General features: G+C 51.8%; 1 protein-coding gene across 1 annotated transcript; it reads left to right on the plus strand.

Moving 5' to 3' along the window:
• The first annotated feature begins 2,303 nt into the window (after window positions 1-2,303).
• Window positions 2,304-53,591, plus strand: LOC140369196 (fatty acid CoA ligase Acsl3-like). Its single transcript, XM_072456470.1, has 14 exons — window positions 2,304-2,697; window positions 4,978-5,155; window positions 7,650-7,759; window positions 7,993-8,131; window positions 8,427-8,577; window positions 9,713-9,836; window positions 9,955-10,026; window positions 15,600-15,739; window positions 18,732-18,904; window positions 40,722-40,796; window positions 41,171-41,362; window positions 51,686-51,800; window positions 52,941-53,098; window positions 53,237-53,591. Exons 1-14 carry the CDS (start codon window positions 2,314-2,316, stop codon window positions 53,392-53,394), a joined length of 2,169 nt encoding a protein of 722 aa, XP_072312571.1. The 5' UTR covers window positions 2,304-2,313; the 3' UTR covers window positions 53,395-53,591.
• Window positions 53,592-68,801: the final 15,210 nt, after the last annotated feature.

Genomic DNA, 68,801 nt, shown 5'->3' on the forward strand with positions numbered 1-68,801 from the left:
ACATGTGTGTGTAACCATGGAAACATGTGTATGTAACCATGGAAACGTGTGTGTAACCATGGAAAAATGTGTGTAACCATGGAAACATGTGTGTGTAACCATGGAAACATGTATGTAACCATGGAAACATGTGTGTGTAACCATGGAAACATGTGTGTGTAACCATGGAAACATGTGTGTGTAACCATAGAAACATGTAGAAAAAGCTTCAGTTGTTTCATCTGGACTCAGTTTGAAAAAATAGACGTTTCGACTTCATCCAAGAGTCATTGTCAATAACAGAATTTAGATCGAGAACTCCGATATTAATACTGTTCTGTGGTAAGACCCGCCCATTGGGAGGAGCCTTCCTGAAGTAGAAAGAGTTGTTTGTTTCAACAGAAACTCCCCCTTGTATCTACCGAGCCTATTCAGAATTTTAATGGGCTATTAGAAACCTCTATTAGGGTTACTGAACCCCTGGAAAGGTAGAGGACATTCAGATGCTAATCAGGTCCTCAGGGTGGTTGAGCCAGGGTCTCACAAAGACAAAGAGGATTCTAATAGACCATTAAGATTCTGAATAGGCTCGGTAGATACAAGGGGGAGTTTCTGTTGAAACAAACAACTCTTTCTACTTCAGGAAGGCTCCGCCCAATGGGCGGGTCTTACCACAGAACAGTATTAATATGGGAGTTCTCGACCTAAATTCTGTTATTGACAATGACTCTTGGATGAAGTCGAAACGTCTATTTTTTCAAACTGAGTCCAGATGAAACAACTGAAGCTTTTTCTACTATGGAACACGCCTGGACCAATGAGGGATTACACCCACATAGAAACATGTGTGTGTAACCATGGAAACGTGTGTGTAACCATGGAAACATGTGTGTAACCATGGAAACATGTATGTAACCATGGAAAACATGTGTATGTAACCATGGAAACATGTTTGTAACCTTGGAAACATGTGTGTAACCATGGAAACACTAGAGGGTCATGTGTGACGAAAAGTATCTCCAAGGAAGAAATTATATATATCATATATATTATATATATAAACGCTATTATATATAACTTAATATAAATATAATATACATATTATATATTTATATATAAACACATATTTCATCCAGAATGTGCAGAAGTTCATATTTTGAGACTTGTTGTTGTTGTTGTTTATGAGTCAGATTCTGTTTGTTTGTTTGTAACGCTCTGAACATGTTTCATGAGAATTCTTTATTTCACACAGTATTATTCACATTGTGGATTATTATAACATAATGAACAAACTCTGAACCATTAAATATGAAGAAAATACACACAATATTATGCAACACTGCAATACTGTACTGCAATACTGCAATACTGTACTGCAATACTGCAACACTGCAATACTGTACTGCAATACTGCAACACTGCAATACTGTACTGCAATACTGCAACACTGCAATACTGTACTGCAATACTGCAACACTGCAACACAAATCTTCTGGTGATTGATCATTGGAGCATGAGATGTTGAAAACTCTCTATGTTTCAAGTGTTCATTATGTCATCTTCTCTGCAGGAGGAACCCCAGAACCTTCACTCAGAGGATCCCCAGAACCTTCTCTGCAGGAGAAACCCCAGAACCTTCACTCAGAGGATCCCCAGAACCTTCTCTGCAGGAGGAACCCCAGAACCTTCACTCAGAGGATCCCCAGAACCTTCTCTGCAGGAGGAACCCCAGAACCTTCACTCAGAGGATCCCCAGAACCTTCTCTGCAGGAGGAACCCCAGAACCTTCACTCAGAGGATCCCCAGAACCTTCTCTGCAGGAGGAACCCCAGAACCTTCACTCAGAGGATCCCCAGAACCTTCTCTGCAGGAGGAACCCCAGAACCTTCACTCAGAGGATCCCCAGAACCTTCTCTGCAGGAGAAACCCCAGAACCTTCACTCAGAGGATCCCCAGAACCTTCTCTGCAGGAGGAACCCCAGAACCTTCACTCAGAGGATCCCCAGAACCTTCTCTGCAGGAGGAACCCCAGAACCTTCACTCAGAGGATCCCCAGAACCTTCTCTGCAGGAGGAACCCCAGAACCTTCACTCAGAGGATCCCCAGAACCTTCTCTGCAGGAGGAACCCCAGAACCTTCACTCAGAGGATCCCCAGAACCTTCTCTGCAGGAGAAACCCCAGAACCTTCACTCAGAGGATCCCCAGAACCTTCTCTGCAGGAGGAACCCCAGAACCTTCACTCAGAGGATCCCCAGAACCTTCTCTGCAGGAGGAACCCCAGAACTTTCACTCAGAGGACCCCCTGGTGACTCTGGACGTCCTGCAGGAGAACCATGAAGTTCCAGGATGACCTGAACCCTTTAGTGGTCCTCCTGTTCCGCCTCGTCCTGGCTTTGTTCTCGGTGCTCACGTTTGTCCCGTCCTGCGTCCTCGGCGTCCTCAGCGTCTTCTACTCTTCGGGACAAGTCCACTATGGCTCCGAGCTGGACCGAGCCAGAAGAACCAAGGCCAGGTCAGTGTCCGGCCGCCCCGAGGGGCCCTACAGAGCCCTGAGCGCCACCAAGAGGCTCCTGAGCGCGGTGCACCCCGGAGTGGACACGCTGGACAAGATGCTGGAGTACGAGGCCCTCAGGTTCCCACACAGAGACTTTCTGGGGACGAGGGACGTGATCCGCGAAGAGGACGAAAGACAGAGCAACGGGAAGGTCTTCAAGAAGGTAAAGACGGGGTCGTCATGGAGATGTCTTTGTCCTGGAATGTTCCACACTTCCTCTCGTGCTCTGACGGTTCCTCTCGTTTCTGACGGTTCCTCACGTTTGTGACGGTTCCTCTCGTTTGTGACGGTTCCTCTCGTTTCTGACGGTTCCTCTCGTTTGTGACGGTTCCTCTCGTTTGTGACGGTTCCTCTCGTTTGTGGCATCAAAGAACTCGACTTGATGAAAGTGACAAAAATGTTCTTCACATTTTTGTGTTTGGACCAAAAATCCAAACATTTATTTTGCCCCGATTCTTTTTTTCTTCTTACGATGATTTCAATCCCCAATATCTACGAACACCTCCAGAGATCCGACTGGGCCAAACGCACTATAAACGCACTATAAACACACTACAAACACACTATAAACACACTATAAACACACTATAAACACACTATAAACACACTACAAACACACTATAAACACACTACAAACACACTATAAACACACTATAAACACACTATAAACACACTACAAACACACTATAAACACACTATAAACACACTATAAACACACTACAAACACACTATAAACACACTATAAACACACTACAAACACACTACAAACACACTACAAACACACTACAAACACACTACAAACACACTATAAACACTATAAACACACTACAAACACACTACAAACACACTATAAACACTATAAACACACTATAAACACACTACAAACACACTACAAACACACTATAGTATAAACACACTATAGTACAAACACACTATAAACACACTACAAACACACTATAAACACACTATAAACACACTACTCTCACTATAAACACACTATAGTATAAACACACTATAAACACACTACAAACACACTACAAACACACTATAAACACACTATAAACACACTATAAACACACTATAAACACACTACAAACACACTATAAACACACTATAAACACACTATAAACACACTACAAACACACTATAGTATAAACACACTACAAACACACTAAACACACTAAACACGCTAAACACGCTAAACACACTAAACACACTAAACACGCTAAACACGCTAAACACACTAAACACATTAAACACACACTAAACACACACTACAAACACTACAAACACACGATAAACACACGATAAACACTCGATAAACACTCGATAAACACTCTATAAACACAATGTCAACACACTATAAACACAGAAAAGAGGAAGTGGTTTATTTACCGTATTTTCCGGACTATAAGTCACACATTTTTCATAGTTTTGGCCGGGGTGTGACTTATACTTATATTTATAATTATATACTTATACTCGCGACTTATATGTGATATTATTTGTTATTTTCACACTTGCATTTCATACTCCAGAGCGACTTATATATGTTTTTTCCTTCTCTGTTATGCATTTTTTGGCTGGTGCGACTTATAGTCCTCCTGCTCTCGTCCCGTCTAAGTCTTCATCATCTAAACGACATCATTGGTCGACTAATGAAGCGGCTCCCCTCTCCACAGATCTGACCTGGTGGTGTCATGTGTGGAACATTCCAGACAAAGTGACGTTTGTGTTTGGTTTATGGTTCATTCTGTGCGAATCTCAGTTCTTTTGTGCAGAAAGTGTTTCAAGCCTGATTCGATCTGCTCCTCGTGCGTTTGCAACACTTTGGATTGTGAAATGTCCTTTTTCAGTTTTTGTTCCGGATTTGAGTGACATTTCCACATTTCAGCTCAGGTTTAGTCCAATAATCCTCTAAAGGATCAGAAGAGCCGTAAAGCCGTGTGTTTGGTGCAGAGGCTCCTGACGACCAGCAGAGGGAGCTGTAAACACAGCTTTAGTCCCTATGTCATGATTCTTAACTCTAAAGTCTCTCAAGTCTTTAGAGTTAAGAGTCTATCTGTCAAACAGCAGAAAGTAAAAGGACTTTAATCTGCCTTAAATGTAAAAGCAGTATTTTATACTTCGTATAATACGATATCTTCACATCTTTAATAATAATATACTTTTATACTTTTGTATTCAAACTAATTGTAATTGTGTCGTGTAAAGGTTCCGTCCACATAAACTAAAATCAATACAACAGAAATGTTCATCATGTGCATTGTCCCAGTTTAAATAACTGCTTTTGCCACGCCCACTTTTTTAGTTTTTTTATCAACAAATCGAGACAACAACATTTAAAACTGCCCCTGAACAAACAAAAGATGAACCTTATAATTAACGAACAAACGCAGCATTTCTTCAGTCACAGATGTTGCCCATGTGTCGCCCCCTGCAGGTGGTCCTGGGGCAGTACCGCTGGCTCTCTTACGGAGCGGCCCACGCGGCCGCGGCCCAGTTTGGCAGTGGACTCTTAGCTCTGGGACAACGGCCCAAAACCAACATCGCCATCTTCTGTGAGACGCGAGCGGAATGGATGATCGCCGCCCAGGCCTGCTTCATGTACAACTTCCCCTGTGAGCGACGCACAACTGACGCACAACTGACACACAACTGACACACACACAGGTGTTTCACAGCTGAGTTTTGAAGTGGTTTTTCCTTGTTCTTTGGATGTTTGTTGTTTCTATATTTGAGTGTTTGGTTCAGTGTCGCCATAGAAACAGAACGAGGTCAATGTTACAAGTGTTTCAGTCGACTTCGTCTGTTTAAAGCTCGAGCTTATGTATGTGTGTATATATAAGATATTCCTTTATTGTCCCACATGGGGAAATTTCATTGGTGCAACGCAGGTAGATCCAGAGGTAGATACAGAAGAACAGATCACTTATAGGAAGTCTGAAAAACACTTTCAGTAGAAGATCTCCTATAAATAAATAAAAACTCCCATAGACAAATAAATAAATAAATACATAAATACATAAATACCATTGCATGTGATCACGACAGTAATTGTACATGAATATGTGTCACGACAGCACATAGATTGCACATGAATTTCACAGTAATTGCACATATGACAGAATTGCACATCAGTATTAGGTTAGGTCAGTATTGCGAGTGTTCAGGACTAACAGTTTTTGTTATAAAGTCTGACAGCAGCAGAAGGAAAGACCTACGGAACCTTTCCTTCACACATCGAGGGTGGATCAGTCTCTCACTGAAGCTGCTCTCCAGAGCGGACAGAGTGTCCTGCAGGGGACAGAGTGTCCTGCAGGGGGCGACACTCATGGTCCAGCATAGATGTGAATCTAGCCAGGACCCTCCTGTCCCCCACCTCCTGCACCGAGTCCAGAGCACAGCCCAGGACGGAGCTGGACTTCTTGATGACTCTGTCCAGCCTCTTCCTCTCCCTCTCTGTGATGCTGCTGCTCCAGCAGGCCACACCGTACAGGAGGGCTGATGCACCACATAGTCGTAGAAGGTCTTTAGGAGTCTTTAAGCCCTGTCACTCCAAAAGACCTGAGTCTCCTCAGGAGGTAGAGCCGACTCTGGCTCTTCCTGTACAGTGCGTCTGTGTTATGAGTCCAGTCCAGTTTGTGGTTCAGATGAACACCCAGGTACTTGTATGAGTCACTCTCTCAATGTCCCGTCCCTGGATGTTCACTGGTGAGGGGGGCGTGGCGTCTGCGGAAATCCACCACCATCTCCTTGGTCTTCCCCGCGTTGATGAGGAGGTGGTTCCTCTGACACCAGTCCACAAAGTCCTGCTCCAGTCCTTTGTACTCCTCGTCATCGTCGTCCGTGATGAGTCCGATGATGGCAGAGTCGTCAGAGAACTTCTGCAGGACACAGCTGTCCGTGTCATGTCTGAAGTCTGCAGTGTAAAGGGTGAAGAGAAAGGGCGCAAGGACAGTGCCCTGGGGCGCCCCCACACTGCAGGTCCCACACACTGCAGGTCCCCCACACTGCAGGGCCCTCACACTGCAGGTCCGAGTGTCAGACACACAGTTCCGGGCTCTCACAAACTGGGGTCGGTCCGTGAGGTAGTCCAGGATCCACTCTTCCAGGTCATACTCCACACCAGCCGTCTCCAGCTTGTCCCTCAGGAGCTGATGGTGTTGAAGGCGCTGGAAAGATCGAAGAACAGGATCCTCACAGCGCTGCCAGGCTTTTCCAGGTGAGAGAGAGAGCGGTGCAGCAGGGAGATGACGGCGTCCTCCACTCCGATGCCAGACCGATATGCAAACTGCAGCGGGTCCATGGCTGAGCTCACGGTGGAGCGGAGGTGGTCCAGGACCAGCCGCTCCAGTGTCTTCATCAGGTGGGACGTGAGAGCCACTGGCCTGAAGCTGTTGAGGTCTTTGGGGCGCGGTGTCTTAGGCACAGGTACCAGACAGGAGGTCTTCCAGACCTGTGGTACCACCCTCAGCTTCAGGCTCATGTTGAAGACATGCTCCATAACTCCACACAGTTCATCTGCAGGACTTAAGGAGCCTGGGGCTGATGCCATCAGGTCCTGCTGCCTTCCTCACTTTAATCCTCTTCAGCTCACTCCTCACCTGTGCTGCTGTGACAGTAAGTGGTTGGCAGGGGGACCGTGTGCTGGGGGGATGGGTGAGTCCAGGCGAAGTGGGGAGCTGATGGTCCGGGGCAGATAAGCGAAGAGGAACAGATGCAGGGCATTGTCTAGCTGTGGAAGAGGGAGCATGCACATATACACACTATATATATATATATATATATATATATATATATATATATATATATATATATATATATATATATATATATATATATATATATATATATATATATATATATATATATATATATATATATATATATATATATATATATATATATATATATATATATATATATATATATATATATATGTACACATATATACACATATATATATATATACACATATATACACATATATATATATATATATATATATATATATATATATATATATATATGTACACATATATACACCACTAAATGTATATATATCATACCTCCTGCTGGTGTGGTTGTGATGCATGTTCTCCCTGTGCTCAGTGGTCACTCTGTATTCCACTCTGGGAGGTCCGGCCGTCGCTCACGGACTGAAAGAGGCTGAGGTCACTCACATCATTACGAGCCGAGAGCTGCTGGAGACACGCCTCCAGGTAATGACATCATCTCTGACATCATGTCTCTCCTCTGCACATGCTCAGTTAGAACTTCTCTTCTGCACGTGCTCAGTTTTTGCTCTGGTTCTGTTTTTTTAAACTCTGAATTAAAACAAATGATTATGATGTTTTTTAATTCTTACGACGCTTCAACGATGACAATTCTCCAAAAACTGAACAATCCTGAATTTAGACTTTAGAGTTCAGACTTGTGGTCTCCTCCCCCTCAGGCCATCGTCGTGCAGGTGCCCCGCCTCCAGCACATCGTTGTCGTGGACGACTCACCGACCTCGTGCTCCGGTCTCCCACAATGCATCAGTGTCCACAACATGGCCGCCGTTCAGAAGCTCGGAGCGAAGCCTGACAACGGTTTGTGATGTTTGTGTTTCTCCTTCACACGGTCAGGGCTTCAGTCCAGACGTTTCAGTCCAGAGGCTGAGCCGTGGACACATCTGGATCAGATCAGAGTGGACGCCCGTTTGAGGCTCCTCCATGTTTTTACAGTGACCTTTGACCCCAGAGCAGCAGCTAAACTCAGAGCTCAGGGGTCAGGAGGAAGTGTGTGTGTCAAAGTAAAGTGTGTGTGTCAAAGTAAAGTGTGTGTGTCAAAGTAAAGTGTGTGTGATCGTGAACATTAGAGCTGATCATGAGTGTTTTCCTTCAGCCGCCCGTGAGCGAGCGCAGCCGCGGCCCTCGGACATCGCCGTCATCATGTACACCAGTGGCTCTACAGGGGCCCCCAAAGGAGTCATGATCTCCCATAGCAACATCCTGGCCGGCATCACGGGCGTGGCCGAGCGCATCCCCAACCTGTGGTGAGCGGCACCGAAACACGGCGGGTTTAGAGCTCTTCAGATTCATGTTTGACCCTGTGAACGTCTCGTTCCACGAGACGAGCAGCAGAAAGAACGATATTGAAATAAGTCTGTTCCTGAAGTGTAATGCCTCGTGTGTCCAGCAGAGGCCACTGCACCATCTGGACCTGACGTCTGCTTAACGCTACTGCTTATAAAGGCTTTTGGACCGCCACAGTAAAGCTAACAAATGTTAGCATGCTAACAGTGCACTTCCTGGTTCTCACCTTCTCGGACAATAAACGGCTTTATAATCAGGCTCAGGCAGCGCACAGCGAGCTGATTTTGACCCTGAACATTTGAACTGGGACAAAACAGATTCCACTTTATTACAAATGTCAGGGAGGTGTGCTGTTAGCATGCTAGTCCTTGTTAGCATGCTAGTCCTTGTTGGCATGCTAGTCTTTGTTAGCATGCTAGTCTTTGTTAGCATGCTAGTCTTTGCTAGCAAGCTAGTCCTTGTTAGCATGCTAGTCTTTGTTAGCATGCTAGTCCTTGTTAGCATGCTAGTCTTTGTTAGCATGCTAGTCCTTGTTAGCATGCTAGTCCTTGTTAGCACGCTAGTCCTTGTTAGCATCTAGTCCTGGTTAGCATCTAGTCCTTGTTAGCATGCTAGTCTTTGTTAGCATGCTAGTCCTTGTTAGCATGCTAGTCCTTGTTAGCATGCTAGTCTTTGTTAGCATGCTGGTCTTTGTTAGCACGCTAGTCCTTGTTAGCACGCTAGTCCTTGTTAGCATGCTAGTCCTTGTTAGCATGCTAGTCTTTGTTAGCATGCTAGTCTTTGTTAGCATGCTAGTCTTTGTTAGCATGCTAGTCCTTGTTAGCATGCTAGTCCTTGTTAGCATGCTAGTCTTTGTTAGCATGCTAGTCTTTGTTAGCATGCTAGTCCTTGTTAGCATGCTAGTCTTTGTTAGCATGCTAGTCTTTGTTAGCATGCTAGTCCTTGTTAGCATGCTAGTGCTTGTTAGCATGCTAGTCTTTGTTAGCATGCTAGTCCTTGTTAGCATGCTAGTCCTTGTTAGCATGCTAGTCCTTGTTAGCATGACCGTGACTCGGCTCTTGTCCGTTAAAGTGATGGTGAGTTTGTGCTCTGCAGTGAGGACGACACCTACATCGGGTACTTGCCCCTCGCCCACGTGCTGGAGCTGACCGCTGAGCTGGTGTGTGCGTCCCACGGGTGTCGCATCGGGTACTCCTCGCCCCAAACCCTCGTGGACCAGGTACGCCCCTGTCGTCTGCTCCTGACCCCGACACGACCCTGTCTTCTGCTCCTGACCCCGACACGACCCTGTCGTCTGCTCCTGACCCCGACACGCCCTGAACTCTCTCTCTCTGCAGTCGACCAAGATCAAGACAGGAAGCCAAGGCGACAGCAGCGTCCTGCAGCCGACCCTAATGGCGGCCGTCCCTGTGAGTCGCAGACGTGACGCCACTCGCCACACGCAACACGCCTCACGTCCTGACACGCTCAGTCACTGACACGCTCAGTCCTGACACGCTCAGTCCTGACACGCTCAGTCACTGACACGCTCAGTCACTGACACGCTCAGTCACTGACACGCTCAGTCCTGACACGCTCAGTCACTGACACGCTCAGTCCTGACACGCCCAGTCACTGACACGCTCAGTCCTGACACGCTCAGTCCTGACACGCTCAGTCACTGACATGCTCAGTCCTGACACGCTCAGTCCTGACACGCTCAGTCACTGACACGCTCAGTCCTGACACGCTCAGTCCTGACACGCTCAGTCCCTGACACGCTCAGTCCTGACACGCTCAGTCCCTGACACGCTCAGTCCCTGACACACTCAGTCCCTGACACGCTCAGTCCTGACACGCTCAGTCCCTGACACGCTCAGTCACTGACACGCTCAGTCACTGACACGCTAAGTCCTGACACGCTCAGTCACTGACACGCTCAGTCCTGACACGCTCAATCACTGACACGCTCAGTCCTGACAGGCTCAGTCCTGACACGCTCAGTCACTGACACGCTCAGTCCTGACACGCTCAGTCCTGACACGCTCAGTCCTGACACGCTCAGTCACTGACACGCTCAGTCCTGACACGCTCAGTCCTGACACGCTCAGTCACTGACACGCTCAGTCACTGACACGCTCAGTCACTGACACGCTTAGTCCTGACACGCTCAGTCCTGACACGCTCAGTCACTGACATGCTCAGTCATTGACACGCTCAGTCCTGACACGCTCAGTCCTGACACGCTCAGTCCTGACACGCTCAGTCCTGACACGCTCAGTCACTGACACGCTCAGTCCCTGACACGCTCAGTCCCTGACACGCTCAGTCCCTGACACGCTCAGTCCTGACACGCTCAGTCCTGACACGCTCAGTCACTGACAAGCTCAGTCCTGACACGCTCAGTCCTGACACGCTCAGTCACTGACACGCTCAGTCACTCACACGCTCAGTCCTGACACGCTCAGTCCTGACACGCTCAGTCCTGACACGCTCAGTCCCTGACACGCTCAGTCCCTGACACGCTCAGTCCTGACACGCTCAGTCCCTGACACGCTCAGTCACTGACACGCTCAGTCACTGACACGCTAAGTCCTGACACGCTCAGTCACTGACACGCTCAGTCACGACACGCTCAGTCCTGACACGCTCAGTCACTGACACGCTCAGTCCTGACACGCTCAGTCCTGACACGCTCAGTCCTGACACGCTCAGTCACTGACACGCTCAGTCACTGACACGCTCAGTCACTGACACGCTCAGTCCTGACACGCTCAGTCACTGACACGCTCAGTCACTGACACGCTCAGTCACTGACACGCTCAGTCCCTGACACGCTCAGTCACTGACACGCTCAGTCACTGACACGCTCAGTCCTGACACGCTCAGTCCTGACACGCTCAGTCACTGACACGCTCAGTCCTGACACGCTCAGTCCTGACACGCTCAGTCACTGACACGCTCAGTCCTGACACGCTCAGTCCTGACACGCTCAGTCCCTGACAAACTCTCAGTCCCTGACACGCTCAGTCCCTGACACGCTCAGTCCTGACACGCTCAGTCCCTGACACGCTCAGTCACTGACACGCTAAGTCCTGACACGCTCAGTCACTGACATGCTCAGTCCTGACACGCTCAGTCCTGACACGCTCAGTCACTGACACGCTCAGTCCTGACACGCTCAGTCCTGACACGCTCAGTCCCTGACACGCTCAGTCCTGACACGCTCAGTCCCTGACACGCTCAGTCCCTGACACGCTCAGTCCCTGACACGCTCAGTCCTGACACGCTCAGTCCCTGACACGCTCAGTCACTGACACGCTCAGTCACTGACACGCTAAGTCCTGACACGCTCAGTCACTGACACGCTCAGTCCTGACACGCTCAGTCCTGACACGCTCAGTCACTGACACGCTCAGTCCTGACACGCTCAGTCCTGACACGCTCAGTCACTGACACGCTCAGTCCTGACACGCTCAGTCCTGACACGCCCAGTCACTGACACGCTCAGTCCTGACACGCTCAGTCCTGACACGCTCAGTCACTGACATGCTCAGTCCTGACACGCTCAGTCCTGACACGCTCAGTCACTGACACGCTCAGTCCTGACACGCTCAGTCCTGACACGCTCAGTCCCTGACACGCTCAGTCCTGACACGCTCAGTCCCTGACACGCTCAGTCCCTGACACGCTCAGTCCCTGACACGCTCAGTCCTGACACGCTCAGTCCCTGACACGCTCAGTCACTGACACGCTCAGTCACTGACACGCTAAGTCCTGACACGCTCAGTCACTGACACGCTCAGTCCTGACACGCTCAGTCCTGACACGCTCAATCACTGACACGCTCAGTCCTGACACGCTCAGTCCTGACACGCTCAGTCACTGACACGCTCAGTCCTGACACGCTCAGTCCTGACACGCTCAGTCCTGACACGCTCAGTCACTGACACGCTCAGTCCTGACACGCTCAGTCCTGACACGCTCAGTCACTGACACGCTCAGTCACTGACACGCTCAGTCACTGACACGCTTAGTCCTGACACGCTCAGTCCTGACACGCTCAGTCACTGACATGCTCAGTCATTGACACGCTCAGTCCTGACACGCTCAGTCCTGACACGCTCAGTCCTGACACGCTCAGTCCTGACACGCTCAGTCACTGACACGCTCAGTCCCTGACACGCTCAGTCCCTGACACGCTCAGTCCCTGACACGCTCAGTCCTGACACGCTCAGTCCTGACACGCTCAGTCACTGACAAGCTCAGTCCTGACACGCTCAGTCCTGACACGCTCAGTCACTGACACGCTCAGTCACTCACACGCTCAGTCCTGACACGCTCAGTCCTGACACGCTCAGTCCTGACACGCTCAGTCCCTGACACGCTCAGTCCCTGACACGCTCAGTCCTGACACGCTCAGTCCCTGACACGCTCAGTCACTGACACGCTCAGTCACTGACACGCTAAGTCCTGACACGCTCAGTCACTGACACGCTCAGTCACGACACGCTCAGTCCTGACACGCTCAGTCACTGACACGCTCAGTCCTGACACGCTCAGTCCTGACACGCTCAGTCCTGACACGCTCAGTCACTGACACGCTCAGTCACTGACACGCTCAGTCACTGACACGCTCAGTCCTGACACGCTCAGTCACTGACACGCTCAGTCACTGACACGCTCAGTCACTGACACGCTCAGTCCCTGACACGCTCAGTCACTGACACGCTCAGTCACTGACACGCTCAGTCCTGACACGCTCAGTCCTGACACGCTCAGTCACTGACACGCTCAGTCCTGACACGCTCAGTCCTGACACGCTCAGTACTGACACGCTCAGTCCTGACACGCTCAGTCCTGACACGCTCAGTCCTGACACGCTCAGTCACTGACACGCTCAGTCCTGACACGCTCAGTCCTGACACGCTCAGTCACTGACACGCTCAGTCCTGACACGCTCAGTCCTGACACGCTCAGTCACTGACACGCTCAGTCACTGACACGCTCAGTCACTGACACGCTTAGTCACGACACGCTCAGTCCTGACACGCTCAGTCGCTGACACGCTCAGTCCTGACACGCTCAGTCCTGACACGCTCAGTCACTGACACGCTCAGTCCTGACACGCTCAGTCCTGACACGCTCAGTACTGACACGCTCAGTCCTGACACGCTCAGTCCTGACACGCTCAGTCACTGACACGCTCAGTCCTGACACGCTCAGTCCTGACACGCTCAGTCACTGACACGCTCAGTCCTGACACGCTCAGTCACTGACACGCTCAGTCCTGACACGCTCAGTCCTGACACGCTCAGTCACTGACACGCTCAGTCATGACACGCTCAGTCACTGACACGCTCAGTCCTGACACGCTCAGTCCTGACACGCTCAGTCACTGACACGCTCAGTCCTGACACGCTCAGTCACTTACACGCTCAGTCCTGACACGCTCAGTCACTGACACGCTCAGTCACTGACACGCTCAGTCACTGACACGCTCAGTCCTGACATGCTCAGTCCTGACACGCTCAGTCACTGACACGCTCAGTCCTGACACGCTCAGTCACTGACACGCTCAGTCCTGACATGCTCAGTCCTGACACGCTTAGTCACTGACACGCTCAGTCATGACACGCTCAGTCACTGACACGCTCAGTCCTGACACGCTCAGTCACTGACACGCTCAGTCCTGACACGCTCAGTCACTGACACGCTCAGTCCTGACACGCTCAGTCCTGACACGCTCAGTCACTGACACGCTCAGTCCTGACCTCCTCGTCGTTTGTCACACGCTCGGACTGAAACGTTGCTGGTTCGTTCCAGTCGCTGAAAACCCTGGGAACATCCTCCGCCTCCTGCTCCGAGCTCCCGGGGTCAGAGGTCAGAGGTCAGGGGCCCGGACTCTGAAACTGTAAACACAACGTGAGAACGAGTCGTCAAACATTCAAACTGAGGCTGCACCAGAACCACAAGTCCTAAACCAAGACTAAACCAGGACTAAACCAGGACTAAACCAGGACTAAACCAGGACTAAACCATGACTAAACCAGGACTAAACCAGGACTAAACCAGGTCTAAACCAGGACTAAACCAGGACTAAACCAAGACTAAACCAAGACTAAACCAAGACTAAACCAAGACTAAACCAGGACTAAACCAGGACTAAACCAAGACTAAACCAGGACTAAACCAGGACTAAACCAGGACTAAACCAAGACTAAACCAAGACTAAACCAAGACTAAACCAAGACTAAACCAGGACTAAACCAAGACTAAACCAAGACTAAACCAAGACTAAACCAAGACTAAACCAAGACTAAACCAGGACTAAACCATGACTAAACCATGACTAAACCAGGACTAAACCAGGTCTAAACCAGGACTAAACCATGACTAAACCATGACTAAACCATGACTAAACCAGGTCTAAACCAGGACTAAACCAGGACTAAACCAGGACTAAACCAGGACTAAACCAAGACTAAACCAAGACTAAACCAGGACTAAACCAGGACTAAACCAAGACTAAACCAAGACTAAACCAAGACTAAACCAGGACTAAACCAGGACTAAACCAAGACTAAACCAAGACTAAACCAAGACTAAACCAAGACTAAACCAGGTCTAAACAGCCTCTGGATTAGGCACAATATTAGAAAAGATGATGATATAAATATATGACGTTCATTTAAATGTTACTTTACTTTGGATTAAATCAAGACTAATTCAGGACTTTAGAAAAATGATGAATAAAATATGCCTTTTTCTTTTAAAAACACATTTATTTGTTTGAATATTTATGACTGCGTTTCCTCCTGTGAAATACTTTCAGTAGCGTTAGACTCAAATACACATCCAGAATACACAGGAGTCGTGTATTCCAGTACATGCTTTCCTTCTTGTGTATTTAAGGTTTAAGAATGAAAGTCTCTTCTCATTTCATTTGATATTATGTAAATGCAGAACGTAGAGTATTGTAGTGTTAACTTCTGCTCTTCAGGAGATCATGGACCGGATCTACAAGAACGTGACGGGGAAAGTGGAGGACATGAGCTGCTTCCAGAGGACCATCTTCTCTTTGGCTTTCACCTACAAACTGGACCAGCTCAGCAAAGGACACAGCACCGCCCTGTGCGACAGGTAGAACCGGACCAGGACCGGGACCAGGACCCGGACCAGGACCCGGACCCGGACCAGGACCCGGACCAGGACCCGGACCAGGACCCGGACCCGGACCAGGACCTGGACCCGGACCAGGACCCGGACCCGGACCAGGACCAGGACCCGGACCTGGACCAGGACCAGGACCAGGACCCGGACCAGGACCCGGACCCGGACCAGGACCCGGACCAGGACCCGGACCAGGACCAGGACCAGGACCAGGACCCGGACCCGGACCCGGACCCGGACCCGGACCCGGACCAGGACCAGGACCCGGACCAGGACCCGGACCAGGACCCGGACCCGGACCAGGACCAGGACCCGGACCAGGACCAGGACCCGGACCCGGACCAGGACCCGGACCCGGACCCGGACCAGGACCAGGACCCGGACCAGGACCCGGACCAGGACCAGGACCCGGACCCGGACCCGGACCCGGACCGGGACCCGGACCAGGACCAGGACCAGGACCAGGACCCGGACTAGGACCGGGACCCGGACCGGGACCCGGACCGGGATCCGGACCCGGACCCGGACCCGGACCAGGACCCGGACCAGGACCCGGACCCGGACCAGGACCTGGACCCGGACCAGGACCCGGACCCGGACCAGGACCAGGACCCGGACCTGGACCAGGACCAGGACCAGGACCCGGACCAGGACCCGGACCCGGACCAGGACCCGGACCAGGACCCGGACCAGGACCAGGACCAGGACCCGGACCCGGACCCGGACCCGGACCCGGACCCGGACCAGGACCAGGACCCGGACCAGGACCCGGACCAGGACCCGGACCCGGACCAGGACCAGGACCCGGACCAGGACCAGGACCCGGACCCGGACCAGGACCCGGACCCGGACCCGGACCAGGACCAGGACCCGGACCAGGACCCGGACCAGGACCAGGACCCGGACCCGGACCGGGACCCGGACCAGGACCAGGACCAGGACCAGGACCCGGACTGGGACCGGGACCCGGACCGGGACCCGGACCGGGATCCGGACCCGGACCCGGACCGGGACCCGGACCCGGACCGGGACCGGGACCCGGACCGGGACCCGGACCAGGACCGGGACCCGGACCAGGACCGGGACCAGGACCCGGACCAGGACCAGGACCCGGACCAGGACCCGGACCAGGACCCGGACCAGGACCGGGACCCGGACCCGGACCGGGACCGGGACCGGGACCGGGACCCGGACCGGGACCCGGACCCGGACCCGGACCGGGACCCGGACCGGGACCCGGACCGGGATCCGGACCCGGACCCGGACCGGGACCCGGACCCGGACCGGGACCGGGACCCGGACCGGGACCCGGACCAGGACCGGGACCCGGACCGGGACCGGGACCGGGACCAGGACCCGGACCAGGACCAGGACCCGGACCAGGACCCGGACCAGGACCCGGACCAGGACCGGGACCCGGACCCGGACCGGGACCGGGACCGGGACCGGGACCCGGACCGGGACCCGGACCCGGACCCGGACCGGGACCCGGACCGGGACCCGGACCCGGACCCGGACCAGGACCCGGACCGGGACCCGGACCAGGACCCGGACCAGGACCCGGACCCGGACCAGGACCCGGACCAGGACCCGGACCAGGACCCGGACCCGGACCAGGACCCGGACCAGGACCCGGACCCGGACCCGGACCAGGACCAGGACCCGGACCTGGACCAGGACCCGGACCAGGACCCGGACCAGGACCCGGACCCGGACCAGGACCCGGACCAGGACCCGGACCAGGACCAGGACCAGGACCCGGACCCGGACCCGGACCCGGACCCGGACCCGGACCAGGACCAGGACCCGGACCAGGACCCGGACCAGGACCAGGACCCGGACCCGGACCCGGACCCGGACCGGGACCCGGACCAGGACCAGGACCAGGACCAGGACCCGGACTGGGACCGGGACCCGGACCGGGACCCGGACCGGGATCCGGACCCGGACCCGGACCGGGACCCGGACCCGGACCGGGACCGGGACCCGGACCGGGACCCGGACCGGGACCGGGACCCGGACCAGGACCGGGACCAGGACCCGGACCAGGACCAGGACCCGGACCAGGACCCGGACCAGGACCCGGACCAGGACCGGGACCCGGACCCGGACCGGGACCGGGACCGGGACCGGGACCCGGACCGGGACCCGGACCCGGACCCGGACCGGGACCCGGACCGGGACCCGGACCGGGATCCGGACCCGGACCGGGACCCGGACCCGGACCGGGACCGGGACCCGGACCGGGACCCGGACCAGGACCGGGACCAGGACCCGGACCAGGACCAGGACCCGGACCAGGACCCGGACCAGGACCCGGACCAGGACCGGGACCCGGACCCGGACCAGGACCGGGACCGGGACCGGGACCCGGACCGGGACCCGGACCCGGACCCGGACCGGGACCCGGACCGGGACCCGGACCCGGACCCGGACCAGGACCCGGACCGGGACCCGGACCCGGACCCGGACCCGGACCCGGACCGGGACCCGGACCCGGACCGGGACCCGGTCCGGGTCCCGGACCAGGACCTGGACCCGGACCAGGACCCGGACCAGGACCCGGACCAGGACCAGGACCAGGACCCGGACCTGGACCAGGACCAGGACCCGGACCCGGACCCGGACCCGGACCCGGACCAGGACCCGGACCAGGACCCGGACCAGGACCCGGACCAGGACCCGGACCCGGACCAGGACCCGGACCAGGACCCGGACTAGGACCCGGACCCGGACCAGGACCCGGACCAGGACCAGGACCAGGACCCGGACCCGGACCCGGACCCGGACCAGGACCCGGACCAGGACCAGGACCAGGACCCGGACTAGGACCCGGACCCGGACCAGGACCCGGACCAGGACCCGGACCCGGACCAGGACCCGGACCAGGACCCGGACCAGGACCTGGACCAGGACCAGGTGGTCTCTCATCTCTGTGTTTACAGTACTTTGTGTATTTCAGGCTGGTTTTCCAGAAGGTGCGTTCTCTTTTGGGGGGGCGTGTCCGGGTTCTTCTGTCGGGCGGGGCTCCTCTGTCCGCCGCGACCCAGCGCTTCATGAACGTGTGCTTCTGCTGTCCAGTGGGTCAGGGTTACGGACTGACCGAGACCTGTGGCGCCGGCACCGTCAGTGAACGTACGCCACTCGCCATTTCATCTCTTTATGAAGCTGCTTTTCATGGGTCAAAGTTGTGTCTGTTGCTATGGTTTCATGTGTTTGAGCCGTCTGAAGGCTGACGTCAGGGCATCTGGCTTAAATCAATACAAATAGCTGTGGAAATCAGGGAGAACTTTTCCCAGTTTCAAGAGTTCTGACGCTCTGACTGTCACGACACGTCACCGACGCGCTCTGACTGATTTGACTCGTTTAGTCGTAAAAAATTTACTTAATGTGAACACGGGCCGGTTTAGTTGAAATGGTGGGCCGGTTTAGTTGAAATGGTGGGCCGGTTTAGATGAAATGGTGGGCCGGTTTAGATGAAATGGTGGGCCGGTTTAGATGAAATGGTGGGCCGGTTTAGTTGAAATGGTGGGCCGGTTTAGATGAAATGGTGGGCCGGTTTAGATGAAATGGTGGGCCGGTTTAGATGAAATGGTGGGCCGGTTTAGATGAAATGGTGGCCGGTTTAGATGAAATGGTGGGCCGGTTTAGTTGAAATGGTGGGCCGGTTTCAGATGAAATGGTGGGCCGGTTTAGTTGAAATGGTGGGCCGGTTTAGTTGAAATGGTGGGCCGGTTTAGATGAAATGGTGGGCCGGTTTAGATGAAATGGTGGGCCGGTTTCAGATGAAATTGTGGGCCGGTGTAGATGAAATGGTGGGCCGGTTTAGTTGAAATGGTGGGCCGGTTTAGATGAAATGGTGGGCCGGTTTCAGATGAAATGGTGGGCCGGTTTCAGATGAAATGGTGGGCCACGTTCAGCTCAGGGTTTTGTTTTTTTTGAGCCTGTTTTCCTCCGGGATGCGGTTTCCATGGCGCGGGAGCGTGTGAGGTCGCGTTGCCGTGGTGACCGGGGCCAGTTTTGTTGTATTGATTTGTTTTCATGGGTCGTGTTCACGTTCTGAGCGGTGACGTCAGATGCAGGGCACAGCTTTATCTGAAGCTGAACTGGTGCAGTGTCTGAAGCTGAACTGGTCCCAGTGTCTGAAGCTGAACTTGTCCCAGTGTCTGAAGCTGAACTTGTCCCAGTGTCTGAAGCTGAACTTGTCCCAGTGTCTGAAGCTGAACTGGTCCCAGTGTCTGAAGCTGAACTTGTCCCAGTGTCTGAAGCTGAACTGGTCCCAGTGTCTGAAGCTGAACTGGTCGCAGTGTCTGAAGCTGAACTGGTCCCAGTGTCTGAAGCTGAACTGGTCCCAGTGTCTGAAGCTGAACTGGTGCAGTGTCTGAAGCTGAACTGGTCCCAGTGTCTGAAGCTGAACTGGTGCAGGGTCTGAAGCTGAACTGGTCCCAGTGTCTGAAGCTGAACTGGTCCCAGTGTCTGAAGCTGAACTGGTGCAGTGTCTGAAGCTGAACTGGTGCAGTGTCTGAAGCTGAACTGGTCCCAGTGTCTGAAGCTGAACTGGTCCCAGTGTCTGAAGCTGAACTGGTGCAGTGTCTGAAGCTGAACTGGTCCCAGTGTCTGAAGCTGAACTGGTCCCAGTGTCTGAAGCTGAACTGGTCCCAGTGTCTGAAGCTGAACTGGGCCCAGTGTCTGAAGCTGAACTGGTCCCAGTGTCTGAAGCTGAACTGGTCCCAGTGTCTGAAGCTGAACTGGTCCCAGTGTCTGAAGCTGAACTGGGCCCAGTGTCTGAAGCTGAACTGGTCCCAGTGTCTGAAGCTGAACTGGTCACAGTGTCTGAAGCTGAACTGGTCACAGTGTCTGAAGCTGAACTGGTCACAGTGTCTGAAGCTGAACTGGTCGCAGTGTCTGAAGCTGAACTGGTCCCAGTGTCTGAAGCTGAACTGGTCCCAGTGTCTGAAGCTGAACTGGTGCAGTGTCTGAAGCTGAACTGGTCCCAGTGTCTGAAGCTGAACTGGTGCAGTGTCTGAAGCTGAACTGGTCCCAGTGTCTGAAGCTGAACTGGTCCCAGTGTCTGAAGCTGAACTGGGCCCAGTGTCTGAAGCTGAACTGGTCCCAGTGTCTGAAGCTGAACTGGTCCCAGTTTCTGAAGCTGAACTGGTCCCAGTTTCTGAAGCTGAACTGGTCCCAGTGTCTAAGCTGAACTGGTCCCAGTGTCTGAAGCTGAACTGGTCCCAGTGTCTGAAGCTGAACTGGTCCCAGTGTCTGAAGCTGAACTGGTTCCAGTGTATAAGCTGAACTGGTCACAGTGTCTGAAGCTGAACTGGTCACAGTGTCTGAAGCTGAACTGGTCACAGTGTCTGAAGCTGAACTGGTCCCAGTGTCTGAAGCTGAACTGGTGCAGTGTCTGAAGCTGAACTGGTTCCAGTGTCTGAAGCTGAACTGGTCCCAGTGTCTGAAGCTGAACTGGTCCCAGTGTCTGAAGCTGAACTGGTCCCAGTGTCTGAAGCTGAACTGGTCCCAGTGTCTGAAGCTGAACTGGTCCCAGTGTCTGAAGCTGAACTGGTCCCAGGGTCTGAAGCTGAACTGGTCGCAGTGTCTGAAGCTGAACTGGTCCCAGTGTCTGAAGCTGAACTTCGTCCCAGTGTCTGAAGCTGAACTGGTCCCAGTGTCTGGAGCTGAACTGGTCCCAGTGTCTGAAGCTGAACTGGTGCAGTGTCTGAAGCTGAACTGGTGCAGTGTCTGAAGCTGAACTGGTGCAGTGTCTGAAGCTGAACTGGTCCCAGTGTCTGAAGCTGAACTGGTCCCAGTGTCTGAAGCTGAACTGGTCCCAGTGTCTGAAGCTGAACTGGTTCCAGTGTCTGAAGCTGAACTGGTCCCAGTGTCTGAAGCTGAACTGGTGCAGTGTCTGAAGCTGAACTGGTGCAGTGTCTGAAGCTGAACTGGTCCCAGTGTCTGAAGCTGAACTGGTCCCAGTGTCTGAAGCTGAACTGGTCCCAGTGTCTGAAGCTGAACTGGTCCCAGTGTCTGAAGCTGAACTGGTGCAGTGTCTGAAGCTGACCTGGTGCAGTGTCTGAAGCTGAACTGGTGCAGTGTCTGAAGCTGAACTGGTGCAGTGTCTGAAGCTGAACTGGTCCCAGTGTCTGAAGCTGAACTGGTCCCAGTGTCTGAAGCTGAACTGGTCCCAGTTTCTGAAGCTGAACTGGTCCCAGTGTCTGAAGCTGAACTGGTCCCAGTGTCTGAAGCTGAACTGGTCCCAGTGTATAAGCTGAACTGGTCCCAGTGTCTGAAGCTGAACTGGTCCCAGTGTCTGAAGCTGAACTGGTCCCAGTGTCTGAAGCTGAACTGGTCCCAGTGTCTGAAGCTGAACTGGTCCCAGTGTCTGAAGCTGAACTGGTCCCAGTGTCTGAAGCTGAACTGGTTCCATTGTCTGAAGCTGAACTGGTCCCAGTGTCTGAAGCTGAACTGGTGCAGTGTCTGAAGCTGAACTGGTGCAGTGTCTGAAGCTGAACTGGTGCAGTGTCTGAAGCTGAACTGGTCCCAGTGTCTGAAGCTGAACTGGTCCCAGTGTCTGAAGCTGAACTGGTCCCAGTGTCTGAAGCTGAACTGGTCCCAGTGTCTGAAGCTGAACTGGTCCCAGTGTCTGAAGCTGAACTGGTCCCAGTGTCTGAAGCTGAACTGGTCCCAGTGTCTGAAGCTGAACTGGTCCCAGTGTCTGAAGCTGAACTGGTCGCAGTGTCTGAAGCTGAACTGGTCCCAGTGTCTGAAGCTGAACTGGTGCAGTGTCTGAAGCTGAACTGGTCCCAGTGTCTGAAGCTGAACTGGTCCCAGTGTCTGAAGCTGAACTGGTGCAGTGTCTGAAGCTGAACTGGTGCAGTGTCTGAAGCTGAACTGGTCCCAGTGTCTGAAGCTGAACTGGTGCAGTGTCTGAAGCTGAACTGGTGCAGTGTCTGAAGCTGAACTGGTCCCAGTGTCTGAAGCTGAACTGGTCCCAGTGTCTGAAGCTGAACTGGGCCCAGTGTCTGAAGCTGAACTGGGCCCAGTGTCTGAAGCTGAACTGGTCCCAGTGTCTGAAGCTGAACTGGTCCCAGTGTCTGAAGCTGAACTGGTGCAGTGTCTGAAGCTGAACTGGTGCAGTGTCTGAAGCTGAACTGGTGCAGTGTCTGAAGCTGAACTGGTCCCAGTGTCTGAAGCTGAACTGGTCCCAGTGTCTGAAGCTGAACTGGTCCCAGTGTCTGAAGCTGAACTGGTGCAGTGTCTGAAGCTGAACTGGTGCAGTGTCTGAAGCTGAACTGGTGCAGTGTCTGAAGCTGAACTGGTCCCAGTGTCTGAAGCTGAACTGGTCCCAGTTTCTGAAGCTGAACTGGTCCCAGTTTCTGAAGCTGAACTGGTCCCAGTGTCTAAGCTGAACTGGTCCCAGTGTCTGAAGCTGAACTGGTTCCAGTGTCTGAAGCTGAACTGGTTCCAGTGTATAAGCTGAACTGGTCACAGTGTCTGAAGCTGAACTGGTCACAGTGTCTAAGCTGAACTGGTCCCAGTGTCTAAGCTGAACTGGTCCCAGTGTCTGAAGCTGAACTGGTGCAGTGTCTGAAGCTGAACTGGTTCCAGTTTCTGAAGCTGAACTGGTCCCAGTGTCTGATGCTGAACTGGTCCCAGTGTCTGAAGCTGAACTGGTCCCAGTGTCTGAAGCTGAACTGGTGCAGTGTCTGAAGCTGAACTGGTGCAGTGTCTGAAGCTGAACTGGTCCCAATGTCTGAAGCTGAACTGGTCCCAGTGTCTGAAGCTGAACTGGTCCCAGTGTCTGAAGCTGAACTGGTCCCAGTGTCTGAAGCTGAACTGGTCCCAGTGTCTGAAGCTGAACTGGTCCCAGTGTCTGAAGCTGAACTGGTCCCAGTGTCTGAAGCTGAACTGGTCCCAGGGTCTGAAGCTGAACTGGTCGCAGTGTCTGAAGCTGAACTGGTCCCAGTGTCTGAAGCTGAACTTCGTCCCAGTGTCTGAAGCTGAACTTCGTCCCAGTGTCTGAAGCTGAACTGGTCCCAGTGTCTGAAGCTGAACTGGTCCCAGTGTCTGAAGCTGAACTGGTGCAGTGTCTGAAGCTGAACTGGTGCAGTGTCTGAAGCTGAACTGGTGCAGTGTCTGAAGCTGAACTGGTGCAGTGTCTGAAGCTGAACTGGTCCCAGTGTCAGAAGCTGAACTGGTCCCAGTGTCTGAAGCTGAACTGGTCCCAGTGTCTGAAGCTGAACTGGTCCCAGTTTCTGAAGCTGAACTGGTCCCAGTGTCTAAGCTGAACTGGTCCCAGTGTCTGAAGCTGAACTGGTCCCAGTGTCTGAAGCTGAACTGGTGCAGTGTCTGAAGCTGAACTGGTGCAGTGTCTGAAGCTGAACTGGTCCCAGTGTCTGAAGCTGAACTGGTCCCAGTGTCTGAAGCTGAACTGGTCCCAGTGTCTGAAGCTGAACTGGTCCCAGTGTCTGAAGCTGAACTGGTTCCATTGTCTGAAGCTGAACTGGTCCCAGTGTCTGAAGCTGAACTGGTCCCAGTGTCTGAAGCTGAACTGGTGCAGTGTCTGAAGCTGAACTGGTGCAGTGTCTGAAGCTGAACTGGTGCAGTGTCTGAAGCTGAACTGGTCGCAGTGTCTGAAGCTGAACTGGTCCCAGTGTCTGAAGCTGAACTGGTCCCAGTGTCTGAAGCTGAACTGGTCCCAGTGTCTGAAGCTGAACTGGTGCAGTGTCTGAAGCTGAACTGGTCCCAGTGTCTGAAGCTGAACTGGTCCCAGTGTCTGAAGCTGAACTGGTCCCAGTGTCTGAAGCTGAACTGGTGCAGTGTCTGAAGCTGAACTGGTCCCAGTGTCTGAAGCTGAACTGGTCCCAGTGTCTGAAGCTGAACTGGTCGCAGTGTCTGAAGCTGAACTGGTCCCAGTGTCTGAAGCTGAACTGGTGCAGTGTCTGAAGCTGAACTGGTGCAGTGTCTGAAGCTGAACTGGTGCAGTGTCTGAAGCTGAACTGGTCCCAGTGTCTGAAGCTGAACTGGTCCCAGTTTCTGAAGCTGAACTGGTCCCAGTGTCTAAGCTGAACTGGTCCCAGTGTCTGAAGCTGAACTGGTCCCAGTGTCTGAAGCTGAACTGGTCCCAGTGTCTGAAGCTGAACTGGTCCCAGTGTCTGAAGCTGAACTGGTCCCAGTGTATAAGCTGAACTGGTCCCAGTGTCTGAAGCTGAACTGGTCCCAGTGTCTGAAGCTGAACTGGTCCCAATGTCTAAGCTGAACTGGTCCCAGTGTCTGAAGCTGAACTGGTCCCAGTGTCTGAAGCTGAACTGGTGCAGTGTCTGAAGCTGAACTGGTTCCAGTGTCTGAAGCTGAACTGGTGCAGTGTCTGAAGCTGAACTGGTCCCAGTGTCTGAAGCTGAACTGGTCCCAGTGTCTGAAGCTGAACTTCGTCCCAGTGTCTGAAGCTGAACTGGTCCCAGTGTCTGAAGCTGAACTGGTCCCAGTGTCTGAAGCTGAACTGGTCCCAGTGTCTGAAGCTGAACTGGTCCCAGTGTCTGAAGCTGAACTGGTCCCAGTGTCTGAAGCTGAACTGGTCCCAGTGTCTGAAGCTGAACTGGTCCCAGTGTCTGAAGCTGAACTGGTCCCAGTGTCTGAAGCTGAACTGGTCCCAGTGTCTGAAGCTGAACTGGTGCAGTGTCTGAAGCTGAACTGGTGCAGTGTCTGAAGCTGAACTGGTCCCAGTGTCTGAAGCTGAACTGGTCCCAGTGTCTGAAGCTGAACTGGTCCCAGTGTCTGAAGCTGAACTGGTCCCAGTGTCTGAAGCTGAACTGGTGCAGTGTCTGAAGCTGAACTGGTCCCAGTGTCTGAAGCTGAACTGGTCCCAGTGTCTGAAGCTGAACTGGTCCCAGTGTCTGAAGCTGAACTGATCCCAGTGTCTGAAGCTGAACTGGTCCCAGTGTCTGAAGCTGAACTGGTCCCAGTGTCTGAAGCTGAACTGGTGCAGTGTCTGAAGCTGAACTGGTGCACTGTCTGAAGCTGAACTGGTGCAGTGTCTGAAGCTGAACTGGTCCCAGTGTCTGAAGCTGAACTGGTCCCAGTTTCTGAAGCTGAACTGGTCCCAGTGTCTGAAGCTGAACTGGTCCCAGTGTCTGAAGCTGAACTGGTCCCAGTGTCTGAAGCTGAACTGGTCCCAGTGTCTGAAGCTGAACTGGTCCCAGTGTCTGAGGCTGAACTGGTCACAGTGTCTGAAGCTGAACTGGTCCCAGTGTCTGAAGCTGAACTGGTCGCAGTGTCTGAAGCTGAACTGGTCCCAGTGTCTGAAGCTGAACTGGTCCCAGTGTCTGAAGCTGAACTGGTGCAGTGTCTGAAGCTGAACTGGTGCAGTGTCTGAAGCTGAACTGGTCCAGTGTCTGAAACTGAACTGGTCCCAGTGTCTGAAGCTGAACTGGTCCCAGTGTCTGAAGCTGAACTGGTCGCAGTGTCTGAAGCTGAACTGGTCCCAGTGTCTGAAGCTGAACTGGTCCCAGTGTCTGAAGCTGAACTGGTCCCAGTGTCTGAAGCTGAACTGGTCGCAGTGTCTGAAGCTGAACTGGTCCCAGTGTCTGAAGCTGAACTGGTCGCAGTGTCTGAAGCTGAACTGGTTCCAGTGTCTGAAGCTGAACTGGTTGCAGTGTCTGAAGCTGAACTTCGTCCCAGTGTCTGAAGCTGAACTGGTCCCAGTGTCTGAAGCTGAACTGGTCCCAGTGTCTGAAGCTGAACTGGTGCAGTGTCTGAAGCTGAACTGTCGCAGTGTCTGAAGCTGAACTGGTCGCAGTGTCTGAAGCTGAACTGGTCCCAGTTTCTGAAGCTGAACTGGTCCCAGTTTCTGAAGCTGAACTGGTCCCAGTGTCTGAAGCTGAACTGGTCCCAGTGTCTGAAGCTGAACTGGTCCCAGTGTCTGAAGCTGAACTGGTCGCAGTGTCTGAAGCTGAACTGGTCGCACTGTCTGAAGCTGAACTGGTCGCACTGTCTGAAGCTGAACTGGTGCAGTGTCTGAAGCTGAACTGGTGCAGTGTCTGAAGCTGAACTGGTCCCAGTGTCTGAAGCTGAACTGGTTCCAGTGTCTGAAGCTGAACTGGTCCCAGTGTCTGAAGCTGAACTTCGTCCCAGTGTCTGAAGCTGAACTTCGTCCCAGTGTCTGAAGCTGAACTGGTGCAGTGTCTGAAGCTGAACTGGTGCAGTGTCTGAAGCTGAACTGGTGCAGTGTCTGAAGCTGAACTGGTGCAGTGTCTGAAGCTGAACTGGTCCCAGTGTCTGAAGCTGAACTGGTCCCAGTGTCTGAAGCTGAACTGGTCCCAGTGTCTGAAGCTGAACTGGTCCCAGTGTCTGAAGCTGAACTGGTCCCAGTGTCTGAAGCTGAACTGGTCCCAGTGTCTGAAGCTGAACTGGTCCCAGTGTCTGAAGCTGAACTGGTCGCAGTGTCTGAAGCTGAACTGGTCCCAGTGTCTGAAGTTGAACTGGTCCCAGTGTCTGAAGCTGAACTGGTCCCAGTGTCTGAAGCTGAACTGGTCCCAGTGTCTGAAGCTGAACTGGTGCAGTGTCTGAAGCTGAACTGGTGCAGTGTCTGAAGCTGAACTGGTGCAGTGTCTGAAACTGAACTGGTCCCAGTGTCTGAAGCTGAACTGGTCCCAGTGTCTGAAGCTGAACTGGTCCCAGTGTCTGAAGCTGAACTGGTCCCAGTGTCTGAAGCTGAACTGGTCCCAGTGTCTGAAGCTGAACTGGTCCCAGTGTCTGAAGCTGAACTGGTCGCAGTGTCTGAAGCTGAACTGGTCCCAGTGTCTGAAGTTGAACTGGTCCCAGTGTCTGAAGCTGAACTGGTCCCAGTGTCTGAAGCTGAACTGGTCCCAGTGTCTGAAGCTGAACTGGTGCAGTGTCTGAAGCTGAACTGGTGCAGTGTCTGAAACTGAACTGGTCCCAGTGTCTGAAGCTGAACTGGTCCCAGTGTCTGAAGCTGAACTGGTGCAGTGTCTGAAGCTGAACTGGTCCCAGTGTCTGAAGCTGAACTGGTTCCAGTGTCTGAAGCTGAACTGGTCCCAGTGTCTGAAGCTGAACTTCGTCCCAGTGTCTGAAGCTGAACTTGTCCCAGTGTCTGAAGCTGAACTGGTGCAGTGTCTGAAGCTGAACTGGTGCAGTGTCTGAAGCTGAACTGGTGCAGTGTCTGAAGCTGAACTGGTCCCAGTGTCTGAAGCTGAACTGGTCCCAGTGTCTGAAGCTGAACTGGTCCCAGTGTCTGAAGCTGAACTGGTCCCAGTGTCTGAAGCTGAACTGGTCCCAGTGTCTGAAGCTGAACTGGTCCCAGTGTCTGAAGCTGAACTGGTCCCAGTGTCTGAAGCTGAACTGGTCGCAGTGTCTGAAGCTGAACTGGTCCCAGTGTCTGAAGTTGAACTGGTCCCAGTGTCTGAAGCTGAACTGGTCCCAGTGTCTGAAGCTGAACTGGTCCCAGTGTCTGAAGCTGAACTGGTGCAGTGTCTGAAGCTGAACTGGTGCAGTGTCTGAAGCTGAACTGGTCCCAGTGTCTGAAGCTGAACTGGTCCCAGTGTCTGAAGCTGAACTGGTCCCAGTGTCTGAAGCTGAACTGGTCCCAGTGTCTGAAGCTGAACTGGTGCAGTGTCTGAAGCTGAACTGGTCGCAGTGTCTGAAGCTGAACTGGTCCCAGTGTCTGAAACTGAACTGGTCCCAGTGTCTGAAGCTGAACTGGTCCCAGTGTCTGAAGCTGAACTGGTCCCAGTGTCTGAAGCTGAACTGGTCCCAGTGTCTGAAGCTGAACTGGTCCCAGTGTCTTAAGCTGAACTGGTCCCAGTGTCTTAAGCTGAACTGGTCCCAGTGTCTTAAGCTGAACTGGTCCCAGTGTCTGAAGCTGAACTGGTCCCAGTGTCTGAAGCTGAACTGGTCCCAGTGTCTGAAGCTGAACTGGTCCCAGTGTCTGAAGCTGAACTGGTCCCAGTGTCTGAAGCTGAACTTGTCCCAGTGTCTGAAGCTGAACTGGTCCCAGTGTCTGAAGCTGAACTGGTCCTAATGTCTGAAGCTGAACTGGTCCCAGTTTCTGAAGCTGAACTGGTCCCAGTGTCTGAAGCTGAACTGGTCCCAGTGTCTGAAGCTGAACTGGTCCCAGTGTCTGAAGCTGAACTGGTCCTAGTGTCTGAAGCTGAACTGGTCACAGTGTCTGAAGCTGAACTGGTCACAGTGTCTGAAGCTGAACTGGTCCCAGTGTATGAAGCTGAACTGGTGCAGTGTCTGAAGCTGAACTGGTCCCAGTGTCTGAAGCTGAACTTGTCCCAGTGTCTGAAGCTGAACTGGTCCCAGTGTCTGAAGCTGAACTGGTCCTAATGTCTGAAGCTGAACTGGTCCCAGTTTCTGAAGCTGAACTGGTCCCAGTGTCTGAAGCTGAACTGGTCCCAGTGTCTGAAGCTGAACTGGTCCCAGTGTCTGAAGCTGAACTGGTCACAGTGTCTGAAGCTGAACTGGTCACAGTGTCTGAAGCTGAACTGGTCACAGTGTCTGAAGCTGAACTGGTCCCAGTGTATGAAGCTGAACTGGTCCCAGTGTCTGAAGCTGAACTGGTCCCAGTGTCTGGCGCTGAACTTGTCCCAGTGTCTGAAGCTGAACTGGTCCCAGTGTCTGGCGCTGAACTGGTCCCAGTGTCTGAAGCTGAACTGGTCGCAGTGTCTGAAGCTGAACTGGTGCAGTGTCTGAAGCTGAACTGGTCCCAGTGTCTGAAGCTGAACTGGTCCCAGTGTCTGAAGCTGAACTGGTCCTAGTGTCTGAAGCTGAACTGGTCCCAGTGTCTGAAGCTGAACTAGTGCAGTGTCTGAAGCTGAACTGGTGCAGTTTCTGAAGCTGAACTAGTGCAGTATCTGAAGCTGAACTGGTGCAATGTCTGAAGCTGAACTGGTCCCAGTGTCTGAAGCTGAACTGGTCCCAGTGTCTGAAGCTGAACTGGGTGCAGTGTCTGAAGCTGAACTTGTGCAGTGTCTGAAGCTGAACTGGTGCAGTGTCTGAAGCTGAACTGGTCCCAGTGTCTGAAGCTGAACTGGTCCCAGTGTCTGAAGCTGAACTGGTCCCAGTGTCTGAAGCTGAACTTGTGCAGTGTCTGAAGCTGAACTGGTGCAGTGTCTGAAGCTGAACTGGTCCCAGTGTCTGAAGCTGAACTGGTCCCAGTGTCTGAAGCTGAACTGGTCCCAGTGTCTGAAGCTGAACTGGTCCCAGTGTCTGAAGCTGAACTGGTCCCAGTGTCTGAAGCTGAACTGGTCCCAGTGTCTGAAGCTGAACTGGTCCCAGTGTCTGAAGCTGAACTGGTCGCAGTGTCTGAAGCTGAACTGGTCGCAGTGTCTGAAGCTGAACTGGTCCCAGTGTCTGAAGCTGAACTGGTCCCAGTGTCTGAAGCTTAACTGGTCGCAGTGTCTGAAGCTGAACTGGTCCCAGTGTCTGAAGCTGAACTGGTCCCAGTGTCTGAAGCTGAACTGGTCCCAGTGTCTGAAGCTGAACTGGTCCCAGTGTCTGAAGCTGAACTGGTCCCAGTGTCTGAAGCTGAACTGGTCCCAGTGTCTGAAGCTGAACTGGTGCAGTGTCTGAAGCTGAACTGGTGCAGTGTCTGAAGCTGAACTGGTCCCAGTTTCTGAAGCTGAACTGGTCCCAGTTTCTGAAGCTGAACTGGTCCCAGTTTCTGAAGCTGAACTGGTCCCAGTTTCTGAAGCTGAACTGGTCCCAGTGTCTAAGCTGAACTGGTCCCAGTGTCTGAAGCTGAACTGGTCCCAGTGTCTGAAGCTGAACTGGTCCCAGTGTCTGAAGCTGAACTGGTCCCAGTGTCTGAAGCTGAACTGGTCCCAGTGTCTGAAGCTGAACTGGTCCCAGTGTATAAGCTGAACTGGTCCCAGTGTCTGAAGCTGAACTGGTCCCAGTGTCTGAAGCTGAACTGGTCCCAGTGTCTAAGCTGAACTGGTCCCAGTGTCTGAAGCTGAACTGGTGCAGTGTCTGAAGCTGAACTGGTTCCAGTGTCTGAAGCTGAACTGGTCCCAGTGTCTGAAGCTGAACTGGTGCAGTGTCTGAAGCTGAACTGGTGCAGTGTCTGAAGCTGAACTGGTCCCAGTGTCTGAAGCTGAACTGGTCCCAGTGTCTGAAGCTGAACTGGTCCTAATGTCTGAAGCTGAACTGGTCCCAGTTTCTGAAGCTGAACTGGTCCCAGTGTCTGAAGCTGAACTGGTCCCAGTGTCTGAAGCTGAACTGGTCCCAGTGTCTGAAGCTGAACTGGTCACAGTGTCTGAAGCTGAACTGGTCACAGTGTCTGAAGCTGAACTGGTCACAGTGTCTGAAGCTGAACTGGTCCCAGTGTATGAAGCTGAACTGGTCCCAGTGTCTGAAGCTGAACTGGTCCCAGTGTCTGGCGCTGAACTTGTCCCAGTGTCTGAAGCTGAACTGGTCCCAGTGTCTGGCGCTGAACTGGTCCCAGTGTCTGAAGCTGAACTGGTCGCAGTGTCTGAAGCTGAACTGGTGCAGTGTCTGAAGCTGAACTGGTCCCAGTGTCTGAAGCTGAACTGGTCCTAGTGTCTGAAGCTGAACTGGTCCCAGTGTCTGAAGCTGAACTAGTGCAGTGTCTGAAGCTGAACTGGTGCAGTTTCTGAAGCTGAACTAGTGCAGTATCTGAAGCTGAACTGGTGCAATGTCTGAAGCTGAACTGGTCCCAGTGTCTGAAGCTGAACTGGTCCCAGTGTCTGAAGCTGAACTGGGTGCAGTGTCTGAAGCTGAACTTGTGCAGTGTCTGAAGCTGAACTGGTGCAGTGTCTGAAGCTGAACTGGTCCCAGTGTCTGAAGCTGAACTGGTCCCAGTGTCTGAAGCTGAACTGGTCCCAGTGTCTGAAGCTGAACTGGTCGCAGTGTCTGAAGCTGAACTGGTCGCAGTGTCTGAAGCTGAACTGGTCCCAGTGTCTGAAGCTGAACTGGTCCCAGTGTCTGAAGCTGAACTGGTCGCAGTGTCTGAAGCTGAACTGGTCCCAGTGTCTGAAGCTGAACTGGTCCCAGTGTCTGAAGCTGAACTGGTCCCAGTGTCTGAAGCTGAACTGGTCCCAGTGTCTGAAGCTGAACTGGTCCCAGTGTCTGAAGCTGAACTGGTCCCAGTGTCTGAAGCTGAACTGGTGCAGTGTCTGAAGCTGAACTGGTGCAGTGTCTGAAGCTGAACTGGTCCCAGTTTCTGAAGCTGAACTGGTCCCAGTTTCTGAAGCTGAACTGGTCCCAGTTTCTGAAGCTGAACTGGTCCCAGTTTCTGAAGCTGAACTGGTCCCAGTGTCTAAGCTGAACTGGTCCCAGTGTCTGAAGCTGAACTGGTCCCAGTGTCTGAAGCTGAACTGGTCCCAGTGTCTGAAGCTGAACTGGTCCCAGTGTCTGAAGCTGAACTGGTCCCAGTGTCTGAAGCTGAACTGGTCCCAGTGTATAAGCTGAACTGGTCCCAGTGTCTGAAGCTGAACTGGTCCCAGTGTCTGAAGCTGAACTGGTCCCAGTGTCTAAGCTGAACTGGTCCCAGTGTCTGAAGCTGAACTGGTGCAGTGTCTGAAGCTGAACTGGTTCCAGTGTCTGAAGCTGAACTGGTCCCAGTGTCTGAAGCTGAACTGGTGCAGTGTCTGAAGCTGAACTGGTGCAGTGTCTGAAGCTGAACTGGTCCCAGTGTCTGAAGCTGAACTGGTCCCAGTGTCTGAAGCTGAACTGGTCCCAGTGTCTGAAGCTGAACTGGTCCCAGTGTCTGAAGCTGAACTGGTCCCAGTGTCTGAAGCTGAACTGGTCCCAGTGTCTGAAGCTGAACTGGTGCAGTGTCTGAAGCTGAACTGGTCGCAGTGTCTGAAGCTGAACTGGTCCCAGTGTCTGAAGCTGAACTGGTCCCAGTGTCTGAAGCTGAACTGGTCCCAGTGTCTGAAGCTGAACTGGTCCCAGTGTCTGAAGCTGAACTGGTCCCAGTGTCTGAAGCTGAACTGGTGCAGTGTCTGAAGCTGAACTGGTGCAGTGTCTGAAGCTGAACTGGTCCCAGTGTCTGAAGCTGAACTGGTCCCAGTGTCTGAAGCTGAACTGGTCGCAGTGTCTGAAGCTGAACTGGTGCAGTGTCTGAAGCTGAACTGGTCGCAGTGTCTGAAGCTGAACTGGTCCCAGTGTCTGAAGCTGAACTGGTCCCAGTGTCTGAAGCTGAACTGGTCCCAGTGTCTGAAGCTGAACTGGTCCCAGTGTCTGAAGCTGAACTGGTCCCAGTGTCTGAAGCTGAACTGGTCCCAGTGTCTGAAGCTGAACTGGTCCCAGTGTCTGAAGCTGAACTGGTCGCAGTGTCTGAAGCTGAACTGGTCCCAGTGTCTGAAGCTGAACTGGTCCCAGTGTCTGAAGCTGAACTGGTCCCAGTGTCTGAAGCTGAACTGGTCCCAGTGTCTGAAGCTGAACTTGGTCCCAGTGTCTGAAGCTGAACTGGTCCCAGTGTCTGAAGCTGAACTGGTCCCAGTGTCTGAAGCTGAACTGGTCCCAGTGTCTGAAGCTGAACTGGTGCAGTGTCTGAAGCTGAACTGGTGCAGTGTCTGAAACTGAACTGGTCCCAGTGTCTGAAGCTGAACTGGTCCCAGTGTCTGAAGCTGAACTGGTCGCAGTGTCTGAAGCTGAACTGGTCCCAGTGTCTGAAGCTGAACTGGTCCCAGTGTCTGAAGCTGAACTGGTCCCAGTGTCTGAAGCTGAACTGGTGCAGTGTCTGAAGCTGAACTGGTGCAGTGTCTGAAGCTGAACTGGTCCCAGTGTCTGAAGCTGAACTGGTCCCAGTGTCTGAAGCTGAACTGGTCCCAGTGTCTGAAGCTGAACTGGTCCCAGTGTCTGAAGCTGAACTGGTGCAGTGTCTGAAGCTGAACCTGTCCCAGTGTCTGAAGCTGAACCTGTCCCAGTGTCTGAAGCTGAACCGGTCGCAGTGTCTGAAGCTGAACCGGTCGCAGTGTCTGAAGCTGAACCGGTCCCAGTTTCTGAAGCTGAACTGGTCCCAGTGTCTGAAGCTGAACTGGTCGCAGTGTCTGAAGCTGAACTGGTCCCAGTGTCTGAAGCTGAACTGGTCCCAGTGTCGGAAGCTGAACTGGTCCCAGTGTCTGAAGCTGAACTGGTCCCAGTGTCTGAAGCTGAACTGGTCCCAGTGTCTGAAGCTGAACTGGTCGCAGTGTCTGAAGCTGAACTGGTGCAGTGTCTGAAGCTGAACTGGTGCAGTGTCTGAAGCTGAACTGGTGCAGTGTCTGAAGCTGAACTGGTCCAGTGTCTGAAACTGAACTGGTCCCAGTGTCTGAAGCTGAACTGGTCCCAGTGTCTGAAGCTGAACTGGTCGCAGTGTCTGAAGCTGAACTGGTCCCAGTGTCTGAAGCTGAACTGGTCCCAGTGTCTGAAGCTGAACTGGTCCCAGTGTCTGAAGCTGAACTGGTCGCAGTGTCTGAAGCTGAACTGGTCCCAGTGTCTGAAGCTGAACTGGTCGCAGTGTCTGAAGCTGAACTGGTTCCAGTGTCTGAAGCTGAACTGGTTGCAGTGTCTGAAGCTGAACTTCGTCCCAGTGTCTGAAGCTGAACTGGTCCCAGTGTCTGAAGCTGAACTGGTCCCAGTGTCTGAAGCTGAACTGGTGCAGTGTCTGAAGCTGAACTGGTGCAGTGTCTGAAGCTGAACTGGTCGCAGTGTCTGAAGCTGAACTGGTCCCAGTTTCTGAAGCTGAACTGGTCCCAGTTTCTGAAGCTGAACTGGTCCCAGTGTCTGAAGCTGAACTGGTCCCAGTGTCTGAAGCTGAACTGGTCCCAGTGTCTGAAGCTGAACTGGTCCCAGTGTCTGAAGCTGAACTGGTCGCAGTGTCTGAAGCTGAACTGGTCCCAGTGTCTGAAGCTGAACTGGTCGCACTGTCTGAAGCTGAACTGGTGCAGTGTCTGAAGCTGAACTGGTGCAGTGTCTGAAGCTGAACTGGTCCCAGTGTCTGAAGCTGAACTTGGTCCCAGTGTCTGAAGCTGAACTGGTCCCAGTGTCTGAAGCTGAACTGGTCCCAGTGTCTGAAGCTGAACTGGTGCAGTGTCTGAAGCTGAACTGGTGCAGTGTCTGAAACTGAACTGGTCCCAGTGTCTGAAGCTGAACTGGTCCCAGTGTCTGAAGCTGAACTGGTCCCAGTGTCTGAAGCTGAACTGGTCCCAGTGTCTGAAGCTGAACTGGTTCCAGTGTCTGAAGCTGAACTGGTCCCAGTGTCTGAAGCTGAACTTCGTCCCAGTGTCTGAAGCTGAACTTGTCCCAGTGTCTGAAGCTGAACTGGTGCAGTGTCTGAAGCTGAACTGGTGCAGTGTCTGAAGCTGAACTGGTGCAGTGTCTGAAGCTGAACTGGTGCAGTGTCTGAAGCTGAACTGGTCCCAGTGTCTGAAGCTGAACTGGTCCCAGTGTCTGAAGCTGAACTGGTCCCAGTGTCTGAAGCTGAACTGGTCCCAGTGTCTGAAGCTGAACTGGTCCCAGTGTCTGAAGCTGAACTGGTCCCAGGGTCTGAAGCTGAACTGGTCGCAGTGTCTGAAGCTGAACTGGTCCCAGTGTCTGAAGTTGAACTGGTCCCAGTGTCTGAAGCTGAACTGGTCCCAGTGTCTGAAGCTGAACTGGTCCCAGTGTCTGAAGCTGAACTGGTGCAGTGTCTGAAGCTGAACTGGTGCAGTGTCTGAAGCTGAACTGGTCCCAGTGTCTGAAGCTGAACTGGTCCCAGTGTCTGAAGCTGAACTGGTCCCAGTGTCTGAAGCTGAACTGGTGCAGTGTCTGAAGCTGAACTGGTGCAGTGTCTGAAGCTGAACTGGTCCCAGTGTCTGAAACTGAACTGGTCCCAGTGTCTGAAACTGAACTGGTCCCAGTGTCTGAAGCTGAACTGGTCCCAGTGTCTGAAGCTGAACTGGTCCCAGTGTCTGAAGCTGAACTGGTCCCAGTGTCTTAAGCTGAACTGGTCCCAGTGTCTTAAGCTGAACTGGTCCCAGTGTCTGAAGCTGAACTGGTCCCAGTGTCTGAAGCTGAACTGGTCCCAGTGTCTGAAGCTGAACTGGTCCCAGTGTCTGAAGCTGAACTGGTCCCAGTGTCTGAAGCTGAACTTGTCCCAGTGTCTGAAGCTGAACTGGTCCCAGTGTCTGAAGCTGAACTGGTCCTAATGTCTGAAGCTGAACTGGTCCCAGTTTCTGAAGCTGAACTGGTCCCAGTGTCTGAAGCTGAACTGGTCCCAGTGTCTGAAGCTGAACTGGTCCCAGTGTCTGAAGCTGAACTGGTCCTAGTGTCTGAAGCTGAACTGGTCACAGTGTCTGAAGCTGAACTGGTCACAGTGTCTGAAGCTGAACTGGTCCCAGTGTATGAAGCTGAACTGGTGCAGTGTCTGAAGCTGAACTGGTCCCAGTGTCTGAAGCTGAACTTGTCCCAGTGTCTGAAGCTGAACTGGTCCCAGTGTCTGAAGCTGAACTGGTCCTAATGTCTGAAGCTGAACTGGTCCCAGTTTCTGAAGCTGAACTGGTCCCAGTGTCTGAAGCTGAACTGGTCCCAGTGTCTGAAGCTGAACTGGTCCCAGTGTCTGAAGCTGAACTGGTCCTAGTGTCTGAAGCTGAACTGGTCACAGTGTCTGAAGCTGAACTGGTCACAGTGTCTGAAGCTGAACTGGTCCCAGTGTATGAAGCTGAACTGGTGCAGTGTCTGAAGCTGAACTGGTGCAGTGTCTGAAGCTGAACTGGTCCCAGTGTCTGAAGCTGAACTGGTCCCAGTGTCTGAAGCTGAACTGGTCCCAGTGTCTGAAGCTGAACTGGTCCCAGTGTCTGAAGCTGAACTGGTGCAGTGTCTGAAGCTGAACTGGTCCCAGTGTCTGAAGCTGAACTGGTCCCAGTGTCTGAAGCTGAACTGGTCCCAGTGTCTGAAGCTGAACTGGTCCCAGTGTCTGAAGCTGAACTGGTGCAGTGTCTGAAGCTGAACTGGTCCCAGTGTCTGAAGCTGAACTGGTCCCAGTGTCTGAAGCTGAACTGGTCCCAGTGTCTGAAGCTGAACTGGTCCCAGTGTCTGAAGCTGAACTGGTCCCAGTGTCTGAAGCTGAACTGGTCCCAGTGTCTGAAGCTGAACTGGTCCCAGTGTCTGGCGCTGAACTGGTCCCAGTGTCTGAAGCTGAACTGGTCGCAGTGTCTGAAGCTGAACTGGTGCAGTGTCTGAAGCTGAACTGGTCCCAGTGTCTGAAGCTGAACTGGTCCCAGTGTCTGAAGCTGAACTGGTCCCAGTGTCTGAAGCTGAACTGGTCCCAGTGTCTGAAGCTGAACTGGGTGCAGTGTCTGAAGCTGAACTAGTGCAGTGTCTGAAGCTGAACTGGTGCAGTTTCTGAAGCTGAACTAGTGCAGTATCTGAAGCTGAACTGGTGCAATGTCTGAAGCTGAACTGGTCCCAGTGTCTGAAGCTGAACTGGTCCCAGTGTCTGAAGCTGAACTGGGTGCAGTGTCTGAAGCTGAACTTGTGCAGTGTCTGAAGCTGAACTGGTGCAGTGTCTGAAGCTGAACTGGTCCCAGTGTCTGAAGCTGAACTGGTCCCAGTGTCTGAAGCTGAACTGGTCCCAGTGTCTGAAGCTGAACTGGGTGCAGTGTCTGAAGCTGAACTTGTGCAGTGTCTGAAGCTGAACTGGTGCAGTGTCTGAAGCTGAACTGGTCCCAGTGTCTGAAGCTGAACTGGTCCCAGTGTCTGAAGCTGAACTGGTCCCAGTGTCTGAAGCTGAACTGGTCCCAGTGTCTGAAGCTGAACTGGTCCCAGTGTCTGAAGCTGAACTGGTCCCAGTGTCTGAAGCTGAACTGGTCCCAGTGTCTGAAGCTGAACTGGTCGCAGTGTCTGAAGCTGAACTGGTCGCAGTGTCTGAAGCTGAACTGGTCCCAGTGTCTGAAGCTGAACTGGTCCCAGTGTCTGAAGCTGAACTGGTGCAGTGTCTGAAGCTGAACTGGTCCCAGTGTCTGAAGCTGAACTGGTCCCAGTGTCTGAAGCTGAACTGGTCCCAGTGTCTGAAGCTGAACTGGTCCCAGTGTCTGAAGCTGAACTGGTCCCAGTGTCTGAAGCTGAACTGGTCCCAGTGTCTGAAGCTGAACTGGTCCCAGTGTCTGAAGCTGAACTGGTGCAGTGTCTGAAGCTGAACTGGTGCAGTGTCTGAAGCTGAACTGGTGCAGTGTCTGAAGCTGAACTGGTCCCAGTTTCTGAAGCTGAACTGGTCCCAGTTTCTGAAGCTGAACTGGTCCCAGTTTCTGAAGCTGAACTGGTCCCAGTGTCTAAGCTGAACTGGTCCCAGTGTCTGAAGCTGAACTGGTCCCAGTGTCTGAAGCTGAACTGGTCCCAGTGTCTGAAGCTGAACTGGTCCCAGTGTCTGAAGCTGAACTGGTCCCAGTGTCTGAAGCTGAACTGGTCCCAGTGTATAAGCTGAACTGGTCCCAGTGTCTGAAGCTGAACTGGTCCCAGTGTCTGAAGCTGAACTGGTCCCAGTGTCTAAGCTGAACTGGTCCCAGTGTCTGAAGCTGAACTGGTGCAGTGTCTGAAGCTGAACTGGTTCCAGTGTCTGAAGCTGAACTGGTCCCAGTGTCTGAAGCTGAACTGGTGCAGTGTCTGAAGCTGAACTGGTGCAGTGTCTGAAGCTGAACTGGTCCCAGTGTCTGAAGCTGAACTGGTCCCAGTGTCTGAAGCTGAACTGGTCCCAGTGTCTGAAGCTGAACTGGTCCCAGTGTCTGAAGCTGAACTGGTCCCAGTGTCTGAAGCTGAACTGGTGCAGTGTCTGAAGCTGAACTGGTCGCAGTGTCTGAAGCTGAACTGGTCCCAGTGTCTGAAGCTGAACTGGTCCCAGTGTCTGAAGCTGAACTGGTCCCAGTGTCTGAAGCTGAACTGGTCCCAGTGTCTGAAGCTGAACTGGTGCAGTGTCTGAAGCTGAACTGGTGCAGTGTCTGAAGCTGAACTGGTCCCAGTGTCTGAAGCTGAACTGGTCCCAGTGTCTGAAGCTGAACTGGTCCCAGTGTCTGAAGCTGAACTGGTCCCAGTGTCTGAAGCTGAACTGGTCCCAGTGTCTGAAGCTGAACTGGTGCAGTGTCTGAAGCTGAACTGGTCCCAGTGTCTGAAGCTGAACTGGTCCCAGTGTCTGAAGCTGAACTGGTCCCAGTGTCTGAAGCTGAACTGGTCCCAGTGTCTGAAGCTGAACTGGTCGCAGTGTCTGAAGCTGAACTGGTGCAGTGTCTGAAGCTGAACTGGTCGCAGTGTCTGAAGCTGAACTGGTCCCAGTGTCTGAAGCTGAACTGGTCCCAGTGTCTGAAGCTGAACTGGTCCCAGTGTCTGAAGCTGAACTGGTCCCAGTGTCTGAAGCTGAACTGGTCCCAGTGTCTGAAGCTGAACTGGTCCCAGTGTCTGAAGCTGAACTGGTCCCAGTGTCTGAAGCTGAACTGGTCGCAGTGTCTGAAGCTGAACTGGTCCCAGTGTCTGAAGCTGAACTGGTCCCAGTGTCTGAAGCTGAACTGGTCCCAGTGTCTGAAGCTGAACTGGTCCCAGTGTCTGAAGCTGAACTTGGTCCCAGTGTCTGAAGCTGAACTGGTCCCAGTGTCTGAAGCTGAACTGGTCCCAGTGTCTGAAGCTGAACTGGTCCCAGTGTCTGAAGCTGAACTGGTGCAGTGTCTGAAGCTGAACTGGTGCAGTGTCTGAAACTGAACTGGTCCCAGTGTCTGAAGCTGAACTGGTCCCAGTGTCTGAAGCTGAACTGGTCGCAGTGTCTGAAGCTGAACTGGTCCCAGTGTCTGAAGCTGAACTGGTCCCAGTGTCTGAAGCTGAACTGGTCCCAGTGTCTGAAGCTGAACTGGTGCAGTGTCTGAAGCTGAACTGGTGCAGTGTCTGAAGCTGAACTGGTCCCAGTGTCTGAAGCTGAACTGGTCCCAGTGTCTGAAGCTGAACTGGTCCCAGTGTCTGAAGCTGAACTGGTCCCAGTGTCTGAAGCTGAACTGGTGCAGTGTCTGAAGCTGAACTGTCCCAGTGTCTGAAGCTGAACCTGTCCCAGTGTCTGAAGCTGAACCGGTCGCAGTGTCTGAAGCTGAACCGGTCCCAGTGTCTGAAGCTGAACTGGTCCCAGTGTCTGAAGCTGAACTGGTCCCAGTGTCGGAAGCTGAACTGGTCCCAGTGTCTGAAGCTGAACTGGTCCCAGTGTCTGAAGCTGAACTGGTCCCAGTGTCTGAAGCTGAACTGGTCGCAGTGTCTGAAGCTGAACTGGTGCAGTGTCTGAAGCTGAACTGGTGCAGTGTCTGAAGCTGAACTGGTGCAGTGTCTGAAGCTGAACTGGTCCCAGTGTCTGAAGCTGAACTGGTACAGTGTCTGAAGCTGAACTGGTGCAGTATCTGAAGCTGAACTGGTCCCAGTGTCTGAAACTGAACTGGTCCCAGTGTCTGAAGCTGAACTTGGTCCCAGTGTCTGAAGCTGAACTGGTCCCAGTGTCTGAAGCTGAACTGGTCCCAGTGTCTGAAGCTGAACTGGTGCAGTGTCTGAAGCTGAACTGGTGCAGTGTCTGAAGCTGAACTGGTCCCAGTGTCTGAAACTGAACTGGTCCCAGTGTCTGAAGCTGAACTGGTCCCAGTGTCTGAAGCTGAACTGGTGCAGTGTCTGAAGCTTAACTGGTCCCAGTGTCTGAAGCTGAACTGGTCCCAGTGTCTGAAGCTGAACTGGTGCAGTGTCTGAAGCTGAACTGGTCCCAGTGTCTGAAGCTGAACTGGTGCAGTGTCTGAAGCTGAACTGGTTGCAGTGTCTGAAGCTGAACTGGTTCCAGTGTCTGAAGCTGAACTGGTTGCAGTGTCTGAAGCTGAACTTCGTCCCAGTGTCTGAAGCTGAACTGGTCCCAGTGTCTGAAGCTGAACTGGTGCAGTGTCTGAAGCTGAACTGGTGCAGTGTCTGAAGCTGAACTGGTGCTGTGCTGTCTGGTCTCTTCCAGTGTGGGATTACAGCACTGGTCGAGTGGGAGAGCCGCTCGTCTGCTGCGAGGTCAAGCTCAGAGACTGGATGGAAGGTGAGTCTCACTAAACTCCACAGTGACTCGCAGTGAGCAGGTTTTGGGTTCGATTCCTTGACATGATCAACATAAGTTTGGTGAAGTTACACGATCCACCAGAAGGTTCCATCCATCTGTCATTAACCAACTACAATGTGTTTATTAGCATTTATAGTAACACAGTTGTAGTGTTATTCTACATTTAGAAGTGACTAATATTCACCTTCCCCGAGCGCCCGTGGAATCCTCAGAAAGAGGCAAAAGTGGGCGGGGTGAAATAAGGTGAATAACAATAGTTACGTTCTCTAAGTGTGATGCTATAGAAAAGTCGGGTTTGCTGCATCTCTGGAGACAATAAAGCATAAACATCTCCCTGTTCTTGTGTATTTGAGCTGGATACCGGAGCACGGACAAACCCCACCCCAGAGGAGAGATCCTCATTGGGGGCCCAAACGTCACCATGGGTTACTACAAAACTGAGCCCAGAATGCAGGAGGACTTTGTGGTGGACGAGAACGGTCAGCGCTGGTTCTGTACCGGAGACGTGGGCGAGGTCCACGAGGACGGCTGCCTCAAGATAATTGGTGAGACCCAAAAAGCCTCCACTGCAAAGGGCTTGTACAGGGGCCCTTGTACAGGGGCCCTTGTACGGGCCCCTGTACAAGGGCCCATCTACAGCCCGGTTTGCTCTTACTTTGAATTGTAGAAAAGAGAATACTTTGTGGTCAATGAATAGCATTAAGTTACTAAAATGGACATTGCTTGACTAAAAACGGTTGAAATCACAAACATGAACGTTCACACAGGACGATAACATAATAAACACTAGTGTTACACGTGTAACACGCAGCTGTCTGTGGCTCGTGTCTGTGGCTCGTGTCTGTGGCTCGTGGCTGTGGCTCGTGGCTGTGGCTCGTGGCTGTGGCTCGTGTCTGTGGCTCGTGTCTGTCGCTCGTGTCTGTGGCTCGTGTCTGTGGCTCGTGTCTGTCGCTCGTGTCTGTCGCTCGCTCGTGTCTGTGGCTCGTGTCTGTGGCTCGTGTCTGTGGCTCGTGTCTGTGGCTCGTGTCTGTGGCTCGTGTCTGTCTCTCGTGTCTGTCTCTCGTGTCTGTGGCTCGTGTCTGTGGCTCGTGTCTGTGGCTCGTGTCTGTCGCTTGCTCGTGTCTGTGGTTTGTGTCTGTGGCTCGTGTCTGTGGCTCGTGTCTGTCGCTTGCTCGTGTCTGTGGCTCGTGTCTGTGGCTCGTGTCTGTGGCTCGTGTCTGTGGCTCGTGTCTGTGGCTCGTGTCTGTGGCTCGTGTCTGTCGCTTGTGTCTGTGGCTCGTGTCTGTCTCTCGTGTCTGTCGCTCGTGTCTGTGGCTCATGTCTGTGGCTCGTGTCTGCCGCTTGTGTCTGCGGCTCGTGTCTGCGGCTCGTGTCTGCGGCTCGTGTCTGCGGCTCGTGTCTGCGGCTCGTGTCTGTGGCTCGTGTCTGTGGCTCGTGTCTGTGGCTCGCTCGTGTCTGTGGCTCGTGTCTGTCGCTCGCGTGGCTCGTGTTTGTGGCTTGTGTCTGTGGCTCGTGGCTCGCTCGTGTCTGTGGCTCGTGTCTGTCGCTCGCTCGTGTCTGTGGCTCGTGTCTGTCTCTCGTGTCTGTCTCTCGTGTCTGTCGCTCGTGTCTGTCGCTCGTGTCTGTGGCTCGTGTCTGTGGCTCGTGTCTGTGGCTCGTGTCTGTCGCTCGTGTCTGTGGCTCGTGTCTGTGGCTCGTGTCTGTGGCTCGCTCGTGTCTGTGGCTCGTGTCTGTGGCTCGTGTCTGTGGCTCGTGTCTGTGGCTCGCTCGTGTCTGTGGCTCGTGTCTGTGGCTCGCTCGTGTCTGTGGCTCGTGTCTGTCGCTCGTGTCTGTGGCTCGTGGCTCGCTCGTGTCTGTGGCTCGTGTCTGTCGCTCGCTCGTGTCTGTGGCTCGTGTCCGTGGCTCGTGTCTGTGGCTCGTGTCTGTGGCTCGCTCATGTCTGTGGCTCGCTCGTGTCTGTGGCTCGCTCGTGTCTGTGGCTCGCTCGTGTCTGTGGCTCGCTCATGTCTGTGGCTCGCTCGTGTCTGTGGCTCGTGTCTGTCGCTCGCTCGTGTCTGTGTCTCGTGTCTGTGGCTCGTGTCTGTCTCTCGTGTCTGTCGCTCGTGTCTGTGTCTCGTGTCTGTGGCTCGTGTCTGTCGCTTGCTCGTGTCTGTGGCTCGTGGCTGTGGCTCGTGGCTCGTGTCTGTGGCTCGCTCGTGTCTGGTGCTCGTGTCTGTCGCTCGCTCGTGTCTGTGGCTCGTGTCTGTGGCTCGTGTCTTTCTCTCGTGTCTGTCCCTCGTGTCTGTCGCTCGTGTCTGTGTCTCGTGTCTGTCGCTTGCTCGTGTCTGTGGCTCGTGGCTGTGGCTCGCTCGTGTCTGTGGCTCGTGTCTGTCGCTCGCTCGTGTCTTTGGCTCGTGTCTGTGGCTCGTGTCTGTCGCTCGTGTCTGTCGCTCGTGTCTGTCTCTCGTGTCTGTCGCTCGTGTCTGTCGCTCGTGTCTGTCGCTCGTGTCTGTGGCTCGTGTCTGTCGCTCGCGTGGCTCGTGTCTGTGGCTCGTGTCTGTGGCTCGTGTCTGTCTCTCGTGTCTGTCTCTCGTGTCTGTCGCTCGTGTCTGTGGCTCGTGTCTGTGGCTCATGTCTGTCGCTCGCGTGGCTCGTGTCTGTGGCTCGTGTCTGTGGCTCGTGTCTGTCGCTCGCGTGGCTCGTGTCTGTGGCTCGTGTCTGTCTCTCGTGTCTGTCGCTCGTGTCTGTGGCTCGTGTCTGTGGCTCGTGTCTGTGGCTCGTGTCTGTGGCTCATGTCTCTGGCTCGTGTCTGTGGCTCGTGTCTGTGGCTCGTGTCTGTGGCTCGTGTCTGTCTCTCGTGTCTGTCTCTCGTGTCTGTCGCTCGTGTCTGTCGCTCGTGTCTGTGGCTCGTGTCTGTGGCTCGTGTCTGACGCTCGTGTCTGCGGCTCGTGTCTGCCGCTTGTGTCTGCCGCTTGTGTCTGTGGCTCGTGTCTGTGGCTCGTGTCTGTGGCTCGTGTCTGTCTGTCGCTCGCTTGTGTCTGTGGCTCGTGTCTGTTGCTCGCTCCTGTCTGTGGCTCGTGTCTGTGGCTCGCTTGTGTCTGTGGCTCGTGTCTGTCGCACGCTCGTGTCTGTGGCTCGTGTCTGTGGCTCGTGTCTGTCGCTCGTGTCTGTCGCTCGTGTCTGTCGCTCGCTTGTGTCTGTGGCTTGTGTCTGTTGCTCGCTCCTGTCTGTGGCTCGTGTCTGTCTCTCGTGTCTGTCGCTCGTGTCTGTGACTCGTGTCTGTGGCTCGTGTCTGTGGCTCGTGTCTGTGGCTGGTGTCTGTCTCTCGTGTCTGTCTCTCGTGTCTGTGGCTCGTGTCTGTGGCTCGTGTCTGTGGCTCGTGTCTGTGGCTCGTGTCTGTGGCTCGTGTCTGTGGCTCGTGTCTGTGGCTCGTGTCTGTCGCTCGTGTCTGTGGCTGGTGTCTGTCTCTCGTGTCTGTCTCTCGTGTCTGTGGCTCGTGTCTGTGGCTCGCTCCTGTCTGTGGCTCGTGTCTCTGGCTCGTGTCTGTGGCTCGTGTCTGTGGCTCGTGTCTGTGGCTCGTGTCTGTGGCTCGTGTCTGTCGCTCGTGTCTGTGGCTCGTGTCTGTGGCTGGTGTCTGTGGATCGTGTCTGTGGCTCGTGTCTGTGGCTCGTGTCTGTCTCTTGTGTCTGTCGCTCGTGTCTGTGACTCGTGTCTGTGGCTCGTGTCTGTCGCTCGTGTCTGTGGCTCGTGTCTGTGGCTGGTGTCTGTGGATCGTGTCTGTGGCTCGTGTCTGTGGCTCGTGTCTGTGGCTCGTGTCTGTCGCTCGCTTGTGTCTGTGGCTCGTGTCTGTTGCTCGCTCCTGTCTGTGGCTCGTGTCTGTGGCTCGCTTGTGTCTGTGGCGCGTGTCTGTCGCTCGCTCGTGTCTGTGGCTCGTGTCTGTGGCTCGTGTCTGTGGCTCGTGTCTGTGGCTCGTGTCTGTCGCTCGTGTCTGTCGCTCGTGTCTGTCGCTCGCTTGTGTCTGTGGCTCGTGTCTGTTGCTCGCTCCTGTCTGTGGCTCGTGTCTGTGGCTGGTGTCTGTGGATCGTGTCTGTGGCTCGTGTCTGTCGCTCGTGTCTGTGGCTCGTGTCTGTGGCTCGTGTCTGTGGCTCGTGTCTGTGGCTGGTGTCTGTCTCTCGTGTCTGTCTCTCGTGTCTGTGGCTGGTGTCTGTGGATCGTGTCTGTGGCTCGTGTCTGTGGCTCGTGTCTGTCTCTCGTGTCTGTCGCTCGTGTCTTTGGCTCGTGTCTGTGGCTCGTGTCTGTGGCTGGTGTCTGTCTCTCGTGTCTGTCTCTCGTGTCTGTGGCTCGTGTCTGTGGCTCGCTCCTGTCTGTGGCTCGTGTCTGTGGCTCGTGTCTGTGGCTCGTGTCTGTGGCTCGTGTCTGTGGCTCGTGTCTGTGGCTCGTGTCTGTCGCTCGTGTCTGTGGCTCGTGTCTGTGGCTGGTGTCTGTGGATCGTGTCTGTGGCTCGTGTCTGTGGCTCGTGTCTGTCTCTCGTGTCTGTCGCTCGTGTCTGTGACTCGTGTCTGTGGCTCGTGTCTGTGGCTCGTGTCTGTGGCTGGTGTCTGTCTCTCGTGTCTGTCTCTCGTGTCTGTGGCTCGTGTCTGTGGCTCGTGTCTGTGGCTCGTGTCTGTGGCTCGTGTCTGTGGCTCGTGTCTGTGGCTCGTGTCTGTGGCTCGTGTCTGTCGCTCGTGTCTGTGGATCGTGTCTGTGGCTCGTGTCTGTGGCTCGTGTCTGTCTCTCGTGTCTGTCGCTCGTGTCTGTGGCTCGTGTCTGTGGCTGGTGTCTGTCTCTCGTGTCTGTCTCTCGTGTCTGTGGCTCGTGTCTGTGGCTCGTGTCTGTGGCTCGTGTCTGTGGCTGGTGTCTGTCTCTCGTGTCTGTCTCTCGTGTCTGTCGCTCGCGTCTGTGCCTCGTGTCTGTGGCTCGTGTCTGTGGCTGGTGTCTGTCTCTCGTGTCTGTCGCTCGTGTCTGTGGCTCGTGTCTGTGGCTCGTGTCTGTGGCTCGTGTCTGTGGCTCGTGTCTGTGGCTGGTGTCTGTGGCTGGTGTCTGTCTCTCGTGTCTGTCTCTCGTGTCTGTCGCTCGTGTCTGTGGCTCGTGTCTGTGGCTCGTGTCTGTGGCTGGTGTCTGTCTCTCGTGTCTGTGGCTCGTGTCTGTGGCTGGTGTCTGTGGCTCGTGTCTGTGGCTCGTGTCTGTGGCTCGTGTCTGTGGCTCATGTCTGTGGCTCGTGTCTGTGGCTCATGTCTGTGGCTCGTGTCTGTGGCTCGTGTCTGTGGCTGGTGTCTGTCTCTCGTGTCTGTCTCTCGTGTCTGTCGCTCGTGTCTGTGGCTCGTGTCTGTGGCTCGTGTCTGTCTCTCGTGTCTGTCGCTCGCTCGTGTCTGTGGCTCGTGTCTGTGGCTCGTGTCTGTCGCTCGCTCGTGTCTGTGGCTCGTGTCTGTGGCTCGTGTCTGTCGCTCGTGTCTGTGGCTCGTGTCTGTGGCTCGTGTCTGTGGCTGGTGTCTGTGGATCGTGTCTGTGGCTCGTGTCTGTGGCTCGTGTCTGTCTCTCGTGTCTGTCTCTCGTGTCTGTCGCTCGTGTCTGTCGCTCGTGTCTGTGGCTCGTGTCTGTGGCTCGTGTCTGACGCTCGTGTCTGCGGCTCGTGTCTGCGGCTCGTGTCTGTGGCTCGTGTCTGTGGCTCGTGTCTGCCGCTTGTGTCTGTGGCTCGTGTCTGTGGCTCGTGTCTGTGGCTCGTGTCTGTCGCTCGCTTGTGTCTGTGGCTCGTGTCTGTTGCTCGCTCCTGTCTGTGGCTCGTGTCTGTGGCTCGCTTGTGTCTGTGGCTCGTGTCTGTCGCTCGCTCGTGTCTGTGGCTCGTGTCTGTGGCTCGTGTCTGTGGCTCGTGTCTGTGGCTCGTGTCTGTCGCTCGTGTCTGTCGCTCGTGTCTGTCGCTCGCTTGTGTCTGTGGCTCGTGTCTGTTGCTCGCTCCTGTCTGTGGCTCGTGTCTGTGGCTGGTGTCTGTGGATCGTGTCTGTGGCTCGTGTCTGTCGCTCGTGTCTGTGGCTCGTGTCTGTGGCTCGTGTCTGTGGCTCGTGTCTGTGGCTGGTGTCTGTCTCTCGTGTCTGTCTCTCGTGTCTGTGGCTGGTGTCTGTGGATCGTGTCTGTGGCTCGTGTCTGTGGCTCGTGTCTGTCTCTCGTGTCTGTCGCTCGTGTCTGTGGCTCGTGTCTGTGGCTCGTGTCTGTGGCTCGTGTCTGTGGCTGGTGTCTGTCTCTCGTGTCTGTCTCTCGTGTCTGTCTCTCGTGTCTGTCTCTCGTGTCTGTCGCTCGTGTCTGTGGCTCGTGTCTGTGGCTGGTGTCTGTGGATCGTGTCTGTGGCTCGTGTCTGTCTCTCGTGTCTGTCGCTCGTGTCTGTGGCTCGTGTCTGTGGCTGGTGTCTGTGGCTCGTGTCTGTGGCTGGTGTCTGTCTCTCGTGTCTGTCTCTCGTGTCTGTCTCTCGTGTCTGTCGCTCGTGTCTGTGGCTCGTGTCTGTGGCTCGTGTCTGTGGCTGGTGTCTGTGGATCGTGTCTGTGGCTCGTGTCTGTGGCTCGTGTCTGTGGCTCGTGTCTGTGGCTCGTGTCTGTGGCTGGTGTCTGTCTCTCGTGTCTGTCTCTCGTGTCTGTCGCTCGCGTCTGTGGCTCGTGTCTGTGGCTCGTGTCTGTGGCTGGTGTCTGTCTCTCGTGTCTGTCGCTCGTGTCTGTGGCTCGTGTCTGTGGCTCGTGTCTGTGGCTCGTGTCTGTGGCTCGTGTCTGTGGCTGGTGTCTGTCTCTCGTGTCTGTCTCTCGTGTCTGTCGCTCGTGTCTGTGGCTCGTGTCTGTGGCTCGTGTCTGTGGCTGGTGTCTGTGGATCGTGTCTGTGGCTCGTGTCTGTGGCTGGTGTCTGTCTCTCGTGTCTGTGGCTCGTGTCTGTGGCTCGTGTCTGTGGCTCGTGTCTGTGGCTCGTGTCTGTGGCTCGTGTCTGTGGCTCGTGTCTGTCTCTCGTGTCTGTCGCTCGTGTCTGTGGCTCGTGTCTGTGGCTGGTGTCTGTCTCTCGTGTCTGTGGCTCGTGTCTGTGGCTCGTGTCTGTGGCTCGTGTCTGTGGCTCGTGTCTGTGGCTCGTGTCTGTCGCTCGTGTCTGTGGCTCGTGTCTGTGGCTCGTGTCTGTGGCTCGTGTCTGTGGCTCGTGTCTGTCTCTCGTGTCTGCCGCTCGTGTCTGTGGCTGGTGTCTGTGGCTCGTGTCTGTGGCTGGTGTCTGTGGCTCGTGTCTGTGGCTCGTGTCTGTGGCTCGTGTCTGTCTCTCGTGTCTGTCGCTCGTGTCTGTGGCTCGTGTCTGTGGCTCGTGTCTGTGGCTCGTGTCTGTGGCTCGTGTCTGTGGCTCGTGTCTGTGGCTCGTGTCTGTCTCTCGTGTCTGTCGCTCGTGTCTGTGGCTCGTGTCTGTGGCTCGTGTCTGTGGCTCGTGTCTGTGGCTCGTGTCTGTGGCTGGTGTCTGTCTCTCGTGTCTGTGGCTCGTGTCTGTGGCTCGTGTCTGTGGCTCGTGTCTGTGGCTCGTGTCTGTGGCTCGTGTCTGTCGCTCGTGTCTGTGGCTCGTGTCTGTGGCTCGTGTCTGTGGCTCGTGTCTGTGGCTCGTGTCTGTCTCTCGTGTCTGCCGCTCGTGTCTGTGGCTGGTGTCTGTGGCTCGTGTCTGTGGCTGGTGTCTGTGGCTCGTGTCTGTGGCTCGTGTCTGTGGCTCGTGTCTGTCTCTCGTGTCTGTCGCTCGTGTCTGTGGCTCGTGTCTGTGGCTCGTGTCTGTGGCTCGTGTCTGTGGCTCGTGTCTGTGGCTCGTGTCTGTGGCTCGTGTCTGTGGCTGGTGTCTGTCTCTCGTGTCTGTGGCTCGTGTCTGTGGCTCGTGTCTGTGGCTCGTATCTGTGGCTCGTGTCTGTGGCTCGTGTCTGTCTCTCGTGTCTGTGGCTCGTGTCTGTGGCTCGTGTCTGTGGCTGGTGTCTGTGGCTCGTGTCTGTGGCTCGTGTCTGTCGCTCGTGTCTGTGGCTCCTGTCTGTGGCTCGTGTCTGTGGCTCGTGTCTGTGGCTGGTGTCTGTGGCTGGTGTCTGTGGCTGGTGTCTGTGGCTGGTGTCTGTGGCTGGTGTCTTTGGCTCGTGTCTGTGGCTCGTGTCTGTGGCTCGTGTCTGTGGCTCGTGTCTGTGGCTCGTGTCTGTCGCTCGTGTCTGTCGCTCGTGTCTGTGGCTCGTGTCTGTGGCTCGTGTCTGTGGCTCGTGTCTGTGGCTGGTGTCTGTCTCTCGTGTCTGTCTCTCGTGTCTGTCGCTCGTGTCTGTGGCTCGTGTCTGTGGCTTGTGTCTGTGGCTGGTGTCTGTCTCTCGTGTCTGTCGCTCGTGTCTGTGGCTCGTGTCTGTGGCTCGTGTCTGTGGCTGGTGTCTGTCTCTCGTGTCTGTCGCTCGTGTCTGTGGCTCGTGTCTGTGGCTCGTGTCTGTCTCTCGTGTCTGTGGCTCGTGTCTGTGGCTCGTGTCTGTGGCTCGTGTCTGTGGCTGGTGTCTGTCTCTCGTGTCTGTCTCTCGTGTCTGTCGCTCGTGTCTGTGGCTCGTGTCTGTGGCCCGTGTCTGTGGCTGGTGTCTGTCTCTCGTGTCTGTCGCTCGTGTCTGTGGCTCGTGTCTGTCTCTCGTGTCTGTCGCTCGTGTCTGTGGCTCGTGTCTGTGGCTCGTGTCTGTGGCTCGTGTCTGTGGCTCGTGTCTGTGGCTCGTGTCTGTCGCTCGTGTCTGTGGATCGTGTCTGTGGCTCGTGTCTGTGGCTCGTGTCTGTCTCTCGTGTCTGTCGCTCGTGTCTGTGGCTCGTGTCTGTGGCTCGTGTCTGTGGCTCGTGTCTGTGGCTGGTGTCTGTCTCTCGTGTCTGTCTCTCGTGTCTGTCGCTCGTGTCTGTGGCTCGTGTCTGTCGCTCGTGTCTGTGGATCGTGTCTGTGGCTCGTGTCTGTGGCTCGTGTCTGTCTCTCGTGTCTGTCGCTCGTGTCTGTGGCTCGTGTCTGTCTCTCGTGTCTGTCGCTCGCGTCTGTGGCTCGTGTCTGTGGCTCGTGTCTGTGGCTGGTGTCTGTCTCTCGTGTCTGTCGCTCGTGTCTGTGGCTCGTGTCTGTGGCTCGTGGCTGTCTCTCGTGTCTGTCGCTCGTGTCTGTGGCTCGTGTCTGTGGCTCGTGTCTGTGGCTCGTGTCTGTGGCTCGTGTCTGTGGCTCGTGTCTGTGGCTGGTGTCTGTCTCTCGTGTCTGTCTCTCGTGTCTGTCGCTCGTGTCTGTGGCTCGTGTCTGTGGCTCGTGTCTGTGGCTGGTGTCTGTCTCTCGTGTCTGTGGCTCGTGTCTGTGGCTCGTGTCTGTGGCTCGTGTCTGTGGCTCGTGTCTGTGGCTCATGTCTGTGGCTCGTGTCTGCGGCTCGTGTCTGTGGCTCGTGTCTGTCGCTCGTGTCTGCGGCTCGTGTCTGCGGCTCGTGTCTGCGGCTGGTGTCTGTGGATCGTGTCTGTGGCTCGTGTCTGTGGCTCGTGTCTGTCTCTCGTGTCTGTCGCTCGTGTCTGTGGCTCGTGTCTGTGGCTCGTGTCTGTGGCTCGTGTCTGTGGCTGGTGTCTGTCTCTCGTGTCTGTCTCTCGTGTCTGTCGCTCGTGTCTGTGGCTCGTGTCTGTGGCTCGTGTCTGTGGCTGGTGTCTGTCTCGTGTCTGTGGCTCGTGTCTGTGGCTCGTGTCTGTGGCTCGTGTCTGTGGCTCGTGTCTGTGGCTCGTGTCTGTGGCTCGTGTCTGTCTCTCTTGTCTGTGGCTCGTGTCTGTGGCTCGTGTCTGTGGCTCGTGTCTGTGGCTGGTGTCTGTGGCTTCTGTCTGTGGCTCGTGTCTGTGGCTCGTGTCTGTCTCTCGTGTCTGTCGCTCGTGTCTGTGGCTCCTGTCTGTGGCTCGTGTCTGTGGCTCGTGTCTGTGGCTGGTGTCTGTCTCTCGTGTCTGTCGCTCGTGTCTGTGGCTCGTGTCTGTGGCTCGTGTCTGTGGCTCGTGTCTGTGGCTGGTGTCTGTGGCTCGTGTCTTTGGCTCGTGTCTGTGGCTCGTGTCTGTGGCTGGTGTCTGTGGCTCGTGTCTGTGGCTCGTGTCTGTCGCTCGTGTCTGTCGCTCGTGTCTGTGGCTCGTGTCTGTGGCTCGTGTCTGTGGCTGGTGTCTGTCTCTCGTGTCTGTCGCTCGTGTCTGTGGCTCGTGTCTGTGGCTCGTGTCTGTGGCTGGTGTCTGTCTCTCGTGTCTGTCGCTCGTGTCTGTGGCTCGTGTCTGTGGCTCGTGTCTGTGGCTGGTGTCTGTCTCTCGTGTCTGTCGCTCGTGTCTGTGGCTCGTGTCTGTGGCTCGTGTCTGTGGCTCGTGTCTGTGGCTCGTGTCTGTGGCTCGTGTCTGTGGCTCGTGTCTTTGGCTCGTGTCTGTGGCTCGTGTCTGTGGCTGGTGTCTGTCTCTCGTGTCTGTCTCTCGTGTCTGTCGCTCGTGTCTGTGGCTCGTGTCTGTGGCTCGTGTCTGTGGCTCGTGTCTGTGGCTCGTGTCTGTCTCTCGTGTCTGTCGCTCGTGTCTGTGGCTCGTGTCTGTGGCTGGTGTCTGTGGCTCGTGTCTGTGGCTGGTGTCTGTGGCTCGTTTCTGTGGCTGGTGTCTGTGGCTCGTGTCTGTGGCTGGTGTCTGTGGCTCGTTTCTGTGGCTGGTGTCTGTGGCTGGTGTCTGTGGCTGGTGTCTGTGGCTCGTTTCTGTGGCTGGTGTCTGTGGCTGGTGTCTGTGGCTCGTGTCTGTGGCTGGTGTCTGTGGCTGGTGTCTGTGGCTCGTGTCTGTGGCTGGTGTCTGTGGCTCGTGTCTGTGGCTCGTGTCTGTGGCTCGTGTCTGTGAATCCTCTGCTTTCAGACAGGAAGAAGGACTTGGTGAAGCTTCAGGCTGGAGAATACGTGTCTCTGGGGAAAGTGGAATCCATGTTGAAGAACTGTCCGCTCATCGACAACATCTGCGCTTACGCCAACAGGTAAATCCCCCATGATCCTTCATCAAAACAAACCTGGACTTGTATTTAACTTCTTACTCCTCTAAAACTCACAAATATTCAAACATCCCTGATTTATAACGCAGAAAGTCGAAAGTCTATAAATCATCACAGACTCTCATCACGTTCATTAGCATGTCAGGGCAAGCTAGCTTTCTCATTCCCTCTGCTGCCATTAGATGGAGCGCTGACGAGGGAACGCCTGACTGTGAGAGAGTACGTGTAGTAAAGGACAATAAGGAGACAAATGTCTTTAAATGCTGCAGCGCCCGGGCTGTGACTGGGAGCCCATGGCATCCATCGTCGTGGTAACACACACATATGAATCAGAAGCATTAAAGGCGCTGCATGTGATTTAAGCTCTTCACCGCTCCACGTTTATCTCTCTGACCAATCGCAAGAGCCCAGAGCCAACTTTGCCCTGCTGCGTAAAGCTAACAAACATTAGCATGCTAACGACCCCTAGCATGCTAACTCCGCACTTCCTGCTTCTCGAAGAATAAACCGCTTTATAAAGAGCTGTGGTCATTTTCACCTGAACAGAAGATTTGACTTTATTGTTGTGTAAATGAAGTCGTATTTCAAAACTCTTTAATAATCTATTTGTTCATGATGAATTAAGTGTTTATTAAGGCTTTATTAAGTCTTTATTAAGTCTTTATTAAGTCTTTATTAAGGCTTTATTTAGGCTTTATTAAGGCTTTATTAAGTCTTTATTAAGGCTTTATTAAGTCTTTATTAAGGCTTTATTAAGGCTTTATTACGTCTTTATTAAGGCTTTATTAAGGCTTTATTACGTCTTTATTAAGGCTTTATTAAGTCTTTATTAAGGTTTTATTAAGGCTTTATTAAGTCTTTATTAAGGTTTTATTAAGGCTTTATTAAGGCTTTATTAAGTCTTTATTAAGGCTTTATTAAGGCTTTATTACGTCTTTATTAAGGCTTTATTAAGTCTTTATTAAGGTTTTATTAAGGCTTTTAAGGCTTTATTAAGTCTTTATTAAGGTTTTATTAAGGCTTTTAAGGCTTTATTAAGTCTTTATTAAGTCTTTATTAAGGCTTTATTAAGGCTTTATTAAGGCATGAATAAGTGTAGTAATATAAAGTTCCTGTTTCTTTCAGTGACGAGACGTACGTGATTGGATTCGCGGTGCCCAATCAGAAGCACTTCCTGGTTCTGGCTGCACAATATGGCGTCCGTGGCTCTTTTACAGAACTGTGCAACAACCGGACGATGGAGGAGCTGGTGGTCAAGGCCCTCACGGAGGCGGCGCTGGAAGGTGCGCAGGGCTAACGAGAAGGGATTTACTTTCCACATTTCCTTTACTTGTTTATTTTTATTTAGACCTACGAATGAAGACTTTGCCGAGGATTTGATCGTTTTATGTCTAATCGAGCTCTTTCTGTTGCGTTTCCAGCCCAGTTGGAGCGTTTTGAGATTCCCCGTAAGCTCCGCCTCAGCCCTGACCCGTGGACCCCGGAGACGGGACTTGTGACCGACGCCTTCAAACTCAAACGCAAAGAGCTCAAGTCGCATTATAAAGACGACATCGAGAAAATGTACGGCGGGAAATGACCAGGAAGCAGGAAGCAGGAAACAGGAAACAGGAAACAGGAAACAGGACAGGTTTCTCCGGCTATTTGAGTGACTTGTTCTCCATAGCAACATCTCATTGGAAATGGAGCTTCTGTTTTGTCTCATTCACACGTCCATTTTAATCTGAATATCTTTTATATATAATTCCACATCTTGATCCAGGAAATGTCAAACACACTGTGACCTTAGACCCCTGGAGAGAGCGTGATGTCTCAGTGTGACCTTTGACCCCTGGAGAGAGCGTGTTGTTTCAGGTGCGAGTTATGAAACGCCCCCTTGTGGTGCTCGGTGACCTCTGCGTCGTCACAGCTCTGTTTCCTTCGGCCTAATCTGAACACGAACATAAATACATAAATGTACAAATACATAAATATACAAATACATAAATACATAAATATATAAATACATGTCTGTCTGCTGAAGCCATTGCGAGTGTCTGCGTTCTTGCTTAAGAGTACTACATGTGTGTACTGTGTACAAGTAGTACTGGTAGTACTACTGCGTACGCGCACCATCGTTTGAGTATGTCATACTGTGGAACTTTCAAGGCAAAACAATAATAATACTAACAATACTGATAATAACAGACAAAACAGAGCGATTTAGACCAACAAGCCTATGGTTACAGGGCTCACAGACCCTGACACACTACTGCACTGTTAAAGCCTTTCTGCAGGTTCAGGATTTGGCTCTGTTTATTTGTAAAACCACAAATTCAATATTGAATGTTAATTCAGCACTGCTTTTGACTGCTTTTTTATTGATTTATTATTGTTTTATTATTGCTCTATTATTGCTCTATTATTGCTCTATTACTGCGTTATTATTGCTCTATTACTGCTTTATTACTGCTTTTTCACTGCTTTATTATTACAAAATGATTGTGATTATGTTTTGTTTTGTCACAAATCACTGTATGAACAAAAGCACATGTTTATTGCACAATATGAAGATGAATGATTCTGGCATTTGGTTTCATATTCAAACACATATTTAAAGGTGAACGGTGTAACTTTTCTAATGGTCTCAGGTACTTTAAGAATCAAAACTGTGGATGATAAATGTGAACTTTAAATGATTGAATCTCCTCTTCTTTCTTCTTCACTTTTGTCCTTTTCTGTGCATGTGTGAAAAGTGGAATTATTTATTGTCCAAACAAAACGTCGCCGTAGGAACAAGACGCTTCAGAATCTGCCTGTAACAAACTGTCGTATTTTTGTCCTGTTTGTCTTTGGAAGAAAAGAGTGAATAAAAGAGTCCAACTCGTCCTGTTCTAAATGTGAACATGTCTTATGTTTAGACCGGGATTAGACACTGTTTAGTCCTGGTTTAGTCCTGGTTTAGTCCTGGTTTAGTCCTGGTTTAGTCCTGGTTTAGTTCTGGTTTAGTCCTGGTTTAGACCTAGTTTAGACCTGATTTAGTCCTGGTTTAGACCTGGTTTAGTCTTGGTTTAGTCCTGGTTTAGTCCTGGTTTAGTCCTGGTTTAGTCCTGGTTTAGACCTGATTTAGTCCTGGTTTAGTCCTGGTTTAGTCTTGGTTTAGTCCTGGTTTAGTCCTGGTTTAGTCCTGGTTTAGACCTGATTTAGTCCTGGTTTAGTCCTGGTTTAGTCCTGGTTTAGTCCTGGTTTAGTCCTGGTTTAGACATGGTTTAGAGCTGGTTTAGTCCTGGTTTAGACCTGGTTTGGACCTGGTTTAGTCCTGGTTTAGTCCTTGTTTAGACCTGGTTTAGACCTGGTTTGGTCCTGGTTTAGTCCTGGTTTAGTCCTTGTTTAGACCTGGTTTAGACTTGGTTTAGACCTGGTTTAGTCCTGGTTTAGTCCTGGTTTAGACCTGGTTTAGACCTGGTTTAGACTTGGTTTAGACCTGGTTTAGTCCTGGTTTAGACCTGGTTTAGTCCTGGTTTAGACCTGGTTTGGACCTGGTTTGGACCTGGTTTAGTCCTGGTTTAGACCTGGTTTAGACCTGGTTTAGACCTGGTTTAGACTTGGTTTAGACCTGGTTTAGTCCTGGTTTAGACCTGGTTTGGACCTGGTTTAGTCCTGGTTTAGTCCTGGTTTAGACCTGGTTTAGACCTGGTTTAGTCCTGGTTTAGTCCTGGTTTAGTCCTTGTGTAGTCCTGGTTTGGACCTGGTTTAGACCTGGTTTAGACCTGGTTTAGTCCTGGTTTAGTCCTGGTTTAGTCCTTGTTTAGTCCTGGTTTAGACCTGGTTTAGACCTGGTTTAGACCTGGTTTAGACTTGGTTTAGACCTGGTTTAGACTTGGTTTAGACCTGGTTTAGTCCTGGTTTAGACCTGGTTTAGACCTGGTTTAGACCTGGTTTAGACTTGGTTTAGACCTGGTTTAGTCCTGGTTTAGACCTGGTTTAGACCTGGTTTAGACCTGGTTTAGACTTGGTTTAGACCTGGTTTAGTCCTGGTTTAGACCTGGTTTGGACCTGGTTTAGTCCTGGTTTAGTCCTGGTTTAGACCTGGTTTAGACCTGGTTTAGACCTGGTTTAGACTTGGTTTAGACCTGGTTTAGACTTGGTTTAGACCTGGTTTAGTCCTGGTTTAGACCTGGTTTGCACCTGGTTTAGACCTGGTTTAGACCTGGTTTAGACCTGGTTTAGACTTGGTTTAGACCTGGTTTAGTCCTGGTTTAGACCTGGTTTAGTCCTGGTTTAGACCTGGTTTAGACCTGGTTTAGACCTGGTTTAGACTTGGTTTAGACCTGGTTTAGTCCTGGTTTAGACCTGGTTTGGACCTGGTTTAGTCCTGGTTTAGTCCTGGTTTAGACCTGGTTTAGACCTGGTTTAGTCCTGGTTTAGTCCTGGTTTAGTCCTTGTGTAGTCCTGGTTTGGACCTGGTTTAGACCTGGTTTAGACCTGGTTTAGTCCTGGTTTAGTCCTGGTTTAGTCCTTGTTTAGTCCTGGTTTAGACCTGGTTTAGACCTGGTTTAGTCCTGGTTTAGTCCTGGTTTAGTCCTTGTTTAGTCCTTGTTTAGACCTGGTTTAGACCTGGTTTAGTCCTGGTTTAGTCCTGGTTTAGTCCTTGTTTAGACCTAGTTTAGACCCGATTTTGTCCTGGTTTAGTCCTGGTTTAGACCTAGTTTAGACCTGGTTTAGACCTGGTTTAGTACTGGTTTAGTCCTGGTTTAGACCTGGTTTAGTTCTGATTTAGTCCTGGTTTTGTCCTGGTTTAGACCCGGTTTAGTTCTGGTTTAGACCTGGTTTAGACCTGGTTTAGTCCTGGTTTAGTCCTGGTTTAGACCTGGTTTAGTCCTGGTTTAGTTCTGGTTTAGACCTGGTTTAGTCCTGGTTTAGTCCTGGTTTAGGCCTGGTTTAGTCCTTGTTTAGTCCTGGTTTAGTCTTTGTTTAGACCTAGTTTAGACCTGATTTAGTCCTGGTTTAGTCCTGGTTTAGACCTGGTTTAGACCTGGTTTAGACCTGGTTTAGACCTGGTTTAGTCCTGGTTTAGTTCTGGTTTAGACCTGGTTTAGTCCTGGTTTAGTCCTCGTTTAGGCATGGTTTAGTCCTTGTTTAGTCCTGGTTTAGTCTTTGTTTAGACCTAGTTTAGACCTGATTTAGTCCTGGTTTAGTCCTGGTTTAGACCTGGTTTAGACCGGGTTTAGTCCTGGTCTAGACCTGGTTTAGTCCTGGTTTAGACCTGGTTTAGTCCTTGTTTAGACATGGTTTAGACCTGGTTTAGACCGGGTTTAGTCCTGGTTTAGACCTGGTTTAGTCCTGGTTTAGACATGGTTTAGACCTGGTTTAGACCACGTTTAGTCCTGGTTTAGGCCTGGTTTAGACCTGGTTTAGACCTGGTTTGAACCTGGTTTAGTCCTGGTTTAGACCTGGTTTAGACCTGGTTTAGTCCTGGTTTAGACCTGGTTTAGACCCGGTTTAGACCACGTTTAGTCCTGGTTTAGGCCTGGTTTAGACCTGGTTTAGACCTGGTTTGAACCTGGTTTAGTCCTGGTTTAGACCTAGTTTAGACCTGATTTAGTCCTGGTTTAGTCCTGGTTTAGTCCTGGTTTAGTCTTGGTTTAGTCCTGGTTTAGTCTTGGTTTAGTCCTGGTTTAGTCCTGGTTTAGTCCTGGTTTAGACCTGATTTAGTCCTGGTTTAGTCCTGGTTTAGTCCTGGTTTAGTCCTGGTTTAGTCCTGGTTTAGACCTAGTTTAGACCTAGTTTAGACCTAGTTTAGACCTGATTTAGTCCTGGTTTAGTCCTGGTTTAGTCCTGGTTTAGTCCTGGTTTAGACCTGGTTTAGTCCTGGTTTAGACCTGGTTTAGTCCTGGTTTAGACCTGGTTTAGACCTGGTTTAGACCTGGTTTAGACTTGGTTTAGACCTGGTTTAGTCCTGGTTTAGACCTGGTTTGGACCTGGTTTAGTCCTGGTTTAGTCCTGGTTTAGACCTGGTTTAGACCTGGTTTAGTCCTGGTTTAGTCCTGGTTTAGTCCTTGTGTAGTCCTGGTTTGGACCTGGTTTAGACCTGGTTTAGACCTGGTTTAGTCCTGGTTTAGTCCTGGTTTAGTCCTTGTTTAGTCCTGGTTTAGACCTGGTTTAGACCTGGTTTAGTCCTGGTTTAGTCCTGGTTTAGTCCTTGTTTAGTCCTTGTTTAGACCTGGTTTAGACCTGGTTTAGTCCTGGTTTAGTCCTGGTTTAGTCCTTGTTTAGACCTAGTTTAGACCCGATTTTGTCCTGGTTTAGTCCTGGTTTAGACCTAGTTTAGACCTGGTTTAGACCTGGTTTAGTACTGGTTTAGTCCTGGTTTAGACCTGGTTTAGTTCTGATTTAGTCCTGGTTTTGTCCTGGTTTAGACCCGGTTTAGTTCTGGTTTAGACCTGGTTTAGACCTGGTTTAGTCCTGGTTTAGTCCTGGTTTAGACCTGGTTTAGTCCTGGTTTAGTTCTGGTTTAGACCTGGTTTAGTCCTGGTTTAGTCCTGGTTTAGGCCTGGTTTAGTCCTTGTTTAGTCCTGGTTTAGTCTTTGTTTAGACCTAGTTTAGACCTGATTTAGTCCTGGTTTAGTCCTGGTTTAGACCTGGTTTAGACCTGGTTTAGACCTGGTTTAGACCTGGTTTAGTCCTGGTTTAGTTCTGGTTTAGACCTGGTTTAGTCCTGGTTTAGTCCTCGTTTAGGCATGGTTTAGTCCTTGTTTAGTCCTGGTTTAGTCTTTGTTTAGACCTAGTTTAGACCTGATTTAGTCCTGGTTTAGTCCTGGTTTAGACCTGGTTTAGACCGGGTTTAGTCCTGGTCTAGACCTGGTTTAGTCCTGGTTTAGACCTGGTTTAGTCCTTGTTTAGACATGGTTTAGACCTGGTTTAGACCGGGTTTAGTCCTGGTTTAGACCTGGTTTAGTCCTGGTTTAGACATGGTTTAGACCTGGTTTAGACCACGTTTAGTCCTGGTTTAGGCCTGGTTTAGACCTGGTTTAGACCTGGTTTGAACCTGGTTTAGTCCTGGTTTAGACCTGGTTTAGACCTGGTTTAGTCCTGGTTTAGACCTGGTTTAGACCCGGTTTAGACCACGTTTAGTCCTGGTTTAGGCCTGGTTTAGACCTGGTTTAGACCTGGTTTGAACCTGGTTTAGTCCTGGTTTAGACCTAGTTTAGACCTGATTTAGTCCTGGTTTAGTCCTGGTTTAGTCCTGGTTTAGTCTTGGTTTAGTCCTGGTTTAGTCTTGGTTTAGTCCTGGTTTAGTCCTGGTTTAGTCCTGGTTTAGACCTGATTTAGTCCTGGTTTAGTCCTGGTTTAGTCCTGGTTTAGTCCTGGTTTAGTCCTGGTTTAGACCTAGTTTAGACCTAGTTTAGACCTAGTTTAGACCTGATTTAGTCCTGGTTTAGTCCTGGTTTAGTCCTGGTTTAGTCCTGGTTTAGACCTGGTTTAGACCTGGTTTAGACCTGGTTTGGACCTGGTTTAGTCCTGGTTTAGACGTAGTTTAGACCTAGTTTAGACCTGATTTAGTTCCTGTTTAGACCTGGTTTAGACCTGGTTTAGTTCTGATTTAGTCCTGGTTTTGTCCTGGTTTAGACCCGGTTTAGTCCTGGTATAGTCCTGGTTTAGTCCTGGTTTAGTTCTGGTTTAGTCCTGGTTTAGACCTAGTTTAGACCTGATTTAGTCCTGGTTTAGTCCTGGTTTAGTCCTGGTTTAGTCTTGGTTTAGTCCTGGTTTAGTCTTGGTTTAGTGCTGGTTTAGTCCTGGTTTAGACCTGATTTAGTCCTGGTTTAGTCCTGGTTTAGACCTGATTTAGTCCTGGTTTAGTCCTGGTTTAGTCCTGGTTTAGACCGGGTTTGGACCTGGTTTAGTCCTGGTTTAGTCCTTGTTTAGACCTGGTTTAGACCTGGTTTGGTCCTGGTTTAGTCCTGGTTTAGTCCTTGTTTAGACCTAGTTTAGACCCGATTTTGTCCTGGTTTAGTCCTGGTTTAGACCTGGTTTAGACCTGGTTTAGACCTGGTTTAGACTTGGTTTAGACCTGGTTTAGTCCTGGTTTAGTCCTTGTTTAGACCTGGTTTAGACCTGGTTTAGACCTGGTTTAGTCCTTGTTTAGACCTAGTTTAGACCCGATTTTGTCCTGGTTTAGTCCTGGTTTAGACCTGGTTTAGACCTGGTTTAGACCTGGTTTAGTCCTTGTTTAGACCTAGTTTAGACCCGATTTTGTCCTGGTTTAGTCCTGGTTTAGACTTGGTTTAGACCTGGTTTAGTCCTGGTTTAGACCTGGTTTAGTCCTGGTTTAGACCTGGTTTGGACCTGGTTTAGTCCTGGTTTAGTCCTGGTTTAGACCTGGTTTAGACCTGGTTTAGTCCTGGTTTAGTCCTGGTTTAGTCCTTGTTTAGTCCTGGTTTAGACCTGGTTTAGTCCTGGTTTAGTCCTGGTTTAGTCCTGGTTTAGTCCTGGTTTAGTCCTTGTTTAGACCTAGTTTAGACCCGATTTTGTCCTGGTTTAGTCCTGGTTTAGACCTAGTTTAGACCTAGTTTAGACCTGGTTTGGACCGGGTTTAATCCTAGTTTAGTCCTTGTTTAGACCTGATTTGGTTCTGGTTTAGACCTGGTTTAGTCCTGGTTTAGTTCTGATTTAGTCCTGGTTTTGTCCTGGTTTAGACCCGGTTTAGTTCTGGTTTAGACCTGGTTTAGACCTGGTTTAGTCCTGGTTTTGACCTGGTTTAGTCCTGGTTTAGTTCTGGTTTAGACCTGGTTTAGTCCTGGTTTAGTCCTCGTTTAGGCCTGGTTTAGTCCTTGTTTAGTCCTGGTTTAGTCTTTATTTAGACCTAGTTTAGACCTGATTTAGTCCTGGTTTAGTCCTGGTTTAGACCTGGTTTAGACCTGGTTTAGACCTGGTTTGGACCTGGTTTAGACCTGGTTTAGACCTAGTTTAGTCCTCGTTTAGGCCTGGTTTAGTCCTTGTTTAGTCCTGGTTTAGTCTTTGTTTAGACCTAGTTTAGACCTGATTTAGTTCTGGTTTAGTCCTGGTTTAGACCTGGTTTAGACCGGGTTTAGTCCTGGTCTAGACCTGGTTTAGTCCTGGTTTAGTCCTTGTTTAGACCTGGTTTAGACCTGGTTTAGTCCTGGTTTAGTCCTGGTTTAGTCCTTGTTTAGACCTAGTTTAGACCCGATTTTGTCCTGGTTTAGTCCTGGTTTAGACCTAGTTTAGACCTAGTTTAGACCTGGTTTGGACCGGGTTTAATCCTAGTTTAGTTCTGATTTAGTCCTGGTTTTGTCCTGGTTTAGACCCGGTTTAGTTCTGGTTTAGACCTGGTTTAGACCTGGTTTAGTCCTGGTTTAGACCTGGTTTAGTCCTGGTTTAGTTCTGGTTTAGACCTGGTTTAGTCCTGGTTTAGTCCTGGTTTAGGCCTGGTTTAGTCCTTGTTTAGTCCTGGTTTAGTCTTTGTTTAGACCTGGTTTAGTCCTGGTTTAGACATGGTTTAGACCTGGTTTAGACCGGGTTTAGTCCTGGTTTAGACCTGGTTTAGTCCTGGTTTAGACATGGTTTAGACCTGGTTTAGACCACGTTTAGTCCTGGTTTAGGCCTGGTTTAGACCTGGTTTAGACCTGGTTTGAACCTGGTTTAGTCCTGGTTTAGACCTGGTTTAGACCTGGTTTAGTCCTGGTTTAGACCTGGTTTAGACCCGGTTTAGACCACGTTTAGTCCTGGTTTAGGCCTGGTTTAGTCCTGGTTTAGACCTGGTTTGAACCTGGTTTAGTCCTGGTTTAGACCTAGTTTAGACCTGATTTAGTCCTGGTTTAGTCCTGGTTTAGTCCTGGTTTAGTCTTGGTTTAGTCCTGGTTTAGTCTTGGTTTAGTCCTGGTTTAGTCCTGGTTTAGTCCTGGTTTAGACCTGATTTAGTCCTGGTTTAGTCCTGGTTTAGTCCTGGTTTAGACCTAGTTTAGACCTGGTTTAGTCTTGGTTTAGTCCTGGTTTAGTCCTGGTTTAGTCCTGGTTTAGACCTGATTTAGTCCTGGTTTAGTCCTGGTTTAGTCTTGGTTTAGTCCTGGTTTAGACCTAGTTTAGACCTAGTTTAGACCTGGTTTGGACCGGGTTTAGTACTGGTTTAGTCCTGGTTTAGACCTGGTTTTGTCCTGGTTTAGACCCGGTTTAGTTCTGGTTTAGACCTGGTTTAGACCTGGTTTAGTCCTGGTTTAGACCTGGTTTAGTCCTGGTTTAGACCTGGTTTAGACCTGGTTTAGTCCTGGTTTAGTTCTGGTTTAGACCTGGTTTAGTCCTGGTTTAGTCCTGGTTTAGGCCTGGTTTAGTCCTTGTTTAGTCCTGGTTTAGACCGGGTTTAGACCGGGTTTAGTCCTGGTTTAGACCTGGTTTAGTCCTGGTTTAGACCTGGTTTAGTCCTGGTTTAGACCTGGTTTAGACCTGGTTTGGACCTGGTTTAGACCTGGTTTAGACCGGGTTTAGACATGGTTAAGACCGGGTTTAGTCCTGGTTTAGACCTGGTTTAGTCCTGGTTTAGACCTGGTTTAGACCTGGTTTGGACCTGGTTTAGCCTGGTTTAGACCTGGTTTAGTCCTGGTTTAGACCTGGTTTAGTCCTGGTTTAGACCTGGTTTATACCCGGTTTAGACCACGTTTAGTCCTGGTTTAGGCCTGGTTTAGACCTGGTTTAGACCTGGTTTGAACCTGGTTTAGTCCTGGTTTAGTCCTGGTTTAGACCTAGTTTAGACCTGGTTTAGACCGAGTTTAGTCCTGGTTTAGACCTGGTTTAGGCCTGGTTTAGACCTGGTTTGGACCTGGTTTAGCCTGGTTTAGACCTGGTTTAGTCCTGGTTTAGGCCTGGTTTAGTCCTTGTTTAGTCCTGGTTTAGTCCTGGTTTAGTCTTTGTTTAGACCTAGTTTAGTCCTGCTTTAGTCCTGGTTTAGTCCTGGTTTAGTCCTGGTTTAGTCCTGGTTTAGACCTGGTTTGGACCTGGTTTAGACCTGGTTTAGACCTGGTTTGGACCTGGTTTAGTCCTGGTTTAGGCCTGGTTTAGTCCTTGTTTAGTCCTGGTTTAGTCCTGGTTTAGTCTTTGTTTAGACCTAGTTTAGTCCTGCTTTAGTCCTGGTTTAGTCCTGGTTTAGTCCTGGTTTAGTCCTGGTTTAGACCTGGTTTGGACCTGGTTTAGACCTGGTTTAGACCTAGTTTAGACCTAGTTTAGACCTGGTTTCGACCGGGTTTAATCCTAGTTTAGTCCTTGTTTAGACCTGATTTAGTTCTGGTTTAGACCTGGTTTAGTACTGGTTTAGTCCTGGTTTAGACCTGGTTTAGTTCTGATTTAGTCCTGGTTTTGTCCTGGTTTAGACCCGGTTTAGTTCTGGTTTAGACCTGGTTTAGACCTGGTTTAGTCCTGGTTTAGACCTGGTTTAGTCCTGGTTTAGTTCTGGTTTAGACCTGGTTTAGACCTGGTTTAGACCTGGTTTAGACCTGGTTTAGTCCCGGTTTAGACCTGGTTTAGTCCTGGTTTAGTTCTGGTTTAGACCTGGTTTAGTCCTGGTTTAGTCCTGGTTTAGGCCTGGTTTAGTCCTTGTTTAGTCCTGGTTTAGTCTTTGTTTAGACCTGGTTTAGTCCTGGTTTAGACATGGTTTAGACCTGGTTTAGACCGGGTTTAGTCCTGGTTTAGACCTGGTTTAGTCCTGGTTTAGACATGGTTTAGACCTGGTTTAGACCACGTTTAGTCCTGGTTTAGGCCTGGTTTAGACCTGGTTTAGACCTGGTTTGAACCTGGTTTAGTCCTGGTTTAGACCTGGTTTAGACCTGGTTTAGTCCTGGTTTAGACCTGGTTTAGACCCGGTTTAGACCACGTTTAGTCCTGGTTTAGGCCTGGTTTAGTCCTGGTTTAGACCTGGTTTGAACCTGGTTTAGTCCTGGTTTAGACCTAGTTTAGACCTGATTTAGTCCTGGTTTAGTCCTGGTTTAGTCCTGGTTTAGTCTTGGTTTAGTCCTGGTTTAGTCTTGGTTTAGTCCTGGTTTAGTCCTGGTTTAGTCCTGGTTTAGACCTGATTTAGTCCTGGTTTAGTCCTGGTTTAGTCCTGGTTTAGACCTAGTTTAGACCTGGTTTAGTCTTGGTTTAGTCCTGGTTTAGTCCTGGTTTAGTCCTGGTTTAGTCTTGGTTTAGTCCTGGTTTAGACCTGGTTTAGACCTGGTTTAGACCTGGTTTGGACCTGATTTAGTCCTGGTTTAGACCTAGTTTAGACCTAGTTTAGACCTGGTTTGGACCGGGTTTAGTACTGGTTTAGTCCTGGTTTAGACCTGGTTTTGTCCTGGTTTAGACCCGGTTTAGTTCTGGTTTAGACCTGGTTTAGACCTGGTTTAGTCCTGGTTTAGACCTGGTTTAGTCCTGGTTTAGACCTGGTTTAGACCTGGTTTAGTCCTGGTTTAGGCCTAGTTTAGTCCTTGTTTAGTCCTGGTTTAGTCTTTGTTTAGACCTAGTTTAGACCTGATTTAGTCCTGGTTTAGTCCTGGTTTAGACCTGGTTTAGACCGGGTTTAGTCCTGGTTTAGACCTGGTTTAGTCCTGGTTTAGACCTGGTTTAGTCCTGGTTTAGACATGGTTTAGACATGGTTAAGACCGGGTTTAGTCCTGGTTTAGACCTGGTTTAGTCCTGGTTTAGACATGGTTTAGACCTGGTTTAGACCACGTTTAGTCCTGGTTTAGGCCTGGTTTAGTCCTGGTTTAGACCTGGTTTAGACTGGTTTAGACCTGGTTTAGTCCTGGTTTAGACCTGGTTTAGACCTGGTTTAGTCCTGGTTTAGTTCTGGTTTAGACCTGGTTTAGTCCTGGTTTAGTCCTGGTTTAGGCCTGGTTTAGTCCTTGTTTAGTCCTGGTTTAGTCTTTGTTTAGACCTAGTTTAGACCTGATTTAGTCCTGGTTTAGTCCTGGTTTAGACCTGGTTTAGACCGGGTTTAGTCCTGGTTTAGACCTGGTTTAGTCCTGGTTTAGACCTGGTTTAGTCCTGGTTTAGACATGGTTTAGACATGGTTAAGACCGGGTTTAGTCCTGGTTTAGACCTGGTTTAGTCCTGGTTTAGACATGGTTTAGACCTGGTTTAGACCACGTTTAGTCCTGGTTTAGGCCTGGTTTAGTCCTGGTTTGGACCTGGTTTAGCCTGGTTTAGACCTGGTTTAGTCCTGGTTTAGACCTGGTTTAGTCCTGGTTTAGACCTGGTTTATACCCGGTTTAGACCACGTTTAGTCCTGGTTTAGGCCTGGTTTAGACCTGGTTTAGACCTGGTTTGAACCTGGTTTAGTCCTGGTTTAGTCCTGGTTTAGACCTAGTTTAGACCTGGTTTAGACCGAGTTTAGTCCTGGTTTAGACCTGGTTTAGGCCTGGTTTAGACCTGGTTTGGACCTGGTTTAGCCTGGTTTAGACCTGGTTTAGTCCTGGTTTAGGCCTGGTTTAGTCCTTGTTTAGTCCTGGTTTAGTCCTGGTTTAGTCTTTGTTTAGACCTAGTTTAGTCCTGCTTTAGTCCTGGTTTAGTCCTGGTTTAGTCCTGGTTTAGTCCTGGTTTAGACCTGGTTTGGACCTGGTTTAGACCTGGTTTAGACCTGGTTTGGACCTGGTTTAGTCCTGGTTTAGGCCTGGTTTAGTCCTTGTTTAGTCCTGGTTTAGTCCTGGTTTAGTCTTTGTTTAGACCTAGTTTAGTCCTGCTTTAGTCCTGGTTTAGTCCTGGTTTAGTCCTGGTTTAGTCCTGGTTTAGTCCTGGTTTAGACCTGGTTTGGACCTGGTTTAGACCTGGTTTAGACCTGGTTTAGTCCTGGTTTAGACCTAGTTTAGACCTAGTTTAGACCTGGTTTGGACCGGGTTTAATCCTAGTTTAGTCCTTGTTTAGACCTGATTTAGTTCTGGTTTAGACCTGGTTTAGTACTGGTTTAGTCCTGGTTTAGACCTGGTTTAGTTCTGATTTAGTCCTGGTTTTGTCCTGGTTTAGACCCGGTTTAGTTCTGGTTTAGACCTGGTTTAGACCTGGTTTAGTCCTGGTTTAGACCTGGTTTAGTCCTGGTTTAGTTCTGGTTTAGACCTGGTTTAGACCTGGTTTAGACCTGGTTTAGACCTGGTTTAGTCCTGGTTTAGTTCTGGTTTAGACCTGGTTTAGTCCTGGTTTAGTCCTCGTTTAGTCTTTGTTTAGACCTAGTTTAGACCTGATTTAGTCCTGGTTTAGTCCTGGTTTAGACCTGGTTTAGACCGGGTTTAGTCCTGGTTTAGACCTGGTTTAGTCCTGGTTTAGACCTGGTTTAGTCCTGGTTTAGACATGGTTTAGACCACGTTTAGTCCTGGTTTAGGCCTGGTTTAGACCTGGTTTAGACCTGGTTTGAACCTGGTTTAGTCCTGGTTTAGACCTGGTTTAGACCTGGTTTAGTCCTGGTTTAGACCTGGTTTAGACCAGGTTTAGACCACGTTTAGTCCTGGTTTAGGCCTGGTTTAGTCCTGGTTTAGACCTGGTTTAGTCCTGGTTTAGACATGGTTTAGACCTGGTTTAGACCACGTTTAGTCCTGGTTTAGGCCTGGTTTAGACCTGGTTTAGACCTGGTTTGAACCTGGTTTAGTCCTGGTTTAGACCTGGTTTAGACCTGGTTTAGACCTGGTTTGAACCTGGTTTAGTCCTGGTTTAGACCTAGTTTAGACCTGATTTAGTACTGGTTTAGTCCTGGTTTAGTCCTGGTTTAGTCTTGGTTTAGTCCTGGTTTAGTCTTGGTTTAGTCCTGGTTTAGTCCTGGTTTAGTCCTGGTTTAGACCTGATTTAGTCCTGGTTTAGTCCTGGTTTAGTCTTGGTTTAGTCCTGGTTTAGTCCTGGTTTAGACCTAGTTTAGACCTAGTTTAGACCTAGTTTAGACCTGATTTAGTCCTGGTTTAGTCCTGGTTTAGACCTGGTTTAGTCCTGGTTTAGACCTGGTTTAGACCTGGTTTAGACCTGGTTTAGACCTGGTTTGGACCTGGTTTAGTCCTGGTTTAGACCTAGTTTAGACCTAGTTTAGACCTGATTTAGTCCTTGTTTAGACCTGATTTAGTTCTGGTTTAGACCTGGTTTAGTACTGGTTTAGTCCTGGTTTAGACCCGGTTTAGTCCTGGTTTAGTCCTGGTTTAGGCCTGGTTTAGTCCTTGTTTAGTCCTGGTTTAGTCTTTGTTTAGACCTAGTTTAGACCTGATTTAGTCCTGGTTTAGACCACGTTTAGTCCTGGTTTAGGCCTAGTTTAGTCCTGGTTTAGACCTGGTTTAGACCTGGTTTGGACCTGGTTTAGCCTGGTTTAGACCTGGTTTAGTCCTGGTTTAGACCTGGTTTAGTCCTGGTTTAGACCTGGTTTAGACCCGGTTTAGACCTGGTTTAGTCCTGGTTTAGGCCTGGTTTGAACCTGGTTTAGTCCAGGTTTGGACCTGGTTTAGGCCTGGTTTTGTCCTGGTTTAGTCCTGGTTTAGACCTAGTTTAGACCTGGTTTAGACCGAGTTTAGTCCTGGTTTAGGCCTAGTTTAGACCTGGTTTAGACCGAGTTTAGTCCTGGTTTAGGCCTGGTTTAGACCTGGTTTGGACCTGGTTTAGCCTGGTTTAGACCTGGTTTAGACCTGGTTTAGACCCGGTTTAGACCTGGTTTTGTCCTGGTTTAGTCCTGGTTTAGACCTAGTTTAGACCTGGTTTAGACCGAGTTTAGTCCTGGTTTAGGCCTAGTTTAGACCTGGTTTAGACCGAGTTTAGTCCTGGTTTAGGCCTGGTTTAGACCTGGTTTGGACCTGGTTTAGTCCTGGTTTAGACCTGGTTTAGTCCTGGTTTGGACCTGGTTTAGTCCTGGTTTAGACCTGGTTTAGACCTGGTTTAGTCCTGGTTTAGTCCTGGTTTAGACCTGGTTTAGTCGATCAGTAGGAAAAGACTCAAACAAGTGTAATTCAAACAGGAAATCAACCTAAATTTTGTCGATGTTTTAAATCAATGATTTGACCTCTGACACCAACAGTGACCTGCAGTGACCTGCAGTGACCTACAATGACCAACATGTTGGTGACATGTTACGAGAGAAATGACCTCACAGAAGAGAAATGACCTCACAGAAGAGAAATGACCTCACAGAAGAGAAATGACCTCACAGAAGAGAAATGACCTCACAGAAGAGAAATGACCTCACAGAACTGCTCCAGCTCCGTCTGTTTGAGAATCAGAGGAAACTTAAGTGGAAAATGGGCTTTGTGCCAAAAGAGTTGTTTTTGTTGCCTCCCCCTGCTCTCCTCTTGTCCCTCGACTCCCTGCTCTCCTCTTGTCCCTCGACTCCCTGCTCTCCTCTTGTCCCTCGACTCCCTGCTCTCCTCTTGTCCCTCGACTCCCTGCTCTCCTCTTGTCCCTCGACTCCCTGCTCTCCTCTTGTCCCTCGACTCCCTGCTCTCCTCTTGTCCCTCGACTCCCTGCTCTCCTCTTGTCCCTCGACTCCCTGCTCTCCTCTTGTCCCTCGACTCCCTGCTCTCCTCTTGTCCCTCGACTCCCTGCTCTCCTCTTGTCCCTCGACTCCCTGCTCTCCTCTTGTCCCTCGACTCCCTGCTCTCCTCTTGTCCCTCGACTCCCTGCTCTCCTCTTGTCCCTCGACTCCCTGCTCTCCTCTTGTCCCTCGACTCCCTGCTCTCCTCTTGTCCCTCGACTCCCTGCTCTCCTCTTGTCCCTCGACTCCCTGCTCTCCTCTTGTCCCTCGACTCCCTGCTCTCCTCTTGTCCCTCGACTCCCTGCTCTCCTCTTGTCCCTCGACTCTCTGCTCTCCTCTTGTCCCTCGACTCCCTGCTCTCCTCTTGTCCCTCGACTCCCTGCTCTCCTCTTGTCCCTCGACTCCCTGCTCTCCTCTTGTCCCTCGACTCCCTGCTCTCCTCTTGTCCCTCGACTCCCTGCTCTCCTCTTGTCCCTCGACTCCCTGCTCTCCTCTTGTCCCTCGACTCCCTGCTCTCCTCTTGTCCCTCGACTCCC

The sequence above is a fragment of the Eucyclogobius newberryi genome, unplaced genomic scaffold (genome assembly GCF_026437365.1).
Source record: "Eucyclogobius newberryi isolate DKJ021-1_F unplaced genomic scaffold, fEucNew1.0.hap1 SCAF_10, whole genome shotgun sequence".
NCBI classification, from domain to species: domain Eukaryota; kingdom Metazoa; phylum Chordata; class Actinopteri; order Gobiiformes; family Gobiidae; genus Eucyclogobius; species Eucyclogobius newberryi.

Coding starts and splice junctions, on each gene's coding strand:
- LOC140369196 (XM_072456470.1), top strand. CDS start 2,314: ATGAAGTTCCAGGATGACCTGAACCCTTTAGTGGTCCTCCTGTTCCGC. Junction 8,132..8,426: donor CGGAGCGAAGCCTGACAACG/GTTTGTGATGTT, acceptor GTTTTCCTTCAG/CCGCCCGTGAGCGAGCGCAG. Junction 51,801..52,940: donor ATCTGCGCTTACGCCAACAG/GTAAATCCCCCA, acceptor TGTTTCTTTCAG/TGACGAGACGTACGTGATTG.